This window comes from Apium graveolens, chromosome 2 (genome assembly GCF_009905375.1).
Source record: "Apium graveolens cultivar Ventura chromosome 2, ASM990537v1, whole genome shotgun sequence".
Classification (NCBI taxonomy): domain Eukaryota; kingdom Viridiplantae; phylum Streptophyta; class Magnoliopsida; order Apiales; family Apiaceae; genus Apium; species Apium graveolens.
In genome coordinates this window covers 100289722-100361810 of record NC_133648.1, presented here as the reverse complement: position 1 = coordinate 100361810, position 72089 = coordinate 100289722, and positions in this window count along the sequence as shown.

Sequence of the window (72089 nt, the reverse complement as noted above, 5' to 3'; positions counted from 1 at the left end):
GTGGTTGAGGAGGATCTCATGGAGGATCCTGATGAGAATGAAGAGAGGACCGCTGAGGAATTGATGACCGTAGTCAGGGCGACTACCAGAGGAAGAATGGCCGCGAGGGTGGCACTAGAGGATGAAGAGTTACCAAGGGCACAAAGGTTAATGAGGGTAGAAGGAGTGGGGCCTTCCATGACCCCAATTATACCAGTATCAGACCCTCTTCCAGAGGTTCCTGTAGACATCCATGAGGTTCCACCAATTCCTGTTCCCTCCCCTGTACAGAGCCCAGCACCTACTGAGGAAATGCCACCTTTATCTCCTGCACCATTGTCACCTGATACCGTGCTTGGTTATCCGTTTGGATCTCCTAGGTCTGCGCCACCTGCACCCCATGGACTGCTAGATGCTACCACTCAGGCTTCTCTTATCGCCAATTATCACATGACTTTGGGTGGCCTGTCTGAGGCCCGTAATGTTAGGAGTTATCTGTTAGATCGACTTACTGCACCAAGGATTGAGGGCGGGGTACTTCCGGCAGGATTAGCTCATAGCATGGAAAGGATTGAGGCTACCACCTGTGTTACAGCTAGAGGCCATCTTGAGGGTCAGATTGATCCAGCTCTACTTGCAACTATCTTAGACCTCATCACCTCTGTGATGGAGCAGGTTAGGGATGTCGTGCGTGCCCGCATTTCTTGATCCATGGTAGTGTGCAGAGCCAGAGCAATCAGACAAGGGTTTCATGTAGCACCGCTTTTGGAGGATTAGCCTAAGTTATGAATGGTTAGTTTTAATGACTAGATGACTATCTATGGTAGTACTTTTGGGATAAAAGCAATCAGATCACATGATGTAATTCTCTTTAATGTGTTCAGTTGTTGTACCCTCGAACAAATGGTTATGTATATACTCGTTAATCTCAGTTCAGATCAATTTGTTTGTGATAAGATCACATTGTTAATTGCTCTATTAACACTTAAGAGAGTGTCATGAAGTTTATCGAACTTGAGAATTCATAATTTGCAATCGTGCAAGGACTGAACGAGGGAAAGACTTAAGCAAAGTAAGTAAGACAAATATCCGGAGATTCTCAAAAAAAAAAATTCCAAGTAATATGCACCCACAAGGAATAAGATTAGGGGCAAACCTTGAATGTGATAATCAGGGAGGTCGCAATTAAGATATAAGGAACCCAGAATATAATAAAGTGGAAAATGAGGATTTTAAATTTAAAGATGACCCCAATTATGGGGAGTAGGAAGAATTATTTAGACTGAGAAAACAGAAGTCGAGCGAGATAGGGAGACCCGAGACGGTACTCTTATACGGAAATTCATGGACCTGTCTAAACAGAACTTATACTTTATTCCTAACCACCACCTTGAGGGAAACAATGTAGTGGGAAATTCTTTCAGGACCTTTAAGTCGCTAAGCTCTCAGAGTTCCAAGGAACGAGCTGACCCAGCCAAGGCAAGAGCCTGGATAAAGGAAATAGAGGAATCATTTGAGATTCTGAATGATTGACGAATCACAAAAGACTGTTTTTGTCACTTACCCTCCTAAGAGAGAGACCACCCGCTGGTGAAAGGCCAAGGAAGGCACGAAGCAAGAGATTATAATAAACTGATTTAAGTTCAGTCAATTGTTTTCGGGAAAGTAATTCCCAAGGTTATGGAGATAGTGTAAAAGCTTTAGAGTCAGAACAAAGGCAGACGAGTATGATGAATTATGAATCTAAGTTGTAAAAGTTATCAAGATTCGTTCTGAGGACACGAATCCAGAATGACGGGATGTTTGAAATCAATGCTCTGTTGTGTTGGTTCATGAAATAATAATAAGAGAAAGGAAAATAAAAAGAAACTGAAGTGGAAAGGAATATAAAGGCAATAGAGTTTGAGGTATGATAAGGGAGTTGGGTATGAGGAAACCCTAAAGACTCGTAGCAATAGAAATAGAAAAGTATGCATTCGTCAGGATGAGGGTGATTCACCATGAGTTAAAATTGATGGTTGAGGGCATAAAAGATACATATATTTTATCCCCTGTGAGTTGGGAGGATTCGAGGAAATCTTGAGATAATTCGAAGGATAAATAATGAGATGCGGATAGACTGAGGAGACAAGGAAGTAAGAAATTAGGAAAATTAAGATCGGTGGCTTGATACCCAAAAAGGGAGACGCCAGGTATAAAAGATATCCCAACATTGAGGTGACTGTTGAGATAAACAACAAAAGTAAATAAGGAATTATTAAGAAGCGGTTCACGTTGAACACGACCAATATCTTCCAGAACATCCTTGTTATCGTTACCAAATTAGGAAAGAAAACTGGATAACCGTTGTTATCTTTTGGAGGCCATATTGATTGACCTCATTTTGAATACAGATGTTATTGTAAAATTAGGCATATACTATCGAGGTGGGAATGATTGAATAAGACACCCTCATCAGGGATATATGACTTGATTTATCCATGGAAGGATGTATGTACCTTTTTAAAGGTGGAATTAAGGATAGAACATCGGTAACTTAAAACGAATCCTAGGGGAATGCCTAAAGGTTGGCATTTCACCCTTAATAGGGATAGTATGAGTTTTGACAGTATGAATTGGAAAGGATTAAGGTAATAAAAACCTTTAAGAATCAGTGGAGAATTTTTTTTTTCCAGAAGTATATAGATAATGATTCTGGTATTAATAAATGGTATCTTGATATGCCCTGTATCTAGGGAATACAGGAGGAACGATTCAAGGATAACCTTAGAGGTTTTACAAGGAGAAAGGTAATATTCAAAATTCTCAAGAATAGAAATGTTGATAAAGGAAATATGATGTAATTATAATGATGCCAAGTGGGGCACGTGTTAAACCACGAGAAAGTATGGATCGAACCAGTAATGGTCGAAATTGTGCAGGGCAAATAGGACTTAAGATAAAAAGATGTTCTAAGTATGATTAAAAGTCAGTCGTGATAGTGATTAACCTCTAAAGTCTGAGGCAATAACTTATGGAAAAATGGTGATAATTTTTTTTTATTTTACTCATCAGACTTTAAGGAAAACATCTTCACATAAGCTGTGATTGAAATGAGGTGGAAAATTATTTAGAGGTGGTTAAAATGACATTGACTGTAAGGAAATTTTACTATGAAGAAAGGCCAAAGAGGTGGCCGACACTTTAAAGGTAAGAGGATAATTATAGGCGCTTGTGCCAAAAGAATACAGTGATAATGGTTAAAGCTATGAAGGTTGTATTATGGTTTGGAAGATTGACATTCCTTCTGATGACTGTGCAATACCCAACCGTAATAGTAGTTGGTAAAGGTTTAATTCGTGTAATCGCCATGAGCGGGCTATCTATCTCAGAAGATACTATCTTGAGATAAGCCAGGACCATGTTTAAAAAGGACTAGACGAACCCTTGAGTTAAGTCTTCCATTTAAGGCATACGATTAAGAATGGTATTAACCTGCTATCGTTGCTTTGATTGAAACTCTTCTGCAATTTTATCTGCTTCATGTCATGTATGTATGTCAGGATCAGGAGTTTTCTTCATGAATCATGAATGGTGATTATGTTACCTCCTTAGAAGAATTTTATACGACATGTATGGACTCCGTATGGTTAGATATTAAGATTTCATGGAAAGTGAATGAGGACAGTAGGTCAGTGGTGGACCATAGTAATGCAGCAATGATTCTGCGAGTAATGAGCTAATTACAACCGTAAGAGTTGTATTGGAATGGATGATGACATTGAGTACCACTAATCGGGTCGTGGTAGTGTATAAGTTATCATTGATAGACTAATTAAGTAGAGTATCTACCTATTGAATATTTATTACCTCTTATGAAAGGAGAGTCGTATTACTATATGAGGAAGGTTGCGGTGCAAGCATAGAATTCTAGTAAAGATGATGTCTAGAATGAGATTCCAGATTCGATATTCGATGTCGAGAGAGTTTCAAAGGTGATCGTGTATAAGCTCGAGGAAGAGCATGGGTCCATAGAATGATGGACGGAATAGCGAAAATATTTAGGCAGGTGAAATACGATGCTATAATACTTGATGTTGATATAAATACACATATGTTTTGTTCTCCTATATCAAAACCTCTATAGTTCAGAGGTAGGTTCCAAGCCAGATATTTTGTGGCAGTATATTTTTTTCATATATATAATTCTCTTCAAATCATTCTTTTCTCTCCTTTTCATTTTGTATAAGTTGAGAAGAACAACCCTTCCAGAAGGGGAGGTATTGCCGAATGACTATCTATCTGTGTGATAGAAGCCTAGTAGGATACCACATGTTGTTTAATTGCTTGTCAAGTACTAAAGGCTGGCCACCTTCTGTACTAACTACGCAATGTAACAAGTGTTCATGATCATAGGGATCTCTTAACAAATTCCTTTACTTCTATATGATGGATCAAGCTTTCGAAGATGGAAGTAGTTAAAGGAAGTAGTATCAGTACGGTGGTATTCCGATTCTAACGCGTTCGTGATACTAAGGTTGACGTGGTTATTAAAAGGTTATAGAACGCTAACGAGCAAAAGTGTAACCAGTATAGTATTATGTACGGAAGATAGTAATGCTTACGAATTAGAAAAGAATGGGTATTGAGAAGCAAAAGCTATAATGCTAGAAGCTATGATGAGAGCCGGTGCAATAGACTTGAAAGAATTTGGAATGATCACTTAACACGGATTGAGTTTTCTTACGACAATGGATCCTATGTCATTATCGAGATGTCGCCATATGAGATCCTTGAGGGAAGACAATGTCGATCTCCCTTATGTTAGGATGAAGTTGTAGAGCGCAAGATGCTCGGACCCGCAGTAGTCCAAAGGACCAGGGATATAATAGATCTAATCAGAGGACGACTGGTAGTAGCCAGGAAGGACATAAGAAGTATGTTGATTTGACACGAAAGGACAAAGAATAGGAAATAGGGGACCTAGTAATGTTAAAGGTATCCCTTGGAAAGGATTGATGAGGTTCAAAAAGAAAGGAAAGCTAAGCCGACGAATTGTTGGACCCTTTGAGGTATTAAGACGTATTGGGACGTTAGCATATGAGCTAGCCTTACCCCAGAACATGTAGCAAGTCATAACGTGTTTCACGTATCAATGTTAAGGAAGTGTAATTCGGATGACAGATAAATAGGGGCATATGAGCGCATAGACATGCAACCAGACGTAATCTATATGGAGCAACCAGAAAGGGTTATAGACTGAGAAAGGGACAAGTGCTTAGGAGAAGGGTTATCAAACTAGGCAGAGTTTGGTGTTAGGACCACAATGTGGGAAAATTTACTCGAGAGTTAGAAAGTGCAATGCTAAGAGAGTATCCCTATTCATTTTTATCTGATTCCGGGACGGAATCCTTTTAAGGAGGGGAGACTGTAATAACCCCAATTTTTGGAAATTTTTGAAACCCTTATGAATAGTGATTTTGCAGATTATGCTGAATAAGAAAACCTTTCATGCCACACTATGTAGGGGTTCTTTTATTGATCTTCTGGGATATTATTAGTACTCTATGTGGTATATAAGTGTATGTAAAGATCGTCAGAATCCAAATCCGAACACTTTGATTTTTCCCGGAAATCCACTAGATACGGAAAGAATTGAGTATAAGGTAACAGGATAAAAAGGATTTAAATTAAAGGATTTAAATTAAAGGATTATAAGAGAGGATCATAAAAGGAATATAATGTATTGAGAAAGGTTAAGGAAACCCAAGTAATAAGATCCCGGGTATGATCCCTCAAACGATAAACGAAAACGAAAGTTAAGTGAACCGTATAACAGATCAGCGGTCATTAGGCGAACAATTAGGAAGTTAATCAAGGAGGTTAGGGATGATGAGGTCATCCAACCAATAAGAAGAGGGCAAGTAAGGGATGATGACATCATAAGCATGACATAAGCATGATATAAGGGGAAGGAGATGTGGTTGATTTAAAACCACACAAAGTCAAGGTTAGAAAGGTTATTACCCAAAAACAAAACAAAAACAACCAACCAAAAAACAAATCAAAGCAAAAAACACAAAAAATCTCTCTTTCTTCCAAGCTTGCTCTCGGCTTTTCTTCTTTTTCAAAGAAGAAATTTTCAAAAATCAAGTTCCAAGCATTGTTAAATCACAAGGTAATTATCTAAGGTTCCTTGTACATAGATATGGATGTCCTATAAGTTTAAGCTTTTAATTCCTTCACAATCTCTTCCAATAAATCAAGGAAGAAGATGGTGAATAGTAACCTTCAAGAAATAACTTTGGTTTTCTTGATTTTTTATGAAAGTTCAAGGTAGCTTAAGCATATATCAAGGCTTCCATGGGCATTCCAAGGATCTTTCATTGATTAAAAGCTTCAAGGAAGGTATATCATCTCCAAACCATAGCTTTACTTTGTATATTAGGATGATTTTGGTTGTTATGGTAAAAGAGTAGCTTAATGCTTGTAGTTTTAGAGTTTGGGTTGGAGTTGTAGTGATTTGAATGTTGAAACTTGTTGATTAGTAAAGGACTTAAGTATAGTTTTAAATTCATGATTGAGAATAGCATAAATTGGAGAACTTGAGGTTTTGGGGGCTGTTGTAGTGTGATATGGATGGATGTTGGTTGTATGAATGAATTAGGATTTGATTGGTGGTTGAATTGGTTAGGTAAAATTTTGGGAAATCGCGTAAAAATAGCCGTCGTAATGCCCGATTTACCATAGACTATTTTTGTTCTTAACATCAGAACCCTTGAACTCACTGTTAGGTTTTTACCATTGCCATGTTTAGATAGTTCATGTTACGAGCTTCGTTTTGATTTGTAATTCGTTTGAGTCCTATGTACGGTTTAGGAGAAACGGCCATTTTAAGTAACGACGTTTCGCGAACGAATCATTACCCCTCTCCTTACTTTGAAACTTTGGTTAAGGACCTTAAATGACTAATTGGGGTAAGAAACAATTATGTTAAGTGGATTAGACAGTTAGTAAGGCACTCGCGAAAGAATCGCCTTAAAACCCTTAATGGTTAATTTATTAAAAATGGTGGAGCCGAGAGTACTCGAGCGACTTAAGTAAATCGTTAAGCGCGAAAGCGAACGTTAGGACTCTAAATGGTTAAAGTCTAGTTTCTTAAGCGACCGGGGTTTAATTCCGACTTATGTTGTTGTTCATAGGTTATCGGACCCACTCTAAGCTTAAGTCTATCCGGGAGCACTCAGGCAAGTTTTCTACCCCTTATACTGTTGTTGTGATGTATATATGTATATGCATTATCTTGTGATAGATGCATGTTGGTTAATTAGCAAATTTTGCGATATATTGAAGCATGCTGATATGGTATATATATGCATGTCTGTTTCGTAATCTTGACATATATCTGTTGATTCAGTTGATAATACCTATGCTAGAGATAAGAGGTATTTGCATATACCCTTAGTATAGGGGACCCAAAGGTGAACTTTTTTCTAAAACCGGGAGTCGATGCTCCCGAGTATATATATATATATATTTATTTATATATATATATATGAATAGTTTTTAAAACTATGAATCAAATAAGGTTTATTCGATAACTTTATTTTATTAATGAATATTATTTTGAATATTCATTCGAGGGCTTATGACTCCGTTTATTTTATTAATGAATATTATTTTGAATATTAATTCGAGGGCTTATGACTACGATTTATTTACTAATTAATATTCTTTATGTTATTAAAGAATAATGTGTCGGTAAATAAACTTACTTTTGATTATTCAAATAAAGATATTACTTTCGTATAAGTATATCTTTGGTTATTTAATAGTCATTTCAAGTATAAGTTTTACAAAATCTACTTCAATTATTTTTAGAAAGATTATTCTTTATGGGAATATTATTTAAATAATAATATTCAGATATTTTCTAATATATTGGGACTGATTTACTTTATTAAATCAACATTACTCCAAACACTCTTTAAAGTGTTTTCGAGTCTTTAAAATGATTTTTAAAAAGTTAGAGCGGATCCCAAAACTCATTTTTATATTTAAGATCCTCCTTTCGAAGGGGATTTAAATACTCGCTCAAAACCTGAGGGATCCGGCTCTGTGGTGTATTTTATATTCGCAACAAGGTTGCTATTAAGATAAAAGAGTTTTTGATTACTTACCCAACTCTCGGGAAGTAAAATTCTTGGAACAAGTTAATCCATTAACAGGCATCGCCTGGTGATAGGGATAAATAAATTATGCTTGTATAATTAAATACTGCATTAATTGTACAAGTTGTGAGCTGCTAGGCCCAATAAAAAGATATATGATACTCAGACCAGAAAGGTTAAGCCTGATGGACCAGATCAGGCCTGATGGAATAAAAAAGGCCCAAAAGCCCTGATTATTAATTAATTTCGTAATTAATTAATAAGGGACAAATCAGATATTGAAAAGAGTCCCGATAAGGATATAAATCCTTGGAGATTAGCCTCAAGGGGACCTAAAAGGATAAGGAATCAGTTTCCTACTATCTAGGACTCCAAAGTCCATTCTAATTATGAGACTTGCCCACCAAGTCTCCTATACCAAGTCCAATTCAAGGACTCCCAACATCTATATAAGGGGCCTCACCCCACAGATCAGAACTACATTTTTTGGCTTGATTCTCTAATTCACAAAGATATGTAGGCATCTCGTAAAGGCAGATTGAATCACGAAACACGAGAGCAGCCATTAAAGGCCTTGAGCTCCCGAATCTTAGTATTAAATACAGCAAGTAATAACCTTAGTTTTTTATCCATAACATTTGGCGCCGTCTGTGGGAATCACAACAACAACCATGGCGAGAACACGGAGAACAATTGGAGCTCTAGAGGAAGGAACACCATTAGAGATAACCTAGGTGATTTTATCAACCGTGGAGGTTCCTCCCCATTCAACTTATGCATCTACTCAGGAGGAAGCCCAGACAGGGGCAACTCAACCCCAGCTACAAGGGACAACTCCCCCGATTCAAGGTACGAATCCTCAAGTTCAACAAATACATATACCTGTGAATTCTCGACCCGTCGGGTATGAATATTCAACTATTGTTACTACTAACCCCCCTTATGGGATGCCCCTTCACCCTGAGGTTGGAGGAAGCAGATATGATGGGCGAAGCGAAGCACGAGGGCGGTCGCCCCCCTATATACGAGGTTTGGATCCTATCCCTGAGGATCGGGAATTTTCTGGTCCATACACTGAGAGAGACTCCGAATCTTCGGATGATGAAGTGGCCCCGAGAAGGAGGCGTCCTGGAAAAGAGCCAATGGCCGATGGAAGGCAACGCCCCCAAAGCACCCCAGGGGCGAATCCCCAAGAAGTGCAGGAAAGGATCAGGGCTCATGAGGCTGAAATCCAAAGGCTGAGGCGTGATTTGGAGGCTCACCAAGCCACCAGACCCCACATACCTCCTAGGGGGAGAAATCCTCCTTCTATCATAGACCTGGATGGTCCGGTAAGAAAAAAGGGTTGCTGTCCCAAGAACTGATCCAAGCAATCTCCTTCCCCTTGGAGATCCTGATGATCCAACTCCACCCTTCACAGAAGAGATAATGAATGCCCATATCTCAAGGAAATTCAAGATGCCCACTATCAAAGCCTATGATGGCACGGGAGACCCCGCTAATCATGTTAGGACATTCTCTAATGCACTGCTGCTGCAACCCGTGAATGATGCTATAAAATGTCGGGCCTTCCCTCAAACCCTGTCGGGTATGGCTCAAAGATGGTACAGTCGCCTACCCCCAAATTCTATTGGATCGTTCAGAGAATTAAGTCAGGATTTTATTAAGCAATTCATCAGTGGAAGAGTCCATGAGAAAAGTTCAGCATCTCTTATGAGTCTTGTGCAGGGAGCTAAGGAATCCTTAAGAGATTACCTGAATCGTTTTACAAAGGAGGCTTTAAAAGTCCCAGACCTTGATGATAAGGTAGCCATGATAGCACTGCAACAAGGAACTAGGGATGAGTTTTTCAAGATGTCTTTGGCCAAACGACCCCCTGAGAGCATGTTGCAGCTCCAAGAGAGGGCAGGGAAGTATATCAAGGTTGAAGAAAGTATGAGGAAGACCGTAGTAAGTAATGAGCCCACTGGAGGCAAGAAACGAAAAACTGATTTGGAGTATATCGCTAAGGACAAATATCCTAGAACCGAACAAAACCCTGATTCAACCCCCAAGAAGGGAGGACCTGGGCAAAAGTTCACTGAATACGCTAAGCTGAATGCTCCCAGAAGTCAGATTTTGATGGAGATTGAGAAAGACAGAGATATTCGCTGGCCTAAGCCCTTGAAGGCTGATCCCGCCAAGCTAGATAAGGGCAAGTATTGCAGGTTTCACAAAGATGTTGGCCATGACACCGATGAGTGTAGGCAATTGAAAGATGAAATTGAGTTTTTGATTCGAAAAGGAAGATTGAACAAGTATACTGGAGATGGAGGGCACAGAAATAATAATGGAAGGAAGAACTTTGAAGATCGTAGGAGGGACCAAGACGATCAGGGGCGAAACCCCCAGCCTAGAGGACCAGTTATAAACACCATTTATGGAGGGTCGAGACCTCGAGGGCCTGTGATAAACACGATCTTTGGAGGTCCAACTGCTGCTGGATTGTCCAAAAATTCCAGAAAGGCATATACTAGAGAGGTTATGCATATTGTTGGAGAAGCCCCGAAGAGGGCCAGGACAGAAGTAACATTGGCTTTTGATGATTCCGACCTAGAGGGTGTGAAGTTTCCCCATGACGACCCGCTGGTCATAACACCAATAATAGGAAATAGCCCGGTTAAGAGGGTCCTTGTGGATAATGGTGCTTCTGTGGATATCTTGCTCCACGACACCTTTCTAAGGATGGGGTATAACGACTCCCAGTTAACACCAACCGACATGCCGATATATGGATTTGCTGGAGTAGAATGTCCTGTGGAAGGGATAATCAAATTGCCAACCACCATAGGTACGGAGCCAAGGCAAGCAACGCAGATGCTAGATTTCGTGGTGGTAAAGGCTAGTTTAACTTATAATGCTATCATGGGGAGAACAGGGATACATGCCTTCAAGGCAGTCCCCTCTTCCTACCATTCAGTCATGAAGTTTCCCACCCGAAACGGGATTGGAGAAGAGAGAGGAGATCAAAAAATGGCTAGAAGCTGTTATGTGGCCTCTCTGAGGGCAGATGGAGTCGGGGGGCAGGTTCTTCCTATTGAAGATATGGATGTTCGAGAAAATGATGAGAATAGAGGAAGGCCAGCAAAAGAATTAGTTTCGGTTCCTTTAGACCCCGAGAATCCTGAGAGGACGACTTTCATTGGAGCCACATTAGAGGAGCCCCTTAGAGGGAAGTTAGTGAAATTTTTGCAAGAAAATAGTGATGTGTTTGCATGGTCAGCAGCTGATATGCCAGGCATAGACCCAGAGTTAATTACTCACAAGCTAAACGTAGATCCAAGCCGGAAGACAGTGAAACAAAAGAAAAGAAATTTTGCCCCGGAAAGACAAGAGGCTATAAAGCAGGAAGTGGAAAAGCTCCTAGAGGCTGGTTTCATTGAGGAGATTCAATTTCCGGAGTGGTTAGCAAACCCTGTAATGGTGAAGAAGGCTAATGGAAAGTGGAGGATGTGTATAGACTTCACCGATCTGAATGATGCATGCCCCAAAGACTGTTTTCCGCTGCCTAGAATTGATACTTTGATTGATGCCACCGCTGGACATGAGATGCTGAGTTTCATGGATGGGTTTAGCGGATACAACCAGATCAAAATGCATAAGGATGACATTCCAAAGGTATCATTTATCACTGACTTTGGTGTTTATTGTTATCTTGTTATGGCGTTTGGTCTCAAGAATGCAGGAGCCACCTATCAAAGGTTGGTGAATAGAATTTTTAAGGATCTTATTGGTAAGACTATGGAAGTCTATGTTGATGACATGTTAGTCAAGAGTCTAGTAAAGACTGATCATATAGCCCATTTAAGGGAAGCTTTTGAGGTCCTGAGGTACCACAAGATGATGTTGAATCCGACGAAATGTGCTTTCGGAGTAGGATCTGGAAAATTCTTGGGATTGATGGTCTCGAAGAGGGGAATTGAGGAAATCCCCGATAAAATAAAGGCAATCCTGGACATGGAACCCCCCAAAACTGTCAAGGATGTTCAGAAGCTCACAGGAAGGGTTGCTGCGTTAGGACGATTCATCTCCAAGTCAGGAGACAAGTGCTTGTCATTTTTCAAGTCACTAAAGAACATCAAAGACTTTGTATGGAGTGAGGAAAATCAGAAGGCATTTGAAGAGTTAAAGAAGTATATGGGCCAGGCCCCGTTGTTGGCCAAGCCAGTTCTGAATGAAGTTTTATTCTTGTACTTGGCTGTTTCAGAGAGCGCCTTGAGTGCGGTGTTGGTTAAGGAGGAACTGAAAGTCCAGAAACCCGTATACTATGTCAGCAAAATTTTGCATGGTGCTGAGTTGAATTATTCAGCCATTGAGAAATTCGCTTTAGCCTTGGTAATGGCTTCAAGAAAGCTGCGTCCTTATTTTCAAGCTCACCAAATTGAAGTGCTAACAAATCAGCCACTGAGAAATATCATTCACAGTCCCAAGGCAAGTGGGAGACTGATTAAGTGGGCAATAGAGTTGGGAGAGTTCGATCTCAAGTATAAGCCACGTACGGCCATAAAAGCCCAGGTACTAGCTGACTTCGTGGTGGAATGTACCATACCCAACCAAGAAGTCGGGGGCAGGAAGATACCATACCTCAAGACAAGGGAGTCGACAATGGGGACAGAGAGAAGAATGACAAGGAGAAAGAATATTGGGTTCTCTATTTTGATGGAGCATCAAAAACAAATTCCAGTGGAGCAGGGTTGGTTTTGCAAAGCCCTGATGGGTTCTTAATTGAGTATGCTATGAAGCTAGATTTTCCAACCACAAACAATGAGGCAGAGTATGAAGCCCTGATAGCTGGTCTTGGTCTAGCTGGGACACTTAGAGTCAAAAACTTAAAGGTCCGTGGAGACTCGAAGTTGATCATATCCCAGGTAAAGGGAGAATTTGAGGCAAGGGATGATACGATGGCTAAGTATGTCCGCCTAGTAAGGGCTGTGATGACCCAATTTAATGAGTGCCATGTTGAACACATTCCAAGGGAAGAAAATGTTAAGGCAGATGCGTTATCAAAGTTCGCTTCGTCTGAGATTGAAGAAAGTTCAGGAAGTGTGTACTTCCGTGTTTTGAAGACACGAAGCATAGATGTTAAGCTGCTGGCTCCCATAGGCTTGGGGACGTCATGGATTGATCCCATCAAGGCTCACATTCAGACCGGTTGGTTGCCAAGTGATGCAACTGAAGCACGGAAGTTAACTGTTCGGGCACTAAGGTACTCTTTGATAGATGGGATTCTTTACAAAAGATCTTTCGTGGTTCCCTACTTGAGGTGTCTCAGGCCCGATGAGGCACGCTTGGCTCTTGAAGAAGTGCATGAAGGTATTTGTGGACAACACTTGGGGGGCAGGGCCTTGGCTCATAAGATAACTCGTTTAGGCTTCTATTGGCCAGAAATGATGGCTGATGCCAAAGAATATGTGAAGAAGTGTGATCGCTGTTAGAAGCATGCACCAGTTGTTAGACAACCCCCCGAGATGCTGACCTCTATCAACTCGCCTATTCCCTTTGCCATATGGGGGATGGATATTCTAGGGCCTTTTCCTATGGCCATGGCACAAAGGAAATTTCTGATTGTAGCCATTGATTATTTCACCAAGTGGATCAAAGCCAAACCCTTGGCCAAAATCACAACTAAGCAGGTTGCACAATTCCTGTGGGAAAACATTATGTGCCGATATGGAATTCCCCGTATCCTCGTCACTGACAATGGAACACAATTCAACAATGAGGAATTCAAGAAGTATTGTGAAGAAAATGAAATTGAGTTACGATTCACCTCTGTGGCTCACCCGCAAGCCAATGGGCAAGCAGAGGTAGCAAATCGGATAATCCTGGATGGACTCAAAAAGAGGATCGAGAAGTCAAGAAATAATTGGGTGGATGAGATACTTCCAATATTATGGGCCTATAGGACTACCTGTAGAGTCACGACAGGAGCAACTCCTTTCATGTTGGCATATGGGGCAGAAGCAGTAGTTCCCGTGGAGATATCGCATTCCTCTCCAAGGATTCAGACTTTCAATGTTGTAGAAAATGAGGAAGGGCAGAGGTTAGCCCTGGATCTAATTGATGAAGTGCGAGATGAAGCACATGCAAAGATAGTAGAATATCAGAAAAAGGCTTCATTTTATTACAACCTAAGGGTTAAAGAGAGATTTTTTAAACAAGGAGATCTAGTCTTGAGAAAAATAGAGGCTTCTGGTGTTGGACAGAAAGGAAAGCTTGCCCCGAACTGGGAAGGGCCGTACAGAGTCAAGAGCGTTCAGGGTAGAGGAACCTACAAGCTGGAAACTATGGAAGGTTTTGAAGTCCCGAGGACCTGGCACGCACAAAACCTGAAGGTTTACTACGTGTAAGATAGGTGAAGTACGATTCTCACTTGTCATTGACAAGTAGGTTTAAAAGCACCATGAAGCTTTGCTTGCGTAGGATTTTATATTCCAGTAGAATTTACATTGTCTAGTATAAAAGCAACGTATAAAACATAACCCCGAAGGGTAACAAGTTCTGATATAAATAAAGTTCAAAAAGAAGATATACAAAAAGCTAGGCCTTGGAAGGCTGAGATTCCTCAGAACCACTATCCGAAGTCTCTTCGGAAGTTTCAGTCGTTTCTTCGGACGTCTCGGTCGTCCCCTCCGAAGTCCCTGTAGAATTTCCCTCTGCAGGAGATGATGGCTGTTGAGGCGCTGCTTTGGGAGATTCTTCCACCCTGGCCTTCTTAGCGACAGGCTTGAATTCCTCCTCGGAGGAATCTCCCTCCTCTCCATCCTTGATCATGCCAGCAAGCTTTTCAGTAACACCTCCAAGCTCTGGAACCCGCACTGGGCAAGGAAAGGGCGACTGCTCAAGGACCTCGGGAAACTCATCCTGGATGGCCTCCACAGCAGCGTCCCAGCCTTCCTTATAGCTAACAGGATGAAGAAGGGCGTCATGCTCCACCATCAAGTCTTTGAATTCTTGAGTGTCCATCCAGCCATCAAAGGCTTTTTCCTTCTGCGCCTTCAAGATGACATTTTCAGCCCGGGCCGTCTCCAGGTCAGAAGTGGAAGAGGCCAATTGAGCTTCAAGGGCCTCAATTTTTTGGTTGGCCTCCTCCAACTTCTTGTTGGCATCTTCCAGGCCAACCTTCCAAGCCTTGGCTTGGTGAATTACCCCTTGAAAATGGGCGTTAGCCTGCAAGAGAAAACAGCAAAGGTTTAGAAAAGAAAGAAAAGAGAATTGTAAAAGGCATAAGTAAAGTACGTACCTTCGCCAGAGCTTGGGCTCCAAACAGCTCATTCCCCTCCAAGTCCTGTTGAAGGACAAAATCTTGATAATCCACCGGGGAAATGGAATGCTTAGACCATTCCTTGGACAGCGCCGTGCTGCCCACAATTGAGTCCTTGCCCCGGATCCCCCAAGCAGGTTGAAAATAGGCACCTGGCCTCTGCTTGGTGCGCAGAACTTGGCTGGGGCCTTCCTCATCTGGCTCCGTTGCCTGAAGAAGGAACTCCGGGAAGCGGTCACCCAGTCGAGGGTCCTTAAAGATCTTCCCGGCCCTCTTCATCCTGGTTGTCTCCAGGTCCTTCGGCTTGGTATCCTCCTCAATCTTCTCAGCCACTGTAACAAACAAAGTCAGTTGAAAATCAATGAAATAAAAGTGCAGGAAATAAAGGAGATAAGAAAGGGAACTTACTTTTCTTGTTAACGGGCGAAAGGCCGCGTTCTACCAGGACGGTCTCCCGGATAAGGTCCCAACAATGGGAAGTGCCGTTGTCTTGCGTAAGGAGGTTGAAACCTCTAGCCTCCTCCTCAGACAAAGTTATGTCATTCGGGCTCCCGTCCACGGCCAGCCCAAAGGATGATCGAAACAGGGAGCCCCAATCTCCACCTTCCCAAATAACAAACAAAAAATCTTTCTTCCACCCCAAGTTGTTGTCAGGGATGGACTTCCCATTCACGATATGGCGGATTGTGGGGCGCTGGTTGATAGAAACCCAACCCGGACTTTTATCAGGGCTGTTTTTGAACTGAAAAATCTTCCGGAAGACAGCAACAGATGTGGGGACGTTGTGCTTGGCGCATTGCAACAGATAGCACAGAATCAACCTCCAGGAATTAGGGGGAAGTTGGCAAGGGCTGATGCCCACATCAGCCAGTAGCAAAGGAATGAATGGATGAAAAGGGAGTCTAATACCTGCCCTTAGAGTATCCCTATAGACGCATAGCGCGTCCTTCTTCCACTGACAGGCCCTGTCGGCCGGACCCGCAAGAACCAGCTTAAAAGGCTCCTTGATTTTGAAGCAGCTGCTCAACTTTTCCAGCTCCTTGGGATCCCGTAAAGCACTGATATGATCGTGCGCGTCCAGATGCGCATCAGACGGATACTCGTCCCCTCGAGTGTTGATCATGTCGATTAAGGAAGTATACCTCGATTGAATAGGAAAATCGTTGGACTTTCTAGCCACGTTCATCTTGGCCAAACGGGTCATTCTTTTGTCAGCCATCTGAAAAAAAGTAAGGGGCACGTAAATAGGCTATCTTAAAGTGGCACATAATGGAAAAATAGACACGAAAAGCAAAGGGAGGAATCTTACCTGAAGAAGCGCTCCTGAAAAAGGCTTTGAGCTCCGACTTGCTGTTATTCCTCTGAGAATCTTAGCAGGAAGATGAAGAAGAAAACTAAGAAATGAGAAAGTGAGGAGTAATAGCCTTTCCTCATTCCTTTATATAAGAGGAAAAGGAAGTTGAAGGGACGAAAAGCCCATTGAGGACAAAAGCCCATAGGAAAAAGCCCAGAAAAAAGAATATTCCAGAATATTCCTAGGAATTCTAGAGCATTCTAAACAGGGTGTATTAAGCCCAGATCAATAAAAGAGGCCCAATAAGATTTTAAAAAGGCCCAATAAAAGAGGCCCAATAAGATTTGGAAAAGCCCAATAATAGAGGCTCAGTAAAATTTAATAAGGCCCAACAAAAAAGGCCAGGCCCAAATCCAATTAGGATTTGGAAAATACAATACCCTAAATTAAAGCTAAATAAAGAAGGCTAGTGGAAGACCAGGAACCAGGTCGAAATCCAGGTCGTGAATCCTGCCCGAAATCTTTCGAGCAGACACCCGAAAATAACGGGTAAAAAAGACCAGAATCCAGGTCGAATTCCAGGTCGTGAATCCTGCACGAAATCTTTCGAGTAGACACCCGAAAATAACGGGTAAAAAAGACCAGAATCCAGGTCGAATTCCAGGTCGTGAATCCTAGTCGAAATCCTTCGACCAGGAAGCAAGAAAATCAAAGAATTTTTGAACAGGATTCAGGTCGAAATATCGACTAGAATCCTAGTCGAAATCCTAGTCGATAGGCTCATGGCAAGTAGCTGGAATAACGGGACTGAATTGAGGTCGAAACTTCGACCAGGAATGAGGTCGAATAAACCAAGCATCTTTCAAAAAAAAAAAGAAAAAAAAAGGAGATTAAAAACTCAGGTCGAAGTTCGACTAGGATCCTGGTCGAATTCCAGGTCGTGAATCCTAGTCGAAACCCTTCGACCAGGAAGCAAGAAAATCAAAGAATTTTCGAACAGGATTCAGGTCGAAATATCGACTAGAATCCTAGTCGAAATCCTAGTCGATAGGCTCATGGCAAGAAGCTAAAAAAAAAAAAAAAAAAAAAAGAGGTGGAATTTTCGACCTAGATCCAGGTCGAATTTTCGACTAGGATCCTGGTCGAATTCCAGGTCCTAGATCCAGGTCGAAAATTCGACTAGGATCCTGGTCGAATTCCAGGTCGTGGATCCTAGTCGAATTCTTTCGACCAGGATGGCAAGGCTGACCCCTATTTTCGACTAGGATCCAGGTCGAAATTTCGACTAGGATCCTGGTCGAAAAAGGGCTGGAAATCTGAAAATTAGGGAAAAATCCCAGAAAATTAGGGAAAATCCCAAAAAATTAGGGAAAAATCCCAGAAAATTAGGGAAAAATCCCAGAAAATTAGGGAAAATCCCAGAAAATTAGGGAAAAATCTCAGAAAATTAGGGAAAATTCCAGAAAATTAGCGAAAAACCCAGAAAATTAGGGAAAAATCCAGAAAATAAGGAAAAAATCCCGGAAATAAGGGAAAAATTCCTGGAAATTAAGATAATTCCTGAATAAAAGGAAAAATTCATTGTAAATGTGTAGGTCGCTCCACACTTTACGGAAAAACGAAACCCTGTAAGGGAATGAATAAACTTAACTTCTGCGAAACCTAATCAATGTTTCCCAAAAGTTGGGGGGCAAATGATAGGGATAAATAAATTATGCTTGTATAATTAAATACTGCATTAATTGTACAAGTTGTGAGCTGCTAGGCCCAATAAAAAGATATATGATACTCAGACCAGAAAGGTTAAGCCTGATGGACCAGATCAGGCCTGATGGAATAAAAAAGGCCCAAAAGCCCTGATTATTAATTAATTTCGTAATTAATTAATAAGGGACAAATCAGATATTGAAAAGAGTCCCGATAAGGATATAAATCCTTGGAGATTAGCCTCAAGGGGACCTAAAAGGATAAGGAATCAGTTTCCTACTATCTAGGACTCCAAAGTCCATTCTAATTATGAGACTTGCCCACCAAGTCTCCTATACCAAGTCCAATTCAAGGACTCCCAACATCTATATAAGGGGCCTCACCCCACAGATCAGAACTACGTTTTTTGGCTTGATTCTCTAATTCACAGAGATACGTAGGCATCTCGTAAAGGCAGATTGAATCACGAAACACGAGAGCAGCCATTAAAGGCCTTGAGCTCCCGAATCTTAGTATTAAATACAGCAAGTAATAACCTTAGTTTTTTATCCATAACACCTGGGAAATATCGGTGAGTTTTCCTTTCCAACTAGATACGACTTCTTGGTGGAGCCGTATCAACAAGTTTCTACTTGGGGAAAGTGGGGACGAGCTTTACATTTCAGAATCATGGATTTTATCTGAACTAGGAGTGGCGTAAGTGGTCGAGTGGCGCCGACCCAGCCTTATTATATTGGCCCAATTGGCCTGGAAGTTCCGCTAAGACGGTCTATTACTTAGGAGTCCAGTGTTCGGTTGACAAGTAAATCCGACAGGTTCTCCTCTACATGTAGAAAATGGTGGGGTTGTACTACTATGACTGATCATCGTAAGTGGTCTTCCTGGCGCGTCAAACTCCCGTAATGAGTTCATCATCCAGTTGGATATTTCTGCAACACTACCCAGAGCACTTCGATAGAAAGGCTACAGTTGGGCGATTGTTGAGTGTTGGCAGGGTCAAGTTTCAAAATGATGTGTGCATCAAATGAAGTATCTCATAACTTCAATTTATTTTGATGATATTTTAAAGATTGATTCTATACAAGTTTTGTCTTGTAGCTTAATCTATAGGATGAACTATTTATACATTGAACGGTAGTAGTTCATGTAGTATTCGGAAAAGATATAAGTATATTGGAGTATCTTGTAACTTCATTTTTTAAACTTATATCTAGTAAATGATTATCTTGTGCATGTCAAAGATTTTCGGAAAAACGTTTAGACAAGGTTAGATATATGAGATCACCTTGCAACGATATTTTTATACAGTTATAAACTGGAACTCTGTGTATATTATACACGTCAGAGGATTTCAAAGATTGTGAAAAGTATATATGTACATATACTGAATATTTTGCGACTTCATCGCATTAAGATATGAAACTTGGTTCATTTTTTTTGACCAAGACTTTCATGAGTACTATGAGAAGGCTCACATATTGTTAATCATTATACATATTATTTTGGTGGGCTTGTTGCTCACCCTTGCTTTCTTCTTTCATCACACAACATCAGCTAGACAAGATGAACATGATCAAGCTCCCAATTCACGAGCGGATAGGAAACGTTCCGCAGTTTCCTGTAGGCGTTGATGCCATTGTAGCTGAGGTAGGATCTACCAATAGGCTAGGCTTTCAACTTTTGATGTACCAGACTTATGTATATTTATGAATTGTAATAATGGCAAGGAAAAATGTAAATTTATTCAGAAACCCTTTTAAGGTGTAATGGCAAGTAATTGTGGAATAAAATGACTCGTGTTATTTTTTTTGATATTCATCTCTGAGACTATAACTTGTGGTGTATGTGTTTATTGTGGGGTCACAGTACAGAGTAGTCGATTATTTATTAAGATTGGGTGTTATTAAGGGAAATGGAACTCGTGACAACCCGGATCCCCGACCCCGGATTTGGGGGTGTTACAGAATGGAGTTGTGGAAAGGAAGAACATATCACTTATTGAAGCTGCAAGGACAATGCTTGAAGAATCTAAACTGCCAACCTATTTCTGGGCTGAAGCTGTAAATACTGCATGCTACACTCAGAATATTTCTCTGGTTAATCAAGCTAGATGCATGACTCCCTATCAATTGTTCAAGAACAAGAAGCCAACTCTAAATTTTCTTCATGTCTTTGGCTGTAAATGCTATATTCTGAGAAATCAAACTGATCAAAATGGGAAGTTTGATGCTAAAGCAGATGAAGGAATTTTTGTTGGATATGTTGTTGGTAAAGCATATAGAGTCTACAATCTAAGGACCAACATTATTGTGGAATCAATACATGTTGTTTTTTATGATAAAAAGATTGAAGGACTGAAAGATGGAGATTACCATGAGAGCCTCAAATTCGACAACGTGGAGATGGTTAGTGATGACAGTGATGATGAAAGTGATAAAGAAATAGTATCTAAGGATAATGCAGATAAGTCTACTACCAATGAAGCACAAAACTCAACATCTATCGAGTTGCATAATGTTTCATCCGTTGGAAGATAATCCGTGTTATCCGTCGGGAGACAACCAGCTTCATCCGTCGGTACTCAAAATTCACCATCCGTCGGGTTATCAAAAGGAGCAGGAAGTCAAGATAGATCACCTATAGAAAGTTCCCATTTCTCAAATCAAAGATCCACAAACTCAGGGGGAGTTTCTAACAATCAAAACTCAATCACACATCAAGACAACAATGAGGTTTCTTCATCTCGAGCTAATCTACCTCAACAAAGAAAATGGACAAAAGATCACCCCTTTGAGCTCATTATTGGTGATGTTTCTTCTAGAGTTCAAACAAGGAGAGCAACTCAAGAAGAATATCTATACAGTAGCTTTCTTTCCAAGGAAGAGCCAAAGAAGGTAGAAGAAGCTTGGTTGGATCCTGATTGGATTTTAGCTATGCAGGAGGAGCTAAACCAATTTGAAAGGAATAATGTATGGAAGCTGGTGCCCAAGCCTAAAGGAAAAAATTCAATAGACACCAAGTGGGTATTTAGAAATAAGATGGATGAAAATGGCATAGTTGTCAGGAACAAAGCTAGATTGGTTGTTAAAGGCTACTTTCAACAAGAAGGAATAGATTTTGATGAAATATTTGCTCCTGTTGCAAGACTTGAAGCCATCAGAATCTTCTTAGCCTATGCAGCCCATGCCAATTTCAAAGTCTATCAAATGGATGTCAAAAGTGCCTTTCTGAATGGAGATTTGGAGGAAGAAGGCTATGTCAGTCAACCTCCTGGTTTTGAAGATCGAAATTTTCCAGATCATGTCTATTATCTTTTGAAAGCACTTTATGGACTTAAGCAAGCACCAAGAGCCTAGTATGACACTTTATCAAAGTTCCTTTTGGAAAATCACTTTACAAGAGGTACTGTAGATAAAACTTTATTTTTCAGAGATGTTAATGGCTCTAGTATACTTGTTCAAATTTATGTAGATGATATTATTTTTGGCTTTACAGATGAGAAATTTTGCAAAAAGTTTGCCAAACTGATGCAAAGTAAGTATGAAATGAGTATGATGGGAGAACTAACTTACTTTCTTGGTTTACAAGTTAAGCAAGTTAGTGATGAAATATTTATTGGTCAAACTAAATACATTTTTGATCTTTTAAAGAAGTTTGATCTAGTGGATTGTACATCTGCAAAAACTCCCATGGCCACTGCAACTAAGCTTGAATTAAACACTACTGAAAAGTTTGTGGATATTTCAAGTTATAGAGGCATGGTTGGCTCACTTCTGTACTTAACAGCTAGTAGGCCATATATAATGTTTTCTTCATGTTTATGTGCTAGATTTCAGGCTGATCCTAGAGAATCTCACTTAATAGCTATTAAGAGAATTTTCAAGATATCTCAAGGGAACACCAAAACTTGGCATTTGGTACCCTAGAGATTCTGGTTTTGATCTAACTGGTTATTCAGATGCAAGTTATGTAGGTTGTAGAATTGATAGAAAAAGTACAACAAGAACCTGTCAATTTCTAGGAAACAAGCTTGTGTCCTGCTTCAGTAGAAAGCAAAATTCAGTTTCTACTTCTACAACTGAAGCTGAATATATTGCCGCTGGTAGTTGCTGTGCACATATATTATGGATGAAAAATCAATTGCTAGACTATGGTTTGCAAGTTGAGAGGATTCCTATTTTCTGTGATAACACAAGTGCAATTGCCATCACTGAAAATCCAGTACAATATTCAAGGACAAAGTACATAGATATCAAGTACCACTTCATAAGGGAACATGTAATGAATGATACTGTAGAATTACATTTTGTTCCAAGTGAGAAGAAGCTTGCAGATATCTTTACCAAGCCACTGGATAAATCCACCTTTTCAAGGTTGGTAAGTGAGTTAGGTATGCTTAATTACTCTTAAATCTATATGAGTTAATTTGCAATTTGAAATGCAGCCAGAAATTTAATTGATTTTTCAGTCATAGATGAAATTTTGGCTAAGTCAAAATTTACATCTCGACGGATGATCTTTATCCATCGAGTTTGATCATCCGTCGATATATTATTTGCTAATAAAAATCAATTATTTTTCTGGAATATTTTATGTCTCGACGAATAACAGTTTATCCTCATCCGTCGAATTGTCTTAATCTCAGCCGTTAATTCTCTATACATTATCCATCAAGTATACTTACAGTTTATAAGCATAACACGATGGATAATGGGTGGAATTTTTACAGTTTATTTTTAAACGGCTATTTTAGGCAATTTCTATTGGTTACTTTATTTTGCTTTATTATTTTTATCAGTTGTTTTTGAGATAGTATAAAAGCTTATTTCATTTCAATTGCTTTTCTTTTATCTCAATTCAACTGCTCTAATTTCATTCTCTCTCAAAGCACTTACTCTCTTTCTCTTCAAGCTCTTATTCTCTAACAATGGCACATGTTGTAAAGATTATGTCTCAAACTGGGTTCATTTATGAGAAGAACAATTTCACTGCACTAGTAAACAAGGGTATCCAGCATTCTGGTGATTATCACAAGATGATCGACTTTGTGAAGAATTGCAAGCTCAATTACACCATGCTAGAATCACCCACAATCTTCTGTGAAGTTGTTGAAGAGATGTGGACCACTCCTACCTACAACTCTACAGATAAGACCATCACACTCACCATTAAAGGTAAAGAATTATGTATCAATAGTGATGTGATAAAAGCATGTTTCAAAATTTCTGATGATAATGTGACCTCACCACACACTGACACTGATATAATCAATATGCTTAATTCCATGAACTATGCACTTCCTACTTCTAACCTGAGTGACATTAGGAGAATGGGTCTTAGGAAAGAATGGAGTTTCATGTGTGATGTAGTTACAAAGGTTTTCTCAGGAAAGATCAATAATTTTGATTCAGTGAATATTTCCATGCTTAACATGCTCTACATGCTAGTTACAGATAAGTATTTTAATTTTAGTGACCTTGTCTTGTTTGAGTTAGGTTTTAAATTAGGAGAGTTAAATAAAAGAGGTAGGAATGTGTATTATGCTAGATTTCTTATGATGTTAGCTAACCACCTTTGTGAAGAGATTGTGCTTGAGAACCCTAACAACAAATTAGATTGTTGGGTTCAAGAGAGAAGGCTCATTGCAGATTTGAACAGGGCTAATCATCACAAGGATGTGCCAATGTTCTACTTTCCTGTAATGCAAACACCTCAGGTAAGTGAGGTAATTTCACCTATCCCTACAACTATTCCAACCTCAACCATTTTTTTGAGTTCAAGTGTGGTTGTGGAAACTGTGTCAATGACCAAACAGTTGCCTAACCAAGCTACCAAACCTACAATTATTTCAAAATCGAAATCAAAGAAAGCCCCTTCTGATATCTGCCAAAAGATGCCAGTTGAAAAATCCACTAAAGCCAAAGAGGGGAGTGTCAAGGAGGGTAAGTTAGGTGAGGGAAGGGGTGAACATAAAAGAAACCCCAAGAATAAGGTTGGACAGTTAAGTGAATCCCAGCCTAGCCACACTGCAGTTTCCCAACAAACTGCAGTGCTTAAAAAGGACAAAAGCTCATTTCTAGCTGCATCCTCCCAAAAGGATGTAGCTATTGAACAAAGTTCTCAACCAAGAGCACATGCCAAGAGGGTTAAGAACACAAGCTCACCCCAAACTTATGCCAGAAAGAAGAAACCAAAAACCATTGGGGATGCACAGGGTACACACACTGTGCAAACTGGTGCTAAAGACACAGTCAATGCACCTTCACAAATTCAGTTTGACGTGGCTCCAATAAATGTGGAGTCACAGCCAAAATCTCTAGTTATAGAAGCACCTCAAACACTAAACTCACCAACAAATTCTCTGGATGTGGATATGATAAATACATCAATTCCTGATTCCCCTTCTTTAACTCTGTTGGGGAAGCCATAATCTAATGCAAGTGAGCATCATCTTTTAGATGATTTGTTGGCTCACTTGCCAATTCCTTCAGGAACTGTTGTATCATCTGTGCCCCAAATATCTTCAATCAGCACAGAGTCAACAATAGTTTCTATTCCCAGCTCATTCATTTCTACTCTCTCGACGGATATTGCTCATCCGTCGAGTAGTGATTGTATCCCGACGGATAAGCTTGACAGCAGTTATCCATCGGATAGCAAAACCACTCACTCGATGGATATCACTCATCCTTCGAGTATCTCTGCACAACTTCAAACATCATTTTTTTCAAGTGTAGAAGATTTAGTGGTTGTACAATCACTCTTAGGATTGAGAGAGAAGAGTGTTTTGAGTGAGAGTCTGGGTTGCTCCCAGGAAAAAGGAGAGGAAATGAGTGAAACTCTGCAATCCATTTCTTCCGTGGCAAAAGAGAGTGAGAGGAGTCCCACCTTAGTAGGTGAAGGTGAGGGTGTGAGGGTGGGGAGCCAGGGTGAGACCCTGATGCAATAAAAGAGAGAAAATGAGAGAAATGCAGGTACTGGAGCAAGAAGGATGGATGTCATTGCTAGTGAGTCAATGAATGTCCAGGATGTAGACAGGGAAGGACTATCTCAGCATCCTAAAGCTGTTATAGATTCCACTTCTCTTGATGCTGAGACATTTACTCACCCTGTTCCAGCTTATCAACTTCTAGCTGAATAGGGCAATGACAATGCAGAAAAGATGCTGAATTTGGTACATACCACACAGTCTATGATGAGAGCTAAGGATGCCATCACAACTTTGCCTTCTATAGCTGGTGATGTGGACTATGAGACTGGTGGTTCAGCTGATTTCTTTGGAGATGGGAGTGGGGATAGTGAAGATGAAGCAATGAACATAGGGGGAGAAGTAGGCTCAAGTTCAAGATCAGGTATGCCATCATGGGCCTTCTCAAAGCACTGTGATGAGCATTACTTCAAGACAACCCTGATCCAGTTAATCAATCAGACAAATACTGCTCTTCAAACCACTACCAATGCCAGCACCAAGAAGCTCCTTCAGGCACATCTAGCCTCCCTGCAACTTCAACAAATCCAGGGCTTCCAGCATGCTAGGGATGTAAACACCATGAAGGGTGATATTGAGGAGATGAAGAAGGCCCTTTCAGACAGGATAGATTCTAAACTTCCAGAAGCTACAATGCTTGACATCAAGAGGCAATTAAGGAAAATTTCTGATCTGTCAACCAAGATAGATGCCATGGACACAAGAATGTCAGCCATGGAAGCATCTTTAACTGCCATTCATCTTCATCAAGCCCAACAGACAGATTTACTTCAAAAACTAGTGGCTGCTCAAACCCCCTCCTCTACTCAACTTGATGATAACAAAAAGGGGGAGAAAGGACCAAGTGAGGGGGAGAGGCTTCAAATTCAAATCAGCAAAGTAATTGTGCCTTCAATTACTATATCAAAGCCATCAGTTACAGATAGTATAGATCTGATCAATGCAGTAGCAGCCAATATAAGAGCAGCTGATAAGGAGAAGTTGAGTTTAGTCAACTGGGAGAAGATTGATGGGGAAATACATAAGAAGTTTGAACTTGTCAAGGAGCCAGTTAAGTCAGCCATGCATCACTCTCAAGTCAAACAAATAAGTGTGAATGAGATGAGCATGAATTATCTGGAAAGAGGACAGCCTTCCTGCATTAAATCTCCAAAGGCTGAAATAATTCTGAAACCAAGGGTAAACAACTCAAAATCATCATTGAAGAACCCTTTGGATACTGTGTATGAGACACCTAAGCCTGATGAGAAGAAGCTTCTGTCAAGATCAATTGTTTTCTATAAAGATCCAGCTGATTCAGCTGCAAAAAGAAGAATTACCAAAATTTTCAGGAATGGGAAAGAAATTTGTGTGGTGGCTGGACATCCTCAATTTGCTCAAGCAAAGAGAGAAGAAAAGGCTAGATTGAAGCAGGAAAAGAAGCAAGCTGCTCTAGATGCTAAAAAGGCTAAACAGAAGAAAAAGCAAATTGCTATATTAGCCAAGCTACATGCTGTAAATTTATCACAACAAATTCCTGTTCAGCCATCTGAAATTACTGAATCAATGAAGCAAGTTGAACAACAGAAGAAATCTCCAAGAATCAAGGAATTGGCTAAAAGAACTAAAAGGAAACTGGATATTATTGATAAGGAATTAGAAGATCAATTTCCTAAGGAATCCACACCATCTACAACTCAAGCATCAAAGCCCTCTATGGTATTTGAAGATATCAGGGTGGTGGATCCCTACAGGAATATTCATGGTGAACCTATTGTGCCCAAGGATGAGCCAATAGAATGGGAGAACATACCAATTCCTGACTTCAATCTACCAATCCTTAGCAAGCCAAGAAGAACAAAGTCAAGAGCAGTCAAGAAAGTGAAGTTGTCACCTCTCAAATCCAAATCTCTAGTCAAAGCTCAATCTAAAGCCAGTAAGGGAGATTACATGTACTTGTGTGACATCAAAGAATTTTCTGATCTAAACCTCTATCTAGATGAACTAGATGAAGTGAGAGGAATTGATGCATACAGAAACCTACCTGAAAGGTTAGTGTTCAAGTACAAAGGGGGAAAGGAGATTCAGTGGCCACTTCACAGGATCCTTCAAGAAAGCCAAGCTATACTGATTAAAGTTTATTCATCCTTCAAGAAAAACTTTGGGTTCAACATTACTGCAAGAAGATTGGTACTGAAGAAGATTGAAGAGCTAAGGAGTGTTAGAGCTAAAGATGCAGTTCCAAAGACTCTAATTATCCCTTACAGAAGAAGAAGAGTGCATTTAAGGCCCTACTAGCTGATGGAGTTCATGGATGATAAAGGTGTGAGAAGATTTTTCAGATTAAAAGACCAATTGAGCATCTCCAATAATGAGACTCTTTTGGAAATGCAAGGAAAGCTAAATCTCTCAGAATCTGATGAACTGGAATTCCACAGGCAGCTCCAAAATCATATTGAAGAAAACAACAGAAAGCTTGGAAAGAGATCCAGACCTTCAAGGAACTAGATAAATCTGCTCAGGCTAGAGGAGCATCTTGAAAATGACTGTGAGCAAAACTTTGTACATTTTGTTATTTGAAGCACTTTTCAGTAATATCTACTTTCTTTTAAAGTTATATTGTTAGGGTGTTTTTTTATCATCAAGTATCTCTTAATTTATGGCTACAATTCCAGTAGACATAAACTGGGGGAGATTGTTGTGTATATGTTGTGTACTTGATGATTTCATGAACAAAACACCTTGGTAGATTTTACTTGGTGAAATTATGTAGCACTCGACGGATAAGATTTTTAGTCCCGATGGATGACTCATTATAGTCCCGATGGATGATGACTTATTATCCATTGAGTGAGTAGCTTATGTATCAATAAGTCTGTAGCATATTTCTGCATACACCATTGTATAGATTCTGTAAGTAGTATTCAAGTCATGTTGACTTTAACTAGATATGCAGAATAGGTTGATTAATTGTACATAGATGATGTCTTGTAATTCTGTATAAATGAAATGAAGTCAAGTGCCAGATTGCTACCCGACGGATAAACTATAATGAAGTCGACGGATGATCAACTAGACAACCCGACGGATGATCAATGACTCGACGGATGATGATGAACCCGACGGATAAATAATTCAAACATCTGTTGACAGTGACAACACAGTCACATGCGTCGCGTGGATGCAAATGGAATGTGGTAGCCTATTTAACTGGGTTTTCAAGAACAAAGAAGCATTGCCATTTCCATGCTATTATGAAGATATTCAAAGATGCTGGAATAGAGTAATAAAGTAGCATTATAATAGACTAGATAGTTTTTGTTTTATTATCCTGTCTCATTACTTTGTAATCTTGGTGATATATAAACCAAGAAGTAGCAACTAAGAAACTATCGACCTAAGCAGAAAAACAGAGAAACATTTGTAAGCAGAATTCTTAGCATTTCTCTGTACTCTTAGTTGTTCAATTGTTGTAAGCAGCTGTGAGCATTTTGCACACAGGGTTCTCTCGATATATAATATATATCTCTGGTGGAATTATTCAAATCCACCAGAAAGTTTTTAAAGACTCTTGTTTTTAATTACTTGTGATTTGATTCATTTAAGTAACTATTCCGCATTGTGCTAATCAATTCACACTTATATATATATTCAAGTTAGAACATTTTTATTTCAAGAAAAAGTTTCAAGAATTCCATTCAACCCTCTTCTGTAATTCTTGACATATTGTTAAGGGACTGACACATAATTCACTTAATGTAGCATTTCTGAATTATGTTCCATTGTCACTTCTCAATCTTTTCACACTATTGTAATCTTCAGTCTGTTTTTCTATCTTCTTGATGTACTCAATTATGATGTGTGGAGTTTCATCTTTAGAGTACATGAACTCTACCCAAGTGTATCTTGAGAAATCAAACACCATCACAAGTGCATATTTGTTCCTTGAAATTGATAAGACATTTACTGGTCCAAATAAGTCCATGTGAATAAGTTGCAAGGGTGCACTTATAGAATTTACAGTTTTTGATTTATGACTAGATCTTTTCATTTTTCCTTTCTGACAAGCTTCACAAACTTCAACTTGAGAAAATTCCAGTTTGGACATGTCTCTTACTAACTCCTTTTTGACTAAGGTGTTAATTGCCTTGAAATTCAAGTGAGACAGCTTCTTATATCATAGCTTGCTTTGTTCTTCTGATGCCTTGGTGTAGAAGCAGCAAATACCATCCTTATTTGTTGAGTCCAAGTCTGCAACAATCAAGATTCCTTTCCTTGCTCCTTTGAGAGCAACTTCACCAGTTTTCTTGCTGGTAAAAATGCATTCTTCTTTGTTGAATAGAACTTCAAAGCCTTTATCTGTAAATTGGCTAACACTGAGAAGATTCACTTCAAGACCAGCTACTAGTGCTACATCATCAATGACAACATTTTCAGAAATAATCTTGCCATATCCTATTGTGAATCATTTGTTGTTGTCTCCAAAGGTCACCAATGGGACAGCTTTCTCCTCAAACTGTGATAGCAGGGCCTTATCACCTGTCATATGTTTGGAACAGCCACTGTCAATGATCCATATGACTTTCTTCACTTTGCCCGCCACAATGAGATTCAGGTGTGTTTAGTGACCCAAGCAGTGTTGGGTACTTTCTTCTTGTTAACTGATTTAACAGAAGTAGAGTGAGTTGTTTCAGATAAAATAGAGTTCAGTAATTGTTGTGCATTTTCCCTTTCTGATGTAGACTCAAGTTTTGTTTCTTTAAGGTCTACTCTCAGTTTGTGGCAACTCTTCATCACTTTCAAGTTGCAAGGGATGCAGTCATACTTATCACAGAATGAGTAGGGATCACTTAAATCTGCTTCATTATATTTGCAAGCTCCTTCAGTTGGCTTACTAACAACCTTTTTACAAAGGTGAGTTAGATGATTTGCAGAGCCACATTTTTCACACTTCTTTCCAGGAGCATCTGCAATATAAGCCAGATCATTGCTTTTGTTTATCCCTATTCTCCCAGTTCTATTTTTCTTCTTCCTTCTTGCATCTGCAATCTTTATTTCTTTGACATGAGTCTTGGTGCTTGGATTGTCCATGAGATTTTCTTCAGCCATGGAAGATTGAGTTGAATTTGCATTTTTCTTTTTACTATCCTCATCTGCAATTTCTTGCTTGGTGATCAATTCTTCTTCACTGAAGTTTACTTCACAATCCTTGAACACAGGTGACCCAACCTTTTTCAGCAATGGTGGAACATTTTCATTCTCTGTTGCTTTTCCTTTGTCCCTTATGTTTTTCTTTTTGCTGTTCAAGGCATCATAATCAAGACCAATAATAATTTTTGGATATGGTTTGTTTTTCTCATGGTACTGATCAACCAATTCAGATACATTTGTGAAGGACTTCAACTTTACTTCATTTTTCTCCAGTTTTTCCCTTAGCTCAACCTCAATCTCATTTGCTCACTTGAGCTTGTTCTTCAGATAACCATTTTCTTGTTTCAGGGCTTCAAGCTCCACTATCAACAATTTAGTTCCTTTTTTTCATTCTCAAGCTTCTCATTCAACTTTGTTAATCTTCTAACTTCTTCATTAGCAGCAACCATACTTGTATGGATGTGAAACATTTTTGTGCTCATCTTCTCAATAGTTTCCTTATATTGATTCACATATAAATCAGTGGAGGTAAGAGTTGGTACCTGTGATTTAGATGAGGATGATTCTCTTTGCTCCAAGGCCATGAGTGCATAGTTTCCAAGTTCTTCATCTTCATCTTTTTCAGAGTCATCCCAACTTTTACCTTCTGCAATATAAGGTTTGGTTTGTTATTTCCTCATAAGAGCTTCATACTTTGCTTCAAGTTCAAAATAAGCTCTATCTTTCTTTGCCTTCTTGGGTTTCCTGCATTCTGTAGCAAAGTGGCCTAGTTCATCACAGTTGAAGCACTTTATCTTAGATCTGTCAACAGATCTAGTTTTGTAGCCATTCTTGCTATCAGAATTGTACTTCCCTTTTTCCTTCCAGTTGTTGTCTTTGTTGAAAGATTGTCCTTTATTCTTAAAGTATCTTGGCTTCTTTACTCTAATATTAGAGAATTTCCTAGCCAAATAGGCCATTGAATGATCTAGCTCATCCAGTTCTTCAAGAGTATATAACTCATCTTTTTCCAATTCCAAAATGACTTGTTCCTGTGAATCATTTGTTCTTTGCTCACTTGTTGAGGCAACTGGAGTTTGAGATCTTGGTTCATCATTGGATGTTTGACTTTCATTTACAATTAAAGCACTTGAGCCATCCACAACATTTCCTTGACCAGATCTCAATGATTGTCTTTGAATCATCTCTAGTTCATATGTTTTGAGAATTCCATATAGAACTTGCAGTGTTATTCTGCTTAAGTCTCTCCTTTGCCTGATTACTGAGATTTTCTGTTCCAAATGATCAGGAAGAGTAAGCAAGAACTTTAGATTCACTTCTTCAGCTTCATAGTATTTGTCATGAAGTTGCAAGTCATTTATCAGCTTATTGAATGTAATAACCCCAATTTTTGGAATTTTTGAAACCCTTATGAATAGTATTTTGCTGAATAAGAAAACTTTTCATGCCACACTATGTAGGGGTTCTTTTATTGATCTTCTGGGATATTATTAGTACTCTATGTGGTATATAAGTGTATGTAAAGATCGTCAGAATCCAAATTTGAACCTTTTGATTTTTCCCGAGAATCCACCAGATACCGAAAGAATTGAGTATAAGGTAACATGATTGAAAGGATTTAAATTCAAGGATTATAAGAGAGGATCATAAAAGGAATATAATGTATTGAGAAAGGTTAAGGGAACCCAAGTAATAAAATCCCGGGTATGATCCCTCAAACGATAAACGAGAACGAAAGGTAAGCGAACCGTATAACAGATCAGCGGTCATTAGGCAAGCAATTAAGAGTTAATCAAGGAAGTTAGGGATGATGATGTCATCAAACCAACAAGATGACATAGGAAAGGTGACATAAGCATGACATAAGGGAAGGAGGTGTGGTTGATTTATAACCACACAATTTTTTTTCATGGTTAAAAATGATTAAAGCAAAACAAAAGTCAACCAACCAAGGAAAATCAAAACAAATAACAAAAAAACACAAAACACTCCATTTCTTCATCAAGCTCTCGGCTTTTCCATGGAAAAGCAAGGGAAATTTTTCAAAACTTAAGCTACACACCTTCATAATTCAAGAGGTTTGTTTCTTTAGCTTCTATAATTCAAAACTTAGATGAGCCATAAGTTTAAGCTCAAGATTCCATGATTATCATAGCTAATCAATTCATCAAAGTTCTTGGTGAATAGTGTTTTTCAAGAACTTGAAATTTTGATCTTGTGTTTTTGTTTAGATATAGCTTTGGTAAGGATTTTCAAGGGTGATTCCAAGCTCCCTAGTACTTTTACTCACCAAGGAAGGTATAATCTCATACCCTAGCCCTACTTTTGTATAAATTAGAGTTAGTATGTTTGGTATGGTTAATGAGAGGCATGGTTATTGTGTATTTAGAGATTGGTTGGTTTTGTAATGTGTTTGGAGTTGTAAATCTTGTTGATTAGTTAAAGAACTTAAGTAAAGCTTTTAGTTCATGTGGGGAATAAGTATAAATTGTTAATGTTGAGTTGTTGGGGCTGTTATGATGTAGTATGGATGGAGTTTTGATTGGGTTGTGATTGTGGATTGATTGTGGATTGAATTGGAGTGTTTTAAATTTGGGTAATCGCGTAAATATAGCCGTCGTAATGTCCGATTTACTTTAGGCTGTTTTTGTTCTTAACATTAGTACCCGTGAACTCACTGCTAGGTTTTGACCATTGCCATGATTAGATAGTTCACGTTACGAGCTTCGTTTTGATATGTAGTTCGTTTGATTCCGATGTACGGTTTAGGAGAAACGACCGTTTTAAGTAACGGCGTTTCGCGACGGAACAATTACCCCTCGCCTTACTTTGAAACCTTGGTTAAGGACCTTAAATGACTAATTGGGGTAAGAAACAATTATGTAAAGTGGATTAGGCAGTTGGTAAGGTACTCGCGAAAGAATCGCCTTAAAACCCTTAATGGTTAATTTATTAAAAATGGTGGAGCCGAGGGTACTCGAGCGACTTAAGTAAATCGTTAAGCGCGAAAGCGAACGTTAGGACTCTAAATGGTTAAAGTCTAGTTTCTTAAGCGACCGGGGTTTAATTCCGACTTATGTTGTTGTTCATTGGTTATCGGACCCACTCTAAGCTTAAGTCTATCCGGGAGCACTCAGGCAAGTTTTCTACCCGTATAACTGTTGTTGTGATGTATATGTGTATATGCATGATCTTGTGATAAATGCATATTTGTTATTAGCAAATTCCTGTGATATATTGTAGCATGTGATATGGTATATATGCATGCCTGTTTCGTATTCTTGATTTATATATCTGTTGGTTCAAATGCTTATTAGTTGCATAATACCTATGCTAGAGATAAGCAGTAGTTGCGTATACCCTGAGTATAGGGGACCCAAAGGTGAACCCTTTTCTAAAACCGGGAGTAGATGTTCCCGAGTATATGATATATATATATATATATATATATATATTTATATATATATATATATTGATATAGTTTTCAAAACTATTAATCGAATAAGGTTTATTCGATAAGTTTATATTATTTAATGAATATTACTTGAATATTCATTCGAGGACTTATGACTCAGTTTATATTATTTCGAATATTCATTCGGGGGCTTATAACTCCATTTATTTTATTAATGAATATTATTTTGAATATTCATTTGGAGGCTTATGACTCCGTTTATTTTATTAATGAAGATTATTTTGAATATTCATTCGAGGACTTATGACTCCGCTTATTTACTAAGTAATATTCTTTATTTTATTAAAGAATAATGTTTCGATAATCAAACTTATTTTTTTGATTATTCAAATAAAGATAGTACTTTTGTATAAGTATATCTTTGGTTATTTAATACCCATTTCAAGTATGAGTTTAACACTTCTACTTCGATTATTTTTATAGAGATTATCCTTTTTGGGAATATTATTTAAATAATAATATTCATATATTTTCTAATATATTAGGACTGATTTATTTTAATAAATCAGCAGTACCTCAAACATTCTTAAAAATGTTTTCGAGTCTTTAAAATGACTTTTAAAGTTTAGAGCGGATCCCAAAACTCGTTTTAAAATTTAAGATCTCCCTTTTTGAAGGGGACTTGAATACTCGTTCAAAAATCTAAAGGATCCGGCTCTGGGGTGTATTTTATATTCGCAACGAGGTTGTTGTTTTGATAAATGAATTGATTACATACCCAACATTCGGGAAGTAAGTCCATCTATTGAGTCGGCATAAGCAACATGGGCTCAGTGGGCGTCCATGAAAGTGTAAGTGGCTCAGTGGGAGTCCATCAAATGCGTAAGTGGCTGAGTGGCAGTCCAGCATAAGGTCCTATTGCGGCCAGGGTGATGACCAGTGGGGAATTTGTCCATCTACTAGTAGAAAAGGTTACTTATTGGTATCTTTGCCTGATCAGCAAGATATCAGGTTTATGCCAAGGTTTTCTCCTTTCCAAATTCATTGGATATTGCAACTCTGTTTATAATTTTCATAACAGAGGTTTTCAAGGAGTGTATGAAATGTATATATATAGGTGTGTATATATATATCAGGACTTAATGAAGTATCTTGTAACTTCATTATTTATAATGATATTTCAAAGATTGACTCTATTCAAGTCTTATCTTGTAGTCTCATCAGTGTGATGAACTTTTGAAACTAATTATAACTTAAACGGTGGTAGTTCAAGTAGTATTCGGAAAAGATATACGTATATTGGAGTATCTTGTAACTTCATCTTTTAAACTTATATCTAGTTAATGATTATCTTATGCATGATAAAGATTTTCAGAAAAATGTTGAGACAAGGTTGGATATATGAGATCACCTTGCAACGATATTTTTATACAGTTATAAACTGGAACTCTGTGTATATTATACATGTCAGAGGATTTCAAAGATTGTGAAAAGTATATATGTATATATACTGAATATTTTGCGACTTGGTCGCGTTAAGATATCAGCTTGGTTCATTTCTTCTTGACCAAGACTTTCATGAGTACTATGAGAATGCTCATATATTGTTAATCATTATACATATTATTTTGGTGGGCTTGTTGCTCACCCTTGCTTTCTTCTTTCATCACACAACATCAGCTAGACAAGATGAACAGGACCAAGCTTCTAATTCACAAGCGGTTAGAAAATGTTCCGTAGTTTTCTGGAAGCGTTGATGCCGCCGTAGCTGAGGTAGGAGCTACCAATAGGCTAGGTTTTCACCTATTGATGAACCAGATTTATGTATATTTATGAATTGTAATAATGGCAAAGAAATGTAAATTTATTCAGAAACCCTTTTAAGGTGTATTGGCATATAATTGTGGAATAAAACGACTTGTGATTATTTTTGGATATTCATCTCTGAGACTATAACTTGTGGTGTGTGTTTATGGTGGGGTCACAGTAAAGAATAGTTGATTATTTATTAAGATTGGGTGTTATTAAGGGAAATGGAACTCGTGACAACCCGGATCCCCAACCCCGAATTTGGGGGTGTTACAGAAATGGTATCAGAGCGAAGCGTTATAAACCTCAGAGATGATGTGACGTTAAGATAATAAGTTCACTAAGATAATAAGAACTCTTTCCAAGTTCATAGTCGGACTACCTAACGTAGTACTGACAGTTAAAACCCTTACGGGAACCCTTATAAATATCGTGATAGAAGTGTAGTTCATTATCGTAGATGGTAGCGGGACTCCGAACCCTGAGGTTGAGGAGCAACAATGCGATGATGTTTTATTAGTTATTGGAGATCAGATTGTGGATCCGATAGACCGTCCTAACACGGGACCGGATGATGTTCATATTGAGGATGTAGCGGTTGAGGATGTTGTCCTAGAAGGGATTATCGCTGAGAAAGATCCTGTGAAGGATCTTGACAAGAATGAATAAAGGACCACTGATGAATTGATGACCATGGTTAGGGCAACTACCAGAGGTAGGATTGGCCGGTCACTACCAGAGCTTCGTTCAAGTTTGTAAAGATAGTAGCCCCTTTAACGCGGCTTACTCATAAGACTGAGAAGTTCGAATGGATAGAGAAATGCGAGAACAGCTTTTAAGAACTGAAGCAAAGATTGGTGACGGCCCCTATGGTGGCATTGCCGGATGGAAAAGAAGATTTTGTGAATTGTAGTGACGCTTCGCATAAGGAATTAGGGTGCTTCTTATACAGCACAACAAGGTAATCACGTACACGTCAAGACAATTAAGGGAATATAAAATTCGATATCCCCACCCATGAGCTTGGGCTCGTGGCAATAGTTTTGCCCGAAAGATTGGAGGCACTACTTGTATGGAGAGAAGTGCGAGATTTACACAAGCCATAAGTGCTCTAGTGCACTTTCACGTAGAAAGAGCTCAACATGCGCCAGAGGAGGTGGTTAGAGCTAATCAAGGATTACGATTATGAGATTCTTTATCATCCAGGGAAAGCCAAAATGGTGGCTAATGCCCTTAGTATAAAGGAGAGACTCAAGATGAAAATGTCTTTGGGAGAGTTGATAAGAGATTTTGAGAAAATGGAAATAGAAGTGAAGGTAACCGGAGCCGGTACCGAAACGCTGTTTGAGATTGCAATACAGCCCGAATTATCGAAAAAGATCATATTGTGCCAAGAAAAAGTGATGAATGAAGGCAGAGAGTCAATGACTGGAGAAGAGATTAATACCAAGAAAGATGATAAGGGAATAACGAGGTATTCCTACAGAATTTGGGTTCCAAACGTTTAAGAGTTTAAGGACTGGATCTTAGATGAAATCCATAGCTCGAGGAATAAGATTTAGGGCAAACCCCGAATGTGATAGTCAGGGAGGTTGCCATTAAGAAAGAAGGAGCCCATAACATAATGAAGTGGAAAACAAGGATTTTAACGTATAAGATAACCCCAAGTATGGGAGAAGGATGAAACATTTCATACTAAGGAAACAGAAAGTTGAGTAAAGAAAGGAGACCTGAGACGGTACTCCTATACGGTAATTCATGGACCTGTCTAAAAAGAACTTAGACTATTATCCCCAACCACCACCTTGAGGAAACAATGCGGTAGAAAATTCTTTCGTGACCTTTAAATCACTAAGCTCTCAGAGTTCCAAGGAACAGGTTGACCCAGTCGAGGCAAGAGCCTGGCTAAAGGAAATATAGGAATCATTTGAAATTCTAAATGATTGACAAATCACAAAAGACTGTTTTGTCACTTACCCTCCTAAGAGAGAGGCCACCCGCTGGTGAAAGGCCAAGGAAGGCACGGAGCAAGAGATTATAATAAACTGATTTAAGTTCAGTCAATTGTTTTCAGGAAAGTACTTCCCAAGGTTATGGAGATAGTGTAAAAGCTTTAAAGCCAGAACAAAGGCAGACGAGTATGATGAATTATGAATCTAAGTTATAAAAGTTGTCAAGATTCGTTCTGAGGACACGAATCCAGAATGACGGGATGTTTGAAATCAATGCTTATGTTGTGTTGGTTCATGAAATAATGATAAGAGAAAGGAAAAAAAAGGAATTGAAGTGGAAAGGAATATAAAGCAATAGAGTTTGAGGAATGATAAGGGAGTTGGGTATGAGGAAACCCTAAAGACTCGTAGCAATAGAAATAGAAAAGTATGTAATCGTAAGGATGAGGGTGATTCACCATGAGTTAAAAAATTGATGGTTGAAGGCATAAGAGATACATATATTTTATTCCCTGTAAGTTGGGAGGATCCGAGGAAACCTTGAGATAGTTCGAAGGATGAATAATAAAATGCGGATAGACTAAGGAGACAAGAAAGTAAGAAATTAGGAAAATTGGATGAAGGAAGTGACCTTCAAGAATGTGAAGTGCAAGACCGGTGGCTTGATACCCAGAAAGGGAGACGCCAGGTATGAAAGATATCCCAACATTGAGATGACTGTTGAGATAAACAACAAAAGAAAATAAGGATTTATTAAGAAGAAGTTCACGTTGAACACGACCAATATCTTCTAGAACATCCCTGTTATCATTACTAAATCAGGCAAGAAAAGCGGATAACCGTTGTTATCTTTTGGAGGCCATATTGGTTGACCTCATTTTGAATAAGGATATTATTGTGAAATTTGGTATAGACTATCGAGATGGGAATGATTAAATAAGATAATCTATCAAGGATATATGACTTGATTTATCCATGGAAGGATGCATGTACTTTTTCTAAAGGTGGAATTAAGGATAGAACATCGGTAACTTAAAATGAATCCTAGGGGAATGCATAAAGGTTGGCATTTCACCCTTAATAGGAATAACATGAGTTTTGACAAGTATGAATTGGAAAGGATCAAGGTAACAACAACCTTTAAAGATCAGTAAAGAAATTTATCAGAAGTACATAGACAATGGTTCTAGTATTAGTAAATGGTATTTTGATATGCCCTGTATCTAGGGGATACAGGATGAACAATTTAAAGATAACCTTAGAGGTTTTACAAGGAGAAATGTAATATTCAAAATTCTCAAGAATAGAAATGTTGATAAAGGAAATATGACGTAATTATAATGATGCCAAGTGGGGCACGTGTTAAACCACGAGAAAATATAGATTGAACCCAACGAAGGTCAAGAATGGTGAAAACAAGAAGGACCCAAGATAAGAGACGTCCTAAGTATGATCGAGAGTCAGTCGTGACAATGATTAACCCCTAAAAACTGAGGCAATAACTTATGGAAAAATGGTGATATTTTTTTTTACTCATCAGATTTTAAGGAAAACATCTTCACACAAGCAGTGATGGGAAATGATGTAGAAAATTTAGTGAATGTGGTTAAGATGACATTGATTGTAAGGAAATTTTACTATCAGGAAAGGCCAAAGAGGTGGCCGACACTTTAAAGGTAAGAGGATAATTATAGGCGCTTGTGCCAAAGGAATATAGTGATGATGGTAAAAGCTGTGAAGGTTGTATTATGGTTTGGAAGATTGACATTCCTTCTGATGACTGTACAATACCCAACCGTAATAGTAGTTTAGTAAAGGTTTAATTCATAAAAATCGCCATGAGCGGGCTATCTATCTTAGAAGGAACTATCCTGAGAATAATCCAGGACCGTGTTTCAAAAAGGACTAAACGAATCTTTGAGTTAAGTCTTCTATTGAAGGTATATGATTAAGAATGGTATTAATTGCTATCGGTGCTTTGATTGAAACTCTTCTGCAATTTTATATGCTTCATGTCTTGTATGTATGTCAGGATCAGGAGTGTTCTTCATGAATTACGAATGGTGATTATGTTAACTCCTTAGAAGAATTCTATACTACATGTATGGACTCCGTATGGTTAGATATTAAGATTTCATGGAAAGTGAATGACGACAGTAGGTCAGTGGTGGACCATAGTAATGCAGCAATGATTCTGCGAGTAATGAGCTGATTACAACCGTGAGAGTTGTATTGGAATGGATGTTGAGATTGAGTACCACTAATCGTGTCGTGTTGACGTATAAGTTATCAATTGATAGACTAATTAAGTAGATTATCAACCTATTGAAAACTTATTCCTTCTTATCAATAGAGAGTCGTATTACTATACGAGGAAGGTTGCGGTGCAAGCATAGAATTCTAGTAACGATGATGTATAAAATGAGATTCCAGATTCGATTTTCGATGTCGAGGGAGTTTTAAAGGTGATTGAGTATAAGCTCGAGGAAGAGCATGGGTCCATAGAATGATGGACGGAATAGCAAAAATATTTAAGCATGTGAAATGCGATGCGATAATATTTGATATATATATATATGCATATGTCTTGTTCTCCTATGACAAACCTCTATAGTTCAGAGGTAAATTCCAAGCCAGATATTTTGTGGCAGCATAATTTATATATATACAATTCTCTTCAATTCATTCTTTTCTCTCCTTTTCATTTTGTATAAGCTGAGAAGAACAACCCTTCCAGAAGGGGAGGTATTGCCGAATGACTATCTATCTGTGTGATAGAAGCCTAGTAGGATACCACATGTTGTTTAATTGCTTGTCAAGTACTAAAGGCTGGCCACCTTCTGTACTAACTATGCAATATAACAAGTGTTCATGATCTAGTGATCTCTCAACAAATTCCTTTACTTCTATATGATTGATCAAATTTTGGAAAATGGAAACAGCTGAAAAAAGGAGTAGTAAAGTTATGGTGGTATTCAGAATGGAAACACATTCGTGATACTAAGGTTGACGTGGTTATTAAAAGGTTATAGAACGCTAACAAGCAAAAGTATAACCAGTATAATATTAGGAACAGAAGGTAGTAGCGATTACGAACCGGAAAAGAATGGGTATTAAGAAGCAAAAGCTCTAATGCTAAAAGCTATAATGAGAGTCTGTGCAATAGACTTGAAAGAATTTGGAATGATCACTTAACATGGATTGAGTTTTCTTACGATAATAGATCATATGTCAGTATTGAGATATCGCCTTATGAGATCCTTGAGGGAAGACAATGTCGATCTCCCTTATTTTAGGATGAAGTTGTAGAGCGCAAGATGCTCGGACCCGTAGTAGTCCAAAGGACCAGGGATATAATAGATCTATTCAGAGGACGGATGGTAGTAACCCAAGATGGACATAAGAGGTATGCTGATTTGACTCAAAAGGACAAAGAGTATGAAATAGGGGACCTAGTAATGTTATAGGTATCCCTTAGAAAGGATTGATGAGGTTCGGAAAGAAAGGAAAGTTAAGTCCACAAATTGTTGGACCCTTGGATATATTAAGACGTATAGGGAAGTTAGCATATGAGCTAGCCCTACCCCCGAACATGTAGCAAGTCATAACGTGTTCCACGTATCAATGTTAAGGAAGTATAATTCGGATGCCAGACAAATAGGGGCATATGAGCGCATAGGCATGCAACCAGACGTAACCTATATGGAGCAACCAGAAAGGGTTATAGATCAAAAAGGAACAAGTGCTTAGGAGAAGGGTTATTAAACTAGGCAGAGTTTGGTGGTAGGACCACAATGTGGGAAAATTTACTCGAGAGTTAGAAAGTACAATGCTAAGAGAGTATCCCTATTCATTTTCTATCTGATTCCGGGACTGAATCCTTTTAAGGAGGGGAGACTGTAATAACCCCAATTTTTGGAATTTTTGAAACCCTTATGAATAATGTTATGCTGAATAAGAAAACTTTTCATGCCACACTATGTAGGGGTTCTTTTATTGATCTTCTGGGATATTATTAGTACTATATGTGGTATATAAGTGTATGTAAAGATCGTCAGAATCCAAATTTGAACCTTTTGATTTTTCCCGAGAATCCACCAGATACCGAAAGAATTGAGTATAAGGTAACATGATTGAAAGGATTTAAATTCAAGGATTATAAGAGAGGATTATAAAAGGAATATAATGTATTGAGAAAGGTTAAGGGAACCCAAGTAATAAAATCCCGGGTATGATCCCTCAAACGATAAACGAGAATGAAAGTTAAGTGAACCGTATAACAGATCAGCGGTCATTAGGCAAGCAATTAAGAGTTAATCAAGGAGGTTAGGGATAATGATGTCATCAAACCAACAAGATGACATAGGAAAGGTGACATAAGCATGACATAAGGGAAGGAGGTGTGGTTGATTTATAACCACACAATTTTTTTTCATGGTTAAAAATGATTAAAGTAAAACAAAAGTCAACCAACCAAGGCAAATCAAAACAAATCACAAAAAAAACACAAAACACTCCATTTCTTCATCAAGCTCTCGGCTTTTCCATGGAAAAGCAAGGGAAATTTTTCAACACTTAAGCTACACACCTTCATAATTCAAGAGGTTTGTTTCTTTAGCTTCTATAATTCATAACTTAGATGAGCCATAAGTTTAAGCTCAAGATTCCATGATTATCATAGCTAATCAATTCATCAAAGTTCTTGGTGAATAGTGTTTTTCAAGAACTTGAAATTTTGATCTTGTGTTTTTGTTTAGATATAGCTTTGGTAAGGATTTTCAAGGGTGATTCCAAGCTCCCTAGTACTTTTACTCACTAAGGAAGGTATAATCTCATACCCTAGCCCTACTTTTGTATAAATTAGAGTTAGTATATTTGGTATGGTTAATGAGAGGCATGGTTATTGTGTATTTAAAGATTGGTTGGTTTTGTAATGTGTTTGGAGTTGTAAATCTTGTTGATTAGTTAAAGAACTTAAGTAAAGCTTTTAGTTCATGTGGGGAATAAGTATAAATTGTTAATGTTGAGTTGTTGGGGCTGTTATGATGTAGTATGGATGGAGTTTTGATTGGGTTGTGATTGTGGATTGATTGTGAGTTGAATTGGAGTGTTTTAAATTTGGGTAATCGCGTAAATATAGCCGTCGTAATGTCCGATTTACTTTAGGCTGTTTTTGTTCTTAACATTAGGACCCGTGAACTCACTGATAGGTTTTGACCATTGCCATTATTAGATAGTTCACGTTACGAGCTTCGTTTTGATATGTAGTTCGTTTGATTCCGATGTACGGTTTAGGAGAAACGACCGTTTTAAGTAACGGTGTTTCGCGACCGAACCATTACCCCTCGCCTTACTTTGAAACCTTGGTTAAGGACCTTAAATGACTAATTGGGGTAAGAAACAATTATGTAAAGTGGATTAGGAAGTTGGTAAGGTACTCGCGAAAGAATCGCCTTAAAACTCTTAATGGTTAATTTATTAAAAATGGTGGAGCCGAGGGTACTCGAGCGACTTAAGTAAATCGTTAAGCGCGAAAGCGAACGTTAGGACTCTAAATGGTTAAAGTCTAGTTTCTTAAGCGACCGGGGTTTAATTCCGACTTATGTTGTTGTTCATAGGTTATCGGACCCACTCTAAGCTTAAGTCTATCCGGGAGCACTCAGGCAAGTTTTCTACCCGTATAACTGTTGTTGTGATGTATATGTGTATATGCATGATCTTGTGATAAATGCATATTTGTTATTAGCAAATTCTTGCGATATATTGTAGCATGTGATATGGTATATATGCATGCCTGTTTCGTATTCTTGATTTATATATCTGTTGGTTCAAATGCTTATTAGTTGCATAATACCTATGCTAGAGATAAGCAGTAGTTGCGTATACCCTGAGTATAGGGGACCCAAAGGTGAACCCTTTTCTAAAACCGGGAGTAGATGTTCCCGAGTATATGATATATATATATATATATATATATATTTATATATATATTGATATAGTTTTCAAAACTATTAATCGAATAAGGTTTATTCGATAAGTTTATATTATTTAATGAATATTACTTGAATATTCATTCGAGGACTTATGACTCGGTTTATATTATTTCGAATATTCATTCGGGGGCTTATAACTCCGTTTATTTTATTAATGAATATTATTTTGAATATTCATTCGGAGGCTTATGACTCCATTTATTTTATTAATGAAGATTATTTTGAATATTCATTCGAGGACTTATGACTCCGATTATTTACTAAGTAATATTCTTTATTTTATTAAAGAATAATGTTTCGATAATCAAACTTATTTTTTTGATTATTCAAATAAAGATAGTACTTTCGTATAAGTATATCTTTGGTTATTTAATACCCATTTCAAGTATGAGTTTAACACTTCTACTTCGATTATTTTTATAGAGATTATCCTTTTTGGGAATATTATTTAAATAATAATATTCAGATATTTTCTAATATATTAGGACTGATTTATTTTAATAAATCAGCAGTACCCTAAACATTCTTAAAAATGTTTTCGAGTCTTCAAAATGACTTTTAAAGTTTAGAGCGGATCCCAAAACTCGTTTTAAAATTTAATATCTCCCTTTTTGAAGGGGACTTGAATACTCGTTCAAAAATCTAAAGGATCCGGCTCTGGGGTGTATTTTATATTTGCAACGAGGTTGTTGTTTTGATAAATGAATTGATTACTTACCCAACGTTCGGGAAGTAAGTCCATCTATTGAGTCGGCATAAGCAACATGGGCTCAGTGGGCGTCCATGAAAGTGTAAGTGGCTCAGTGGGAGTCCATCAAATGCGTAAGTGGCTGAGTGGCAGTCCAGCATAAGGTCCTTTTGCGGCCAGGGTGATGACCAGTGGGGAATTCGTCCATCTACTAGTAGAAAAGGTTACTTATTGGTATCTTTGCCTGATCAGCAAGATATCAGGTTTATGCCAAGGTTTTCTCCTTTCCAAATTCATTGGATATTGTAACTCTGTTTATAATTTTCATAACAGAGGTTTTCAAGGAGTGTATGAAATGTATATATATATAGGTGTGTATATATATTAGGACTTAATGAAGTATCTCGTAACTTCATTATTTATAATGATATTTCAAAGATTGAATCTATTCAAGTCTTATCTTGTAGTCTCATCAGTGTGATGAACTTTTGAAACTAATTATAACTTGAACGGTGGTAGTTCAAGTAGTATTCGGAAAAGATATAAGTATATTGGAGTATCTTGTAACTTCATCTTTTAAACTTATATCTAGTTAATGATTATCTTATGCATGACAAAGATTTTCAGAAAAAACGTTGAGACAAGGTTGGATATATGAGATCACCTTGCAACGATATTTTTATACAGTTATAAACTGGAACTCTATGTATATTATACATGTCAGAGGATTTCAAAGATCGTGAAAAGTATATATGTATATATACTGAATATTTTGCGACTTGGTCGCGTTAAGATATCAGCTTGGTTCATTTCTTCTTGACCAAGACTTTCATGAGTACTATGAGAATGCTCATATATTATTAATCATTATACATATTATTTTGGTGGGCTTGTTGCTCACCCTTGCTTTCTTCTTTCATCACACAACATCAGCTAGACAAGATGAACAGGACCAAGCTTCCAATTCGCAAGCGGTTAGAAAATGTTCCGCAGTTTTCTGGAAGCGTTGATGCCGCCGTAGCTGAGGTAAGAGCTACCAATAGGCTAGGTTTTCAACTATTGATGAACCAGATTTATGTATATTTATGAATTGTAATAATGGCAAAGAAATGTAAATTTATTCAGAAACCCTTTTAAGGTGTATTGGCATATAATTGTGGAATAAAACGACTTGTGATTATTTTTGGATATTCATCTCTGAGATTATAACTTGTGGTGTGTGTGTTTATGGTGGGGTCACAGTACATAATAGTTGATTATTTATTAAGATTGGGTGTTATTAAGGAAAATGGAACTCGTGACAACCCGGATCCCCGACCCCGGATTTGGGGGTGTTACATTGAATCTTTCAAACACATCAGTAATGATTTCCTTTGGCTTAGCCATGAAACCCTCATACTGTGAAATCAGTATTCTACTTTGATTTGATCTAACTTCCTCAGTTCCCTCACAGAGTATCTCAATCTTTTCTCATATTTGATGGGCAGTGTCACAGTTGACAATGTTGTTGTACATTACATTGTCAAGTGACTCAATCAAAATTAATTGTAAGCTGCTATCCGGGAAAACTTTCTATTTTTCAAGATCAGTATATTCAGCAGGATCTTTTGGAGCATAAAGAGCTGGGATAATCCTGTCTCCATCTGTTGATTCCTCAATTCTAACCGTAGGAATGAAAGGTCCATCCTTGAGGATCTGAATGTAGAGTGGATTGGCCATCTTGATAAACAACATCATTTTCTTTTTCCAAAGAGTGTAGTTAGCTTTGTCAAATGTAGGAATTTTGATACTGATTTGCTATGTATTCATTCTTCCAAGATCTTAAATCTGTTTAGTTTCATATTTTGCTCTGATACCACTTGTTAGGAAATGAATAACACACAGGGGGGGTGAATGTGTTTTACTATTTTTGAGCTTTTCTTGAATGTTTATGGTTGAACAAAGTAAATTAATTCTTGTAGTGAAATGTGTTCATGCAGAATTTAAACTTGCAGAAAAATAAAGAACACATATCTTCAAAACTTACTTAATTTTTATATTAAAATTAAGACTATTTTGCTATAAAATTTCTAGGCTCTTTATTGATAAAGAGCTTAGAATCTCCTTGAGAGTGTTACAAGAAATTTGATCTAAATTGTTACGACTGACTACGGACCAGTGTTAACTTTATAACTCAGTTAACTGCTGGTTTACACACTGTGTTATAAGATATGCTATTAGCTTTTCTAAACTATCACTTGTTATTTCTATTTATAGAAAAGCAGATCTTCCATTTCTGGCTTAGCATATCTTTAGCATCCCATGTTCACTTTAATCTTCCTTGTCAGTTAATCTTTACCATTGATCTTGCACATTTTTTCAAGCTACTTTTTGTAGTCTTGTCAATCCAGTTGTTGGATTGTTTGTTGATTGTTTATCTTGGATATTAAACTGATCTGCAACTTTGTACTTTGAGATTGTACATCGAGATCTCCAATTTAGGTCTATTGAACACTTGACATCTCGATAAGTATATTGGCTTATCGAGATCTCTAGTACTCTATATTTAGTTTGGCTTGTAGAGGTCTTCAGTTCTCTATAAGAGAATTTTGGCTTTTCGAGATCTCTAGTCTTCACATCATCACTTTGACTTATCGATAACTCTTAGTTCTCTACTGGCTTCTTGACTTGTCGATTTCTCAGAGTTTTCTAGTAAAATTAACTTGTCGAAATCTCAGAGTCCTCTAGTGAATTTTAAATTGTCGATATCTCTGAGTTCTCTAGTGAATTTTGACTTATCGATATCTTTGAGTTCTCTAGTGGAACTTGACTTATCGATAACTCAGAGTTCTCTAATGAATATAGACTTGTCGATAACTCTGAGTTTTCTAGTGAAGAAATGACTTGTCGATATCTCCAATCTTCATGTCTTCAATTTGGCTTGTCGATATCTCATTGAGTTCTCTAATAGCTTTCCTGACTTCTCGATAAGCCATTCTGGAGTTCTCGAATGACTTCTCTATAACATTAAATCTGTGACTTGTAGAGAACTTGACTTAGAGTATTTTTCTCAAAACAGATTTATTCAACTCCAAGCTTCTTCAAAATTCTTCTGAGGCATGATCTTCTTGATCTTCTTTCCGATAGAATCCTTAGGCTTGATATTGTTTCAGGAAAAAGACTCCAGTCTGCTCCCTTGCATTTTTACAGACTTTAAGTGTTACAAGTACAAAATACAGACTAAGATAACAACACAACTTACTTAGGGTTGGACCCAAGCTTAGCTGATTACCACAAATAACAATTCATTAATCTCCTCCTTAGATCAGATATTCATTTAGCTTGCTTCATACTTTGATCAGGGACACTAATGATATTGTTATGTCCAGTGATCTTTGACATCATCACTTAATTTTTTACAAACCGAATCTGAACCCGAACCTGGAAAAACTGGAATCACTTAATCCAAACTCGAACATGTTGGGTTTTGTTCGGGTTCGGGTTTAACCGAAACCCGAAAAATGAGAGAACCTAGAAGTCCAATTTTGGAGGTAAAATAAAATATGTTATTCCCAAATATCATTCAAAGCGTATACCAAATCTAGAAAACTAAGTTCCATATAACAACTAGAATTGATGAAGAGAAACGAAAAAAGCAGTTAATAAATTGAACTTACTATATTGTAGATGAATGATAATCAAAGTTGAGTCATAGATTTTAGTGGGAGTGGGATACTGAATCGAATACGAGACACTTCGGTTCATGGAGCTTTGAGTTTGAAAGTTGATATCGGATCTTCATTTTTAACTATTCAATATAGTTGATACTACAATATTATAATATAGTAGTATATATTATATATAGAGAAGGGATCATCTCGTAATTTTTTTTATTTGGATAACTGAGTAACTAAATCTTAGTCATTTATACGGGACTGTCAAAATCTAGTCGCCTACCTCATGTCCTCTCCTAGGGTTTGTCCATTTTCAAGTAAATCGAGGGGCTTCAACTGATTTTTTTCCGGCGGAAAACTCTAACCTCTTCATTCTCTTTTGTTCTTGTTAATTTTTTTCAACAAAACCCAATTTTTTGGGTGTTTGTGTGTCTCTCCTCTTGGAGTGTCTGTTTTATCTCTGCTTTTGGAGTGTTTGTTATGTTTTTGTTTAGTCATGGTTGAGTTTATTTGGTGTTGGATCTGTTGAGAACGAATTTATCGATATTTTTGGTGATTAGGAAAGCCTGTATAGAATCTGGGGCGGTGGTGATTATTGCAGGAGCTCACCTTTCACAACCAAAGATTGTTCATCCTTCACGGATTTACACTTTCGACATGTCTATAGCTGGTATCCGGCATGTGGATCGCTAGGGTACCTTCGGCATGTTTATAGCCGATGTCCGGAATGTAGATAGCTGTGGTGTCGCTTCTCCAATCTCAGTTTATGCAATTGGTGTTTCTGAACATTAGGCTATCAATGGTTCTATGTGATATGGTCAATTGTGATGTTGTTATGTTCAGAGATGTTGGTGTAATTTGGATCGCTTGGGATGTATTTGATTTTGTTTTTAGCTTCAAAAATTTTTAAATTCTATGTGTTAAATGATCAGGAAACAGATCATCTAATTATTTTTAGTATTATTTTTTTGACCACCTGGTTGTATCGACAGTCAGGGGTCTGTTCCGGCCGCACTATATTCAAATTAATGAAAGTTTTTTGCATTTTCAAAAAAAAAATTCTTAGCCATTAATTTGGTGGGATGGAAGCGGGTATGATAATGACAAGTATAGAACATTATATTATGTAACGTACATTAAAAATCCTACCTGACATCTTCAACGTATGCACGTCTAGGTATATAGTTTCATTATTTTTATTATTTTTGTTTTGTATGTTTTTCATATTATATATGATGTATATCTTAAATTTAAGGTTTTAATTTTAAAGTTGTTTAAAAATATTATATGTTGAGTATTTTTAGCATTTTCATATTAAATATCTAATTTTTGTTCTTCAAAAATATGATTTAATTAAAGTACAAAATTCTAAATGATTTTTAAGATACCAAATTATGCTTGAATTGTTTTGGAATCTTTCCATTTACCAAATTTTATTTTAATTTGTTTTCCTTGAAATGAGATAGGTATTTCGTTAATTAAGGGATTTTCATAAATTCATTTTTGAAAAGTGAATAGAAAAAGAATGCGTCCATCATAAATTTTATTCCATTAAAATAATATTTAATATAAATAATTTTACGTGATCCATTTTATAAAACTCAACAATTTTATTATTTTTTAATAACAAACTTTCAAATTGATACTAAAAATATATTTTACAAAACATAATAACTCATATTTATGGAGAAAAAAATTGAAGTTAAAAAATATTTTGTGTGTTCTGTAAAAATATTTATTGGTCATTATTAAAAAGTAGAACACTAGTATAAAATACAGTACAAAAAAATGAAGAACATAAAAAATAAATATAAAACACATAATAACTACATGAAATTTATTAAAGATATAAAATGCAAAAATAATAAAAAATAATATAAAACACGATATTTATATATTTGTTCAATTTGTGCCTGTGTTCTGTAAACATAATTAAAGAATGTATAAAATTACATTGGTTAAAATGACATAACACTAAACAATTTGCAAAAAAAATGAAGAACATTAATATTTACAAGGATGTTTGTTGCCATTGCTTTCCCGCGCACTTGTATCATTGTTGTTACTAGAGCAGCTATCATTGTCACCGCAGCTATCATTGTCACCACAGCTAGTTGAAAAATGGTTAGAGCTATTATTTTCAGAACTAGTTGAAGAATATTTCTCAGAAGTAGTATTGGGCGAAGAAGTTGGTTCCACAGCATGGTCCTCGCTGTCCTATGAAGTAATACGATCCATCCTGCAGGTGGAACAAGAAGAACAACTTCGCATAAAATGAGGAAGATGAAGAGAATCCAGAGTTCAATACAGACGACTTGGCGGATTCTGACGTAGATACCTCCCCTACTATGGTGGTTCGGCTCTCGCTGCCCTGAGAAGTAAGATTGGAAGAGAACAACCATGTTTCAAACACTTGTCACCCGCGACAAAGAATGTCTGATATTCCAGCCGAGAAGACTTGTAAAAGGAAGACCTAATGGTCGAAGGTTCAAGTCCTGCTATAACCAAACCTATGTGGTCTTTCTTTTTGGCTGACCCCTCTTCCTATTTTATTGATCAAAGGCATCTAGCAGCGCCACGCCGGCTTAGAATTGGATTAATGAAATTCTAACGGCTAAGGCTCCCATCCCCCTCTCATCCCCCTCCCTTCCACCGTTAGTCAGTAATGTGGGTTGGCTTAAATTACTTACTTGCATACCCAAAAGGGGGCGCTGGTTCAAAAATAATCCTTTTTTCTTGCTCTCCCTTAACAGCGGGAAAAGAGTCTATCTATCTGCCTAGCTTTGGTAGATTTCCCCCAACGTAATCCACAGAAATTCCACGAATCCATTGGTGGATTAGTCCGAGGACTCAGCAGCAGTGTGAAATTTAGTTTATCATCTGGTGGTTTGTGAGAAGGAAAAAGGATGAGTCCTTTATTGCATATGGCACGAGATGATAAAGAGAGAGCTTCGTCTAAAAGAGGCATCCACCCCAGATAACCTACCCACCTCGCAGTGTCCTGCGTTTTTCAGCTGCATTGCACTGCCGCTTAAACAACGGATCCGCCGGCACCACGGGACACTTTAAAATGAGTAATTCTTACCATTCCATTATTCACACAAACCTTTCGATGACTTATCGGCTGCCTTGCTTGAGGAATAGTTTCATGAAAACAGAGACGAACCGGAATAACGTCCGCATCCAAAGGTAACCTTTGGATTCTTAAGTGGGGGGCACCAAAAACCTTCCCCGATTGACAGAACATTCCGCTGCTGACACTTGAAAAAACAGCTTTCAAGGTCTCGTCACTTCGGTGAATCACTTGAGCCTTTATTTATCAGTTGAATTCGATCCTCTCCTAGCGTTCCAACAAGCATGACGCTGTGTTCCTACTTTTTCCTTGCACATCCCTTGGTACAAGGTTGTTCCTACTTCCTTTTCACACATCCCATAGAAACATCTGAGCTGGTAACAGATAGAGATGCAGTCTGTTAGGTAATGAATCACACACAGGGGGGTGAATGTGTTTTTCTGATTTTAGGCTTTTCTTGAAAGATAATGGTTAAGTAAACTAAATCTTGTATTGAAAAGTGTTCTTGCAGATTTGAACTTTGCAGAAAAAAAGAACACAGATCTTCAAACTCACTTAATTTTATATTAAAATTAAGACTGTTTTGCTACAAAATTTCTAAGTTCTTTGATGTTAAAGAGCTCAGCTTATTCTTGAGAGTGTTACAAGAATTTTGATCTAAATTGTTACCACTAACCAAATGACCAGTGTTAACTTTATAACTTAGTTAACTGCTAGTTTACACAGTGGATAATAAACATGCTATTAGCTTTTCTAAACTGTCACTTGTCATTTCTATTTATAGAAAAGCAAATCTTCCATTTCTGGCTTAGCATATCTTTAGCATCCCGTGTTCACTTTAATCTTCCTCTGTCAGTTAATCTTTGCCATTGATCTTGCACACTCTTCAAGCTGCTTTTTGTAGACTTGTCAATCCAGCTATTGGATTATTTATTGATTGTTTATCTTGGATATTGAACTGATCTGCAATTCTGTACTTTAAGACTGTATCTCGAGATCTCCAGTTTAAATTAAAAGAACACTTGACATCTCGATAAGTACATAGGTTTATCGAGATCTCTAGCACTTCATATTGAGTTTGGCTTGTAGAGGTCTTCAGCTTGTCGAAATCTCTAGTCTTCACATTTTCACTTTGACTTATCGATAACGCAGAGTTCTCTACTGAATGTAGACTTATTGATAACTCTAAGTTCTCTATTGAAGGAATGACTTGTCGATATCTCCAATCTTCAGTTCTTCAATTTTGCTTGTCGATATCTTTCTGAGTTCTCTAGTAGCTTTCCTGACTTCTCCATTCTGAATTCATTTATTTCTTCTATCCCGGTGGATATTGCTCATCCGTCGAGTAGTGATTGTATCTCGACGGATGTGCATAACAGAAGTCATCAGTCGACTAGCCAAACTACTATCCCGATGGATGGTCCTCATCCGTCGGTACTCTCTGCAACTTGAATGACTTCTCGATAAGCCATTCTAGAGTTCTCGTATGACTTTTCTATAACATTAAATCTGTGACTTGTAGAGATCTTGACTTAGAGTATTTTTCTCCAAACAGATTTATTCAACTCCAAGCTTCTTCAAAATTCTTCTGAGGCATGATCTTCTTGATCTTTTTCCAGATTGAATCCTTAGGCTTGATACTGTTTCAGGAAAAAGGCTCCAGTCTGCTCCTTTATATTTTTACAGACTTTAAGTGTTACAAGTACAAAATGCAAATTTAGTTAACAATACAACTTACTTAGGGTTGGCCCCAAGCTTAACTGATTACTAAAAATAACAGTTCATTTATCTCCTCCTCAGATCAGATGTCCACTTGGCTTGCTTCATTCTTTGATCAGAGATGATAATGACATTGTTATCTCAAGTGATCTTTGACATCATCCATTATATATTACAATCTCCCCCAACTTGTTCATTATGAAATTATGCACAAGTTCTGATTGATGATGTCAAAACTTTAACTAAATGCAGAAGCCAATCTTCCCATCTGGTCTTCTTTTGTTGAGTTGCATTTAGATTTATTCTTCTCTCCCCCTATGAAGAATAGAAAATTTTATTATCTGGAAACATCCATCAGCTGTTTTGGCAGGAATTTAGATATATTCTCCCCCCTTTTTGACATTATCTCCAGGTAGAAAGATCCAGCTAGATGTACATTGTTCAAGCTGCTATCATTGCCCATTTATAACACTGTCTGTAGCTTAAAGCTTCAGTGAGATTTGTGGTGATGAGTTTATCAAATATATTAAAAGTTTCACTTAGATCTACTGAAAAAGTCTGTTAGTAATAAGAGTCATAAGCTCTTTGTTCTTTTGAATAAGTAGTCTCACTACTTCTCATTGCACTAGTCTTATGACTTTTGAGAGTCAGAGTTCCCTCACAAGGATTACTAAATCCATACACTCATCTACCTCTCCTTTTGCCAGGAAGGATCCTGCCTCTCTTATTCTCTGTTTTTCTCTCAAACTTTTCTCTTATTCTCACATGAAAGGCTCAGTTGTTGTTTGACTTACAGAAATAAAAGGTGGCTGAGAAGAGTTGTCTATGATCATATGATTAGGGGTAATCCATATAGGTCTAATCATACTCATTTCATCAGAAAAAAGAATATTAGCTTGAAGTTGTGAGGTGAATGAATCATTAAGAACACCGATGACTAGGGTCATAGTTTGACTCACAGATTGCTCTGTGGTTTTGATAGTGTGTTGTTCCTCATTTGTAGTGGGAACCTCCAACTGAATTGGAGGGGATTTGACTAGGTTACTATCATGTACACCAGCCTCAAACCCTTGTGTGTCTTGCAACACTCTGGCACATAAATGTGCTATACTTTCCCTTGTCATGACATTGTTATAGGCAATTGTACTTCTAGCTTTGACTGCTAAGGCAGCTTGTGCTAGAGTTATGAGGGGAGTTGTTCCTTTTTGAGGAAACTCCAATTGAATTGGAGAGGATTTAGATAGCTCCCCCTCAGGAGTACTACCCTCAAACCTTTCAGTCTGTGAAGACTGTTTTGCACACGAAGGTGTATTAGGAATACTCAATGGATATTCATTAAAATCTGATAAATTTTCCATGCTTGTGGTGGTTTTTCTTCTCAAACAACAAAACAATCTGAAGAACATTATGAAATTGCTGTCCTTTTATAAAATAGGTTTCTTTTGAGAGTCACCTGAGTGGGATTGTGTTTGAGTTTGTATTTCTGTATATGGGAGAACTGAAGTTTGGTTTATAGATGTTTTAGCTGCATAACACAAATACCTGTTGATTGAAGAATTTGAATCTTCTGTTGTTGTCTGAGTGGATTGTGTTGAACCTGTAATGCATTGAACATATTTATCTGTTTGAGACATACAGTTGCAAGCATTATGACATGAAAACTAATAATTAATTAATTTGTAAACACAAGGCAATCATGACATACACAATCAAGCAACGAAAACAAATTGATAAAGAAGAAGAGAATTTTCATTAATATTAAACACATAGTACATTAAAATTCAGATTACATCAAGTAAATCCTAATCCTAACTACTCTAATTTAGGCTCCTTCTTCTTCTCGGCCTCCAACCTCCTTGCCCTGCGCTGGTAAGCTCTGGACATGGAGTGTGCAAGAGAGATGATCCTCTCCTACAACTCCAGAGCAGCAAGGCATTGCTGCTCAGCTACCCTTGCACGTCTCTCCAGCTCCAGAGAAACTTCCCCCTCAAATAAAAGAATGTTGATTTGATCATTCTACGATTCGTCAAAGACCTCAACAGGAATATCAAAGGGGCTGCAAACAACCCCCTGAGACGGACGCGAAGTCCGAAAGGATCAAAGTATATTTGGTCATCAGCCAGATGATGGACAGGCTGGTAAACTCCATTAATAAGTTTGTAGAAGACTGTGGCATCCATTTGAGAGAGAGAGATGAACATGAGGTGAGTTTTGAAATTAGATGTTTGTTGAGAATAAGAGTAGTGATGAATGATAAAGAGTGAAGCATTTTAATTTATAGAGGGAGTAAAAATAGAAACCAAGAGACTCTTGAGTTTCCCGGATAATAAGAGTAATAATCACATAAGCATACTTGACAGTTAGAAATGACTAGTTACTATTCCCCATGCAAGTACTCAAGAATCTTAGTTCACTTTTTAGGATAACTATTCCCCATGCAAATAAACAAGTACTCCCTACACAAAAAGTAACTCCTCCTATCAGCATACAATCAAATAAATTTAACCATTATCAGCATTCTCAAAATATCAGATATAATGTACTAGTCTACTTACATTAGACTAACATATTTCCACATTAAAAAAAAATAGCACATAAGCACGTAAATGTGTCAATAAGTCAGAGTAATTATAGACAAAGTATGTCAAAAGTATTTTGCTGAACATAATTTATGAATTAAATTATTTCAGTTTTTCATACTTTTGCTTCTTTTGATCTGTTATTTATTAACTTCATGTATTGAGGATATGAATTAATAAATATTCAGTTTTCTTAGAATTTTGAGAAATTAAAAAAAATGTATTCGAGAAGTCTGGGTATTTATAGTAAAAGCAAATGACTTGTCAAGAACTCAAAAATAGACATTTGGAGTTTATTTATCGAGAAGTCATTTTGAGAAGTGAAGTACATGTCGAGAAGTCATTTTAAATTACTCTTATAGAGAACCCAAACTTGACTTATTGAAGTGTCAAATAAAAACCCAGTTTTTCCAAAAAGTGAACTGAACCGATTCTAACTTTTATTTGAATAAATTCAAAATAAAATTAGAATAAATTTTCCAAAAGTATTTTACCAAAATAATTTATCAATTTAAATTATCTCAGTTCTGAGTTATTGAAAAAAAAATATACTTGTAGAGAACTCTGTGAATGAATACTACTAGAGAACTCTACAAGGACTTATCAATAAGTCATTTTAAGCCTATCGAGAAGTCACTTGAGAAGTCAGTAAGTTGACTTATCGAGGACTCGCTCGAGAAATCCTAAAATGACTTGTCGAGAAGTCAATTTATACTTATCGAGAACTCAGTTCTCTAAATACTTTTGGTTAATGCAATTCTGTCTTGTGTTAATTTTACATATTAAGGATGTAAATTAACAACTAAGCAGTTTACTTAGAATTTCAAAAATTTCAAGTTAATTTTGAATTTGAAAAACAAATAGCAGAGATTTCTGAAATATTTATAATTCATATTTCAGTTAATTTCCAATTTCATCAAATTAATTGTGATTTACTGGAGATTATTCTGCTGCAAAATATTAGCTGAGTTCTTGCCTTAGGATGAAGAGTTAAGCATTCCAATTTCACCTACAAGTCTAGTGAATGTTGCTTCATCCAAAGGTTTAGTAAAAATGTCAGCTAATTGTTTTTCTGTTGGTACAAAAATGAGCTCAATGGTACCATTAGTAGAATGTTCTCTAATAAAGTGGTACCTCACATCAATCTGCTTTGTCCCAGAATGATAAACTGGATTAGCTACTATAGATATAGCACTAATATTGGCACACATGATAGGAATTTTGTGTAACACTAGGCCATAATCCATTAGCTGATTTCTAATCCAAAGCACTTGAGCACAACAACTTCCTGTAGCTATGTATTTAGCTTCAGCTGTAGAAGTTGATACAGATTGTTGTTTCTAGTTGTACCATGATACAAGTCTTTGTCTAAGAAATTGACAGCTTCCACTGGTACTCTTTCTGTCAACCCTTCATCCAGCAAAATCTGCATCTGTGTTGCCAACAGCTTCAAAACCAGTTCCCTTAGGATACCATAATCCCAAGTTTGGAGTCCTCTTTAAGTATCTGAAAATCCTCTTTACAACCATCAAATGTGATTCTTTTGGATTGGCTTGAAATCTTGCACATAGACATATTACAAACATGATGTCTGGTCTACTTGTTGTTAAGTAAAGCAATGATCCAATCATCTCTCTATAGCTTGAGATATCTACACTCTTGCCTTTTTTATCTTCATCCAACTTTATTGCAGTAGACATAGGTGTAGATGTAGGTGAGCAATCAACCAGTCCAAACTTTTTAAATAGATCCTTGACATGTTTAGTTTGGCTGATGAAGATACCATCACTTCTTTTGCTGACTTGAAGTCCAAGGAAGTAACTCAGTTCCCCCATCATACTCATTTCATATTCACTTTGCATAAGCTTGGAGAATCTTTGGCACAACTTCTCATATGTAGAACCAAAAATGATATCATCCACATAGATCTGAACTAGGATCATATCTTCACCATCTTTCTTGTAGAAGAGAATCTTCTCTATGGTTCCTCTAGTAAAACCATGCTTCAATAGGAAATCTGATAATGTCTCATACCAAGCTCTAGGTGCCTGTTTTTGTCCATATAGAGCCTTGAGTAACTTATACACAAAATTTGGAAATTTTGGATCCTCAAAGCCAGGATGCTGTTACACATAAACTTCTTCTTCTAGCTCACCATTCAAAAAGGCGCTTTTGATATCCATTTGATACACTTTGAAGTTGGAATGTGCAACAAATGCTAGGAAAATTCTTATAGCTTCATGTCTCGTAACAGGAGCAAAAGTTTTATCATAATTAATTCCTTCTTCTTGTGAGTAGCCTTTTGCAACCAACCTTGATTTGTTTCTCGTAACTATACCATTTTCATCCATCTTATTCCTGAACAACCATTTTGTTCCAATAATGCTTCTATTCTTTGGTACAGGAACTAACTTCCAGACTTTGCTTCTTTCAAACTGATTCAGCTCTTCCTGCATGGTAGATATCCAGTCGGGATCCAGTAGAGCTTCATCAATTTTCTTAGGCCCTACTTGAGACATAAAACATGCATGTAGGCACTCATTAGCAGTTGCACTTCTAGTCCTTACACCAGCAGTAGGATCACCAATAATTGCTTCTCTAGAGTGACTTCTATCCCACTTCCTTGAGTGAGTTTATTGAATTCACTTAATGTAACATTTCTGAATTCTGTTCCATTGTCACTTCTCAGTCTTCTCACATAATTGTAATCTTCAGCCTGTTTTTCTATCTTCTTGATGTGCTCAATTAAGATATGTAGAGTTTCATCTTTAGAGTACATGAAATCAACCCAAGTGTATCTTGAGAAATCATCCACCATCACAAGTGCATATCTGTTCCTTGAAATTGATAAGACATTCACTGGCCCAAACAAGTCCATGTGAATAAGTTGCAACGGTGCACTAATAGAATTCACAGTTTTTGGCTTGTGACTAGATCTCTTCATCTTTCCTTTATAACAAGCTTCACAAAATTCAATTTGAGCAAACTCCAGCTTGGGCATGTCTCTCACTAACTCCTTTTTGACTAAGTTATTAATTGCCTTGAAATTCAAGTGAAACAACTTCTTATGCCATAGCTTGCTTTGTTCTTCTGATGTCTTGGTGTAGAAGCAGCAAATACCAGCCTTATTTATTGAGTCCAAGTCTGCAATAAACAAGTTTCCTTTCCTTGCTCCTTTCAGAGCAATTTCACAAGTTTTCTTGCTAATAAAGGCGCATTCTTCTTTGTTGAATAAAACTTCAAAGCCTTGGTCTGCAAATTGGCTAACACTGAGAAGATTCACCTCAAGACCAGCTACTAGTGCTACATCACCAATGACAATATTTTTAGAAATAATCTTGCCATATCCCATTGTGAATCATTTGATGTTGTCTCCAAAAGTCACCAATGGGCCAACTTTCTCCTCAAACTGTGATAGCAGGGCCTTATCACCTATCATATGTCTGGAACATCCACTGTCAATGATCCATATGACTTTCTTTACTTTACCCTGCACACAATGAGATTCAGGTGTGTTTAGTGACCCAAGCAGTGTTGTGTACTTTCTTCTTGTTAACTGATTTAGCAGAAGTAAAGTGATTTGTTTCAGATAAAATAGAATCTAGTGATTGTTGTGCACTATCCCTTTCTGATGTAGACTCAATTTTTGATTCTTTAAGGTCTACTCTCAGTTTGTGGAAACTCTTCATCACTTTCAAGTTACAAGGAATGGAGTCAAACTTATCACAGAATGAGTATGGATCATTTAAATATGCTTTATTGTATTTGCAGGCTCCTTAAGTTAGCTTACTAACACCTTTTTTACAAAGGTAAGTTAAATGATTTGCAGAGCCACATTTTTCACACTTCTTTCCAGGAACATCTGCAATATAGGTCAGATTATTGCTTTTGTTTATCCCCATTCTTCCATTTCTATTTTTCTTCTTCTTTCTTGCATCTTCAATCTTGGTTTCTTTGACAGGAGTCTTGGTACTTTGATTGTCCATAAGATTTTCTTTAGCCTTGGAAAATTGATTTGAATTGGTATTCCTCTTTTCATTATCCTCATCTGCAATTTCTTGCTTGATAATCAATTCTTCTTTACTGAAGTTTAACTCACAAGTCTTAAACACAGGTGACCCAACATTTTTCAGCATTGCTGGAATATTTATACTCTTTGTTGCTTTTCATCTGTCACCAGTGTTTTTCTTTTTGCTGTTTAAGGTATCACAATCATGACCAATAACAATATTTGCATATTATTTGTTTTTTTCATGGTACTGACCAACCAATTTAGATGCATTCTTGAAGGACTACAACTTTACTTCACTTTTCTCCAGTTTTCTCTTAGCACAACCTCAATCTCATTTGCACACTTGAGCTTATTTTTCAGATAACCATTCTCCTTTTTCAAGGCTTCAAGCTCCACTGTCAACAATTCAACTTCTTATTTTTCACTTTCAAGCTTCTCATTTAACATTGTTAATCTGCTAACTTCTTCATTAGCAGCAACCATGCTTGTATGAATGTGAAACATTTCTGTGCTCATCTTTTCAACAGTTTCCTTATATTGATTCACATTTAAATCAGTGGAGGTAAGAGTTGGTACCTGTGATTTAGATGAGGATGACTCTCCTTGCTCCAAGGCCATGAGTGCATAGTTTCCTAGTTCTTCATCTTCATCATTTTCAGAGTCATCCCAACATTTTCCTTCTGCAATATAAGCTTTGCTTTGCTGTTTCTTCAGAAGAGGTTCATACTTTGCTTCAAGTTCAAGATAAGCTTTATCTTTTTTTCCTTCTTAGGTTTTCTACAATCTATAGCAAAATGGCCTAATTCATCATAATTGAAGCATATTATATTAGATCTGTCAACATATCCAGTTTTGTAACCACTCTTGCTATCAGAATTGTACTTCCCTTTTTCCTTCCAGCTGTTATCTTTGTTAAAAGACTGTCCTTTACTTTCGAAGTATCTTGGCTTCCTTACTCTATGTTAGAGATTTTTCTAGCTAGTTAGGCCACTGATTAATCAACTCATCCAGTTTTTTAAGAGTATAGAACTCATCCTTTTCCAATTCCAGAATGACTTGTTCCTGTGAATAAATTATTCTCTGTTCACTTGTTGAAACGACTGGATGTTAGATATATTTGAGATGTCATGTCTAATATGATTTGTGTTTAGTTTTCAGAACTTAACAACAGGACAAATCAGGACTTGCTGAAATCAGGACTTACTGGAAGTCAGAACTTAATATCAGAACTTAAGGTCATATCAGAACTTAAGTGCGGGAAGACTTTCATATAAGGAAGGAAGCTGATTTACAGAAGAAGATCGAGACTAAAACAAAAGAAGATATGCATGAAAAGAGTTAGAAGACTAGAAGACTTGTAGAAGATATCTGATTGATATATTTTAGGAGACAGAATTATATTCCATATCAATTAGAAATTATCTTATAAATGTGTACTATATAAACACAGACTTAGGGTTTACACTCTATGTGTTATTATTATTGAGAAGATTATACATTTTAACCTAGCAGCTCTTAGTGATATTTGTTCATCACTGAGAGAGAACAACAGTTCTTATTGTAACAGAGTTTATTCAATATACTTGATCTTTGTTACATACTTGTGTTAAATCGATTTGATTGTGAAAACACTGTATTCAACCTCATTCTACAGTGTTGTGTGACCCAACAATTGGTATCAGAGCTTATCTGTTAACACACATATAGTAAAGATCCATACAATCATGTCTGAAGAAGCACAAACTCCAACCAAGCCACCTAAACTGAAGAAACTCAAAATACTCAAACCAACAGTCGATATGAGACTATTAGGGTTCCCATACTGAGACCTTCTGAGTATCCCATATAGAAAGTGAAGATGGCTATGTTTCTGGAAGCTATAGATCCTGATTACCTTGACAGAATTAATGAAGGACCACATAAGCCTACCAAGCTCTCTGTTGTAGTTGCTGATCAACCAGCAAAGACCATACCAAAGGAGAAAGGCGAGTACACAGCTGAAGACATCTCATCTATTTCCAAAGATGCTAAGGTAAGGCATTTGCTGCATAGTGCCATTGATAATGTCATGTCAAACAGGGTAATTAATTGCAAAACTGCAAAGGAGATATGGGATGCTTTGGAGACAAGATACCAGGGAATTGATGCAATCAAGAAGAACATGGGGAATATACCCACTCAAGAGTATGGGCACTTTGACTTAAAAATTAATGAGTTTTTAACTGACTTATTTGACAGGTATGTCAAACTCTTGAATGATCTGTCACTGGTGGACAAGGAATATGATCTTGAAGATTCAAATCTAAAATTCCTTTTAGCTCTTCCTGAAAATTAGGATTTGAAGTCTACTACCATAAGAGACAACTATGACCTTACTGAAACTACTTTTGATGAAATTTATGGTATGCTCAAGACTTATGAACTTGAGATGGATCAAAGGAGCAAGAGGCATGGAAGAAAGTCAAGGACAGTTGATCTTAAGGCTGAGGAGGAATCTCCTAAAATGGATACCTCAAAAAGGGGCAAAGGAAAGGCTCTCATCATAAAGTCTGATTCAAAGTCATCATATTCTGATGATGATGATTCAGAAACTGAAAGTTTACCTGAAATAGATGCCGATGAAGAGATGATGAAATTGTGTGCTCTTATGGTAAATGGTATCACAAAGATAGCCTATAGGAAATTCAGAAAAGGCAAGAAGTTTTACAGGAAAAGTGGAAGTTCTTATAAGAAAGGGATCAGAAAGTCTGAAGGCAAGGGAGGAAAGTCTGACAGGGGAGACAACTCAAATGTCAAATGCTACAATTGTGGTGTAAGAGGCCACATATCTCCTGACTACAAGAAAGGAAAAAGTGACAAAGGCAGGGCACTTATCACAAAGAAGAACAGTTGGACAGACACTTCAGATTCTGAACATGAGGTGAACTATGCCCTGATGGAAAATGCTGATAGCAGTCCTGAAACTGCTGAATTGAAGGTACCTCAATCAACTTATGCCTTCCATACTGATGATATTACTGAGTGGAGATTATATCTTAAAACCATGTTCATTAGTTATAGAGATCAGACCTTAACATGTGAAAGATTAACATCTGAAAATCTTGCTTATAAAAAGAGAAATGATTATTTAGAAAAGGAGTTAGTTTTTCCTCATCAAACTAAGAAAGAAAAGGATGATGCTTTATATGTTAGAGATGAAGTGTTAAAATTGACTGAATCTCTAAAAGTTGACTTAAAAAAGGAAAGAGAGATTATCAGAACTTGGACCACTACGCCATAGATGGCCTATCGCAACCGCCTCATCAAGAAATGTTACTTAAAACGTTACCCTAGATATGATACTTAGGAGCTAATTTAACATTGTGTTTTTTGTGTTACCTTATCGAGAAACTTGGCGTTGTATTAGGTTGACAGTGTTGCAGCTTGTAACATTTTTGTCAAAGTGTTACCTTGGAGTATTAAAATCTGTATTCTATTTTTTTAAAATTAAATATTAATTTAAATTTATTTTTCAAAAATATAAGCTGATATACCAATTTAATAAATGAGATACGTAATACATGAATCTTTTATATAACAATTTTTTTTTAAATAATAAATTTCAAAAAAATTGAGATAGAAATTTTAAAAGTAATAAAAAATTAAATAGTACAAATTCCCCTGCTTTTGATATGAGCACTAATATTCAACTATACAAGTTTTAAAAATCAAAAATATAAGAATACGAATTATAAATTTTATAAATACAAATAACTAACTTTTTTAAAAATATTAAGTTAAATTTTATTAATTTATTAAAATAATAATAATTATTATATGTATATTATTGGTCAATCAGAAGGGGGAATATTTGGGCTCAAGCGGGTAAAAATTTAGCAAACGGCCGCCCAAATTTCTCAGAAATTTTCAAAACTTCAAACACTCTCATTTTCTGTCCCTCTCTTGCAATTCCTCTCTCCCTCTCAACATTTTAGATTTCTCTCTCTATATTCTCTCAGGCTAATCTCTATTCTTTTTTCATATCTTTTTCTGATCTCTTAGTCTCTACCATTAATCTCTGTTGTATAATTAAGGATTTACTTTCCTAATAAGTGTTCAATTGAATTGGGGTTTCGTCAGTTAGGGCTTAAACTTTGGGGGATTACTATTAATTACTGTTTATTTTTTGTTTTATAATTGTAGATGCGGCCCTTATGTTTGTGTCGAGTGAAACTTTGCGTTCGCTAACTATTAACCTTTCAAATCTTATCCGTTTTCACAGAGCAAATTACGCTCTAAGACGGTCCACCACCGGGTGGGTTCGCTCTGGTTTGTTACGCTTGTTGGAGCCCTAGGAAAGGTCCGAGTGCTGTTGCAAAGCTAATTCAAATCTTCTTCACTGCTTTTGGTACCTTCTTTTGGGGTATGTATGGGGTCGACAAGGGTAATAAGATCTGAAGGTACTCTTTCTATTTTCTCCCAATTTTTTATTATATTTATTTGTTTGTAATTTGCGGATTTTTCCTATATTTTTGGTGTAAAACTTAGGTTATTTTGTGTTTTCGAGCTCGTATATGGTATAACCTTTGTTAACTGAAAGTATTGGGACCCTTTGATATTCATTTTCACAGATCAAGTAGATGGGAGGCATGAGTCCTTCAAGCATGCGATTCTGGCTTAGGATTGGTAAGCAACATCCTTTGTTCCTTGCTTCCTGACTTGTCAATTTAATTTAAATTTAGTTTCTTGTTATCTATAATCTTTAAATTTAGTGTACAAGTTGTGTTTAAGTGGAATTTAGTGTATAAGTTCTTAATTAATCCTTTCTTCTTGTTTGTTATACAATTATACGTTTTTTCCATAATTCGCGATGGATTAAAGAAAAGGGATCATTTATATATTTAGTGTACAATTTGTGTTTAAATTTGTCAGGGTGATGTACAGGGGAATAGAGTTAGGGCGCAGCCAGCGGGTGTGGTCCAGGGTTCGGGTGTGGTGCACGGTTCGGGTGTGGTGGGGCAGTATGCTGGCGTATATGGAGTGACTGGATATGGTTGTGATGTATTACTGTAAACACCTTCAATAGCTCGTAATTTCACAAAGCAAGTCAACTTAGTGTAACTATAATTTGATGATAATGTAATATCTTTCAGTGGATTGCAGATATACTACCTTTCTAGTGCCAATATTGATGGAACAGATGAATATTGTGAAAGACTTGGATGGAAAAGACTCCAAGATTATAATCCTCCTCAGAGAAGGTGGAAAAATCTAAACTATTTAGCCCAAGGAAAGATGGTGCAGGAAGACACTTTGTTGTTTGAAGATGAGTTGCAAGATGAAGATTACTTTCCAAGTTTGCTCAGAGACTAAAAGAAGAGGAATGGTCCTGCCTTTATTGAAACTGGGAACACTTTCTTTGAAGATATTAAGTAAACCCATTGCTGCAAGACTTAAAACTGAAGCTGGATTGCATCCTAGGTTTCGTCAATCTATTATCAACATTGCTCAGGTACTTATTTGCTTTTATGTTTAACCCCCTCCTCTACTTTTTGTGCTTTTTAATTTGATTTATTAATGTGTAATTTTCTTGATCTCAGATACAAGTAATCATCATTTTTGTTATCGGGTTTATAAGAATGTAATTTTTTTTTAGTCCTAGGATTGTCGATCTTTTGAACCAACGCATGTAATATGTTTGAATTGGGTTACTGCATTTCGAATTGGGGACTTTCGGGTTTTGTTGTTTTGTATGAAACTATATTAGTTTAATTTATACCCATTTAGTGGGAATCAGAATGTCATTTGTATGTGCCAGTGTTTGATTGAAGGTTTAAAATGGTTGGAATGGGGAATTTATTTTGCACATCCTCCATGAGATTTCATATCATTCCTGTTTTGGTTCCCCTCATTTGGCCATTCATGTTGACATTAACAATCCAAATACCCCCTTAGTCTCCCCTATTTGGATGAAGTTGGTTACAGTGAGGTAAGTTTATAGGAAGACGAATTTCAGATCATTCTTAAGACTTCTAGAGTAACTATAAAAATGTAGTATGTGGTATATGTAAGATCACCTTGCCTTTTTATCATTAACATTTTGTTTGGGTCAAAAGGTATTTTCCCCTTATTCTAAATGGTGGTTTATGGCCTTAATATTTCAAGATTAAGAGGATTGAACCTAAGTTGCACGGGTTGCTCAAAAGTTATGATCCCCCGGAAAGACAATATCCTTATCTATCATCTATTTTATTTGACATTGGCAGTTCAAAGTAATCATCATTTTGACTGAAGCTACTTTTACCCTTATTAGATAAAAGAAATTACAACAGTAAAGACCGTCATGTTTTTCCTTGTGCTTTCCCTTTAAAGGAATTTTGCGTATAACTGATAGATTTTTAACACTATTTTTTTTTATAGAAAGAAGGGTTTTAAGAAAGATTAGCATCACCTTTATCTACTTTAATTCAATGATCTGGTATCAAACCTAAGATTTATCCATTAAAAGCGGCTCAGAAAGATTAACTATCTATTTTACGGCAATAATGGTGTTCAGACTGTATAGTCTTTAGCCTACACCAAAGTATGCTTGTGACCGAACATGCAAACCAGTATGGTTGATGTTTATTCTAGGACAGAATTGCAGGACTTTCATATTAAGTTTTTGGGATCAATGAATATTGAATCTGCAGTTCTATCTATTTTACTAATGTTGCCATAAAGTACTTCTATTTACCTGTCCTTTATATGCTTTAATATTCTTTAACTTGTTACTCACCCTAGAAGATCTTTACTCAGATTTTACTTACGAATATCTCTATTATTTACAATTTTTTAGGTGTGCAAAAATAAAGTTGGATCAGAATCATTTGCTAGGCATATAATTTATTTACGCTTGATGTCAATGAGATGGTATCCTCTTCCTTTTGTTGGATATTCTCCCTATATGGAATCTGTTTTATACTTTAACTTCTAATTCTATCACATCTCATATTATCGATTCATCATTTTTCTTATGCCTCTCTAGTGGTTACAGCTTCACTCCCAGGAGCATTAATCTATTTCAGGTTGACCCATCTCCTCAAAGACTTGTCTAGTAACCCTTGTCTGAACCCACTTCTTTTTTTTTCTTTTTTTTTCTTTCTAAAAATTTATGTGTTTAAGTCCAAAAGTTTAGCCTCAAATTTAATATGCATAGTTATGCATTATGTAATGTATACTTATATATAGAAACCTTAAACCTGATCAATTATGGCACTAGTGTTGCTGAAGCTCTCCAGGCCAAACATTAAATTCTGAGTGTGCCTGTTCATGTTGATGTAGCAAAAAATGCTAGCTAGATGGAGAGATACATTGGCATCATTGAGTTTGTAGGCAATGTTGTATGTATATATGCATCAGGTGTGTAAAATGGTAGTTGTTATAGAATATAGAAGTACAATACTTTTGCACGGGAAGTGATGTAGGCATGACATGGGAAGGAAGGAGGTGTGGTTGAATGAGAACCACACAAATTCAAGGGCAACAAGGTAATTGACTAAATCAAACAACAAAAATCAACCAACCAAAAGCAAAACAAGGCAAAACACAAAAATCTCTCTTCTTCTTCTTCATGCTCTCGGCCCATTCCTTAAAAAATGAAGATCCAAGCTCCACCACTTACTATTTAGCAAGGTAATTATCTAAACTTCCCCATGGATAGTTACATACTTCCTATAAATTTAAGCTTCTAATTCCAAGCCAATCTTTTTCTATAAATCATGGAAGAAGATGGTGAATAGTGTTTTTCAAGAAATAAAATTTGTGTTCTTGAAGTTTTGTTTAGATTAAGCTTGGATAAGGACTTTAAGGGTGATTCCAAGCCATTCTCTTGATTCTCCACTCTCCAAGGAAGGTATAACTTCTCAAACCCTTAGTATTAAGTTTTGTTGGTTTGGATTTCATAATGTTAGATGATGGGTTAGTGTAATGAGTGTGTACTCATAATAGAGCTTTGTTTAGTAAGTGGTTTTGTTGATTTTGGAGTTAGGAGTGATGCATGTTAGATTTGAAGTTCTTGGTCACTTTTTTTTTACTTGGTTTAGATGAATAAATTGGTAATATTGAGTTGATTGGGGGCTGTTGTAATGTAGTTTAGATGGAGGTTTGATTGGGTTATGAATTGGAGTTGAAATTGTGGTTGTTTGAATTGGTTTAAATTTGGGAAATCGCGTAAACATAGCCGTCGTAACGTCCGATTTTCTGTAGACTGTTTTTGTGCATAACATTAGGACCCGAGAACCCCCTGCTAGATTATGACCAATGCCATGTTTAGATAGCTCATGTGACGAGCTTCGTTTTGATATGTAGTTCGTTCGATTCCGATGCACGGTTTAGGAGAAACGACCGTTTCAAGTAACGGCATTTTGCGAACGAAACTTTTCCCCTCGCCTTACTTTGAAACATAGGTTAAAGACCGAAAAGGGTTAATTAATGTATGAAACATTTATGGTAAGTGTGTTAGGCAGTTGGTAAGACACTCGCGAAGGAATCGCCTTAAAACTCGTAAAGGTTAAATTATTAAAAATGGTGGAGCCGAGGGTACCCGGGTGACTTAAGCAAATCAGTAAGCGCAAAACGAGCGTTAGAGTCTGAGTTGGTTAGAGTATAGATTTACAAGTGACTTTGGTTTAATTTCAACTTACTTGTTGTTTATAGGTTACCAGACTCGTCCCGAGCCTTTTATCACCCCAAGTCGCTCAGGCAAGTTTTCTACCCGTTATAACTGTTGTTGTGATGTAAATATATGTATATGCATTATCTTGTGATAAGTGCATGATTATTATTAGCAAATTTTGCGATATATTGGAGCATGCTGATATGATATATATGCATGTCTGTTTCGTAATCTGGTTATCTATCTGTTGATTTCGATGCTTATAGTTGCATAATACCTATGCTAGAGATAAGCAGTAGTTGCGTATACCCTTAGTATAGGGGACCCAAAGGTGAACATATTTCTAAACCGGGAGTCGATGTTCCCGAGTATAATATATATATTTTTATATATATATGGTTATAGTTTTCCAAACTATTAATTGAATAAGGTTTATTCGATAACTTTTATTTTATTAATTGAATACTATTTTGAATATTCATTCAAGGGTTATGACTCAGTTTATTTTATTATTTGAATATGATTTGAATATTCATTCGAGGGTTATGACTCAGTTTATTTTATTATTTCAATATGATTTGAATATTCATTCGAGGGTTATGACTCAGTTTATTTTATTATTTCAATATGATTTGAATATTCATTCGAGGGCTTATGACTCAGTTTATATTATTTAATGATTATTAATTGGATATTCATTTGAGGATGTATGACTCCTTTATTTTATTTAATGAATATTATTTATAATATTCATTCGAGGTATTATGACTCCGCTTATTACTTATAATATTCTTTATTGTATTAAAGAATAAGGTGTCGATAATCAAACTTATTTTTGATTATTCAAATAAAGATATTACTTTCGTATAAGTATATCTTTGATTAATTGCTATTCATTCAAGTATAAGTTTTCCAACTTCTACCTCAATTATTCTTTATGGGAATATTATTTAAATAATAATATTCAGATATTTCTTTCATATTGGGACTGATTTATTTTATTAAATCAGCATTACTCCAAACATTCTTAAAAATGTTTTTGAGTCTTCAAAATGAATTTAAAAGGTAGAGAGGATCCCAAAACTTGTTTCCAAATTCAAGATCTTCCATTTTAAGGGGACTTGAATACTCGCTCAAAAATCTAAGGGATCCGGCTCTGTGGTGTATTTTATATTCGCAACAAGGTTGCTGTTTTGATGAATGAATTGATTACTTGCCCAATGTTCGGGAAGTAAGCCCATCTAATTGAGTCAGCATAAGCGACAGGCCGGGGTACGGTCTATCAATGTGTAAGTGGCTGGGTGGCAGTCCATCAACGCGTAAGAGGCCGGGTGGCGGTCCAGCACAAGGTCCTTATGTGGCCAGGGTGATGACCGGTGGGGGATTCATCCATCTACTAGTAGAAAAGGTTACTTATTGGTATCTTTGCCTGATCAGCAAGATATCTGGTTTATGCCAAAATTCTTTTCCTTCCAAATTCATTGGATATTGCAACTCTGTTCATACTTTACATGACAGAGGTTTTCAGGAAATGTATGGGAGATATATATGAATATATTTATATATCGGGACTTAATGAAGTATCTCGTAACTTCATTATTTATAATGATATTCAAAGATTGAATCTATTCAAATCTTGTCTTGTAGTCTCATCTATGTGATGAACCTTTGAAACTGGTTATAACTTGAACGGGGGTAGTTCAAGTAGTATTTGGGAAAGATATAAGTATTTTGGGGTATCTTGTAACTTCATCTTTTAAACTTATATCTAGTTAATGATTGTCTTATGAATGACAAAGATTTCAGAAAAACGTTGAGACAAGGTTAGATATATGAGATCACCTTGCAACGATATTTTTTTATACAGTTATACACTGGGACTTTGTGTATATTATGCATGGAAGAGGACTTCCAATATTTTGAAAAGTATATATGTATATATATATATATACTGAATATTTTGCGACTTCATTGCATTAAGATATCAACTTGGTTCATTTCTTTTGACCAAGACTTTCATGAGTATTATGAGTAGGCTCATATACTGTTAATCATTATACATATTATTTTGGTGGCCTTGTTGCTCACCCTTGCTTTCTTCTTTCATCACACAACATCAGATAGATAAGATGAACAGGACCAAGCTCCCGATTCGCAAGCGGTTAGAAAACGTTCTGCAGTCTTCGGGGAGCGTTGATGCCGCCATAGCTGAGGTAGGAAATACCAATAGGCTAGGCTTTCAACTTTTGATGTACCAGATTTATGTATATTTATGAATTGTAATAATGGCAAAGGAAATGTAAATTTATTCAGAAAACCTTTTAAGGTGTATTAGCAGATAATTGTGGAATAAAATGACTTGTGATTATTTTTTTGGATGTTCATCTCTGAGACTATAACGTGTGGTGTGTGTGTTTATTGTGGGGTCACAGTACAGAGTAGTTGTTTAATTATTAAGATTGGGTATTATTAAGGGAAATGGAACTCGTGACAACCCGGATCCCCGACCCCGGATTTGGGGGTGTTACAGAAGTGGTATCAGAGCTAAGCGTTATAAACCTCAGAGATGATGTGACGTTAAGATAATAAGTTCACAAAGATAATAAGAACTCTTGCCAAGTTCATAGTCGGGCTACCTAACGTAGTACTGACAGTTAAAACCCTTATGGGAACCCTTATAAATATCGTGATAGGAGCGTAGTTCGTTATCGTATATGGTAGCGGGACTCCGAACCCTGAGGTTGAGGAGCAACAGCGCGATGATGTTTTATTACTAATTGGAGATCGGATTGTGGATCCGATAGAGTGTCCTAATGCAGGACCGGATGATGTTGATATTGAGGATGTAGCGGTTGAGGATGTTGTCCCAGAAGGGATAGTTGTTGAGGAGGATCCCATGGAGGATCCTGACAAGATTGGATAAAGGACCACTGATGAATTGATGATCATGGTTAGGTCGACTACCAGAGGTAGGATTGGCCGGTCACTACCGGAGGTTCGTTCAAGTTTGTAAAGATAGTAACCCCTTTAACGCGGCTTACTCGTAAGACTGAGAAGTTCGAATGGACAGAGAAATGCGAGAACAGCTTTCAAGAACTGAAGCAGAGGTTGGTGATGGCCCCTATGCTGGCATTGCCGGATGGAAAAGGAGATTTTGTGAAGTGTAGTGACGCTTCGCACAAGGGCTTAGGGTGCGTGCTTATGCAGCACGGTAAGGTAATCGCGTACATGTCAAGACAATTAAGGTAATATGAAATTCGATATCCCCGCCCATGAGCTTAGGCTCGTGGCAATAGTTTTACCCTAAAGATTGGAGGCACTACTTGTATGGAGAGAAGTGCGAGAATTACCTAAGCCATAAGTGCTCTAGTACATTTTCACGTAGAAAGAGCTCAACATATGCCAGAGGAGGCAGTTAGAGCTAATCAAGAATAATGATTGGGAGAGTTTATAAGAGATTTTGGAAATAGTAGTGAAGGTAACCGGAGCCAGTACCGAAAAACTGTTTGAGATTGCAATAGAGACCGAATTATTGGAAAAGAACATATTGTGCCAGAAAAAGTGATGAATGAAGGCAGAGAGCCAATAAATAAATATGAGATTAATACCGAGAAAGATGATAAGGGAATAATGAGGTATTCCTATAGAATTTGGGTTCCGAAAGTTCAAGAGCGTAAGGATGAGAACTTAGATGAGAGCCATAGTTTGAGGAATAAGATTTAGAGCAAACCCTGAACGTGATAGTCAGGGAGGTCGCCATCAAGATAGAAGGAACCCATGACATAATGGAGTGGAAAATGAGGATTTTAAATTAAAAGATGACCCCAATTATGGGAGTAGGATGAAACATTTCATACTAAGGAAACAGAAAGTCGAGTAAGGAAAGGAGACCCAAGACGGTACTCCTATACGGCAATTCATGGACCTGTCTAGACAGAACTTGGACTATTATCCCCAACCACCACCTTGAGGAAACAATGCGATAGGAAATTCTTTCAGGACCTTTAAGT